Source organism: Anser brachyrhynchus, assembly GCF_964034855.1.
Source record: "Anser brachyrhynchus genome assembly, contig: SCAFFOLD_106, whole genome shotgun sequence".
NCBI lineage: Eukaryota > Metazoa > Chordata > Aves > Anseriformes > Anatidae > Anser > Anser brachyrhynchus.
The window spans coordinates 157,241-218,188 of record NW_027664005.1 but is presented as its reverse complement, the minus strand read 5'-3'; the positions used below and the strand labels follow the sequence as shown (position 1 = coordinate 218,188).

The window sequence follows — 60,948 nt, the reverse complement described above, 5'->3', positions numbered from 1 at the left end:
AAATGTTAAGAAGTCTCCATCTGCAAATATCTGTTTACTAAGTTAGTCATTTTTCCCACGGCACACTCAGCAGAGTTTGCTCCCCACTACAGGAAGCTGATCTGCAGCCATCACTTCCCTCTGCTCTCCCTGCACTCTTGTCACCTTGTATGTTTGTTCGGGTGGCATTCTTGAGGACCAAAAGGCAGAGGACACTAGTCATCATTTATCACCTCACGAGGAAGTAGAAGAACTTCACCTCATCCTCATTTAGGTATTCAGACAGAGCAAGAAGTCACTGGAAAGCTGTACCGACTTGCAGCATTTAAAGAAAGTAAGTCTAATTAAGCATTCCTGCTAGCTGCTAGAAAGTCATTTCACGTGACTTATTTATCTTATAAGATAAATAAGTGACTTATCCTCTGATGGATTTGGGCTTTAATTATCTCAGAACCCTCCTTTTTTCCCCACCTGTGACAGAACTTATGTTTCACTGGGGATATACACCGATTGAGAAAAAGAACAAGTTGTGGTCATCACCTGTTTTGGGGATTTTCTTCAAGTCTGGTGGCTGGGACGTGCTCCAGCGTGGCTGGAACAGCCTAGAAAGCAGCAAAACAGTGTTTAGGACTCATGGGTAAAAGATTCCTTACTAGCTTTTTCCTCCATGCTGCTTCTCCTCTGGCATTGCGGAGCCTTAGCCAAAATACAAAACCAAGGTGCTCCTGAAGAAAGTTAATATTCACTTGGAGGTTACTAATGATCTTGTGTCTTTTAAGAACACAGCATTAATGGACAAAATCCTCCACACCAGAGAAATCACAGAATCACAGAGGACTAAGTAAATAGTGCCATTAATCTAATAAATATGGAAGGGTACTACAAGAATTCTGTAGGCAGCTACTGGATTTAAAAGGAAACAGAAGGCCTGTAGAACATTTGAGTTTTCCATCTTTTCTCCTAGAGGAGGGTATAAATTTTACAAGGGATCCATTTCTGCATTAGCCCCTGTCCTTACCATAGCTGCTTTTTTGGCTGGAGGTCCCATTGTGTCAGCGTCGGAGGCAGTCCGTGGTTTCACAGCTGCTACAGCAGAGGGAAAACTGCCAGGTGCCTTACGTTTCAGTGCCTTCTTCTTGGGGGAAGCGACTTTCCCATCCCAAGGCTTCGCAAACATGTTAAAGTTGGCTAGAGTAAAAGGAAGAGAGAACTGATACAGTCTTGCTCTGCCTCATGAAAAATCCACGTTCTCTTCCTCATTTCCACGGCCCTTCTACACAGTTAACTGTATTTGGCCAGCAGAATTACACTGCCATTGCCTGGATTCTCAGCAATATCTTCCACATAGTAAACTCCGTCTACCAACAATCCATACAAAGGAACAAAGAAAGTGAATGGCTACAGTAAATCATAATCCAGGACGAGGGAAACTCAGACACAGAGCGATCCCAAGTGCAAGCAATACTCTAAGACGTTGTATGAAGTCTAGTAAGATTCACAAATGTTGACAGCTTTTGTATTTAAAGTCTTGCTCCCTCTAGGAAAGGAAAAGCAGCAGGTATAGTAAGACAAGAGAGTGTATGCAACTGTTGTACCAGCTTCCTCTCCCCTGCAGTGATGTCCCACAAAATTTATTAAGTTGTTCTACAAAATCCAAATTTGTAGAGTCATATTCTAGTCTCCCATTCCTGACCTAACGTCTGGCTGACAGGAGAAGAAACGAAAGAAAGCTGGGTACTTGTTTTCTTTGTGTGTTTATTTCCTCGTGTCCCGTGAGACAGAGAGAAAGGCTACAATGTGCAGTGCATGCAGCCTTTAAGCCCTCCTTATCTCCCTCACACAATCTCATTTTACAAAGTTGATATAATGTTAACAACGAGGCCTTTGATCCTCTGTCATTTTTGACAGAAACTGGCCCCCCACATTAAGATGCTGATGCATGCTTTACAAACACATACACGTGTCAAGCTAAGCAACACATGCCAAAGAGGAAGGTGAACTTGAACTCAACACAGGGAGGACTTCATACCATAAACAGATGGCAGAAAAAAACAGAATACCAAAATTAGACTAAAAAGCCCCTCAATGTGTTAATTTTCTAGTGGGAAATACAGAATACCATCACGTAATTAACGAAAACAGACATGGTTGCACGTTCTGGCCCTTCTTTGCCTTTGAACTTTGTAGCCTTAAACTCTTTTATCCTCCGCATTGAAGGAAAAAGCAAAGCAGATCCTGAGCAAATGGAACTTGCTCAATATGGGAAGCACCTCACCGGGGCAGGTATTAAAGCATCTTATTACCTGATAGCTTTGTGTTCCATAACGATTTCTGCCCGGCTGGGGCAGGTCCAGGTTGTGCTGGGGGAGCTGGCACATTTCCTCCACTCTGCTGCATCCGCAGAGCTTTCTCGCGCTTTATTTCTTCCAGGGTTTTAACACGCACTTCTCCTTCTGGCTTGGCTTTACCTGCCGGCTCCTTCGACTGCACTTTGCTGGGCCCGGAAAGAGTGAGCACACTCTGCTTCTTGGGCTCACCCTCAATTTTTGCCCCTGCGCTGGGATCTTTGGTTTTACCATGCCATTCAGCCTGGGCTTTGGCTTGACTTTCTCGAAGAGCTCTCTCACGATGGATTTCCTCCAGTGTTTTCACATGGATCTCTCCCTTTGGCTTAGCAGCCTTCCCTGTCATCATCAAGAAATGAGAAGCACCAGCATTTAAAGAGAGTCCAACAATAGTTTAAGTCTCCAAAATTTGTCACAGTACTAAGGAAAACTAAGCCTGAGCGTTCCCAATAACCCATCTTAGGACAATAGCCTAACATTCTCCTCCTCCTCTGAGCCACTTGTTGTATTTTGAAGACCAGCCCTATCCAGAGAGAGTTGCTACACAGAAATGCTAGTTTACTTGATTACTTTTTCAGACTGCATTTCAAATTCCTGCTCCCGGCAGTGGCTCTATTCTAATTGTATATGATGGTTCACAGAAGCAGCTTAAAACCTTGACAAGGCACAAGCGGAAAATAAACACACACCTAGAGGCAGATTTCTGATAGTGGCTGTCAGAAGAGCTTCAGCACTCGAGCAAGAGGAACCAGTTCTTTGTTTTCATTTGAATTCCTTTTTAGGGCTGTATGAAAACGGTCTAAGTTCACGGAAAGGAAGAAGGAGAAAGTATATTTAATAGCCAGTTGTTACCTTTTGCAGTACTAGTCCGTTGAGAAGGTAATCCTAGTCTCTCCTTCACAGACTTGGGAACTTGAACTGCAAAACAGAAAAAGACCAAATTAGGGAGGCTGCATAAACGTCAACTTTGTGTTCACATTCGAAAACAAGGCAGGAAAGGTAACTTTGAATCCCGGTGATTAAGACCTCAGCCAACATGCAAAAAGAAACATCGCAGGAAAAGGACAAACAGAGAGCCTAAATACAAAACCCGTGAATCACATCCAGATGCCTGTTTAGTAGCTGTACCTCTCTTTGGTGCTTTGTCAGCATTTCCCGGAACCTCCACCTTCTTCCCCAGCCTTTCAGCAAGGCTGCGCTTCACGGGAAGGGCGCTTACATCAGCTTCAGACAGAGAAAACAAGGAATATTTTAAGAACATTTCTTTGCAGGAAGATTTGAGAACAGTCAACCACAAGCTTCTATTTTTCAAGCATATTTTCATAAAATTGCCTTTCAGCTGCTAAATGGTTTTTTTGCCATTTCTGCAGTCAACACAGATCTCCACTGCAACGCATTTTCCTCTCACACGTCAAAAATACTCTTCGATGCAGTCATATAGAGAAGGCGGCACCTAAATAACAGCTCATAAAAAGTTCTTACCCACGGAGGCTTTCCGTTTTCCTTGTTTCTCAGCAAGATCTAGTCGAACCACAGGTTCCTCCCCTAAAACAAAAGTAAAATTTTTCTATTTCATAGAGACCAGTAGCCAATAGAAATAGTATACTGTTAGCCCATGTCCAAAAAAACCCAGCAAGACACTGTTTTGACAGCTAAACCACACAAACTCATATTACAACTATAATTAACTTAGAAAAAGTATCCATAGTCTCAGTGTTTGCCTCAAATTCCAGCTGAATGTAGTCGAGAATGAATCTGAGTCTGCTTGACAGCTATACTTTGTGCAGAACAGAGCTGCATAAGCAAGCAGAATATTATTAGGTACAAATGCTGAGAAATATTCCTTTCTAAGGTGAATGTCTATGAGTAAAAGTACTTCTTCACTTCTTTCCCTTTCAAAGGAATTTGCACAACTCTAAACAATATAATTTATACACAGACTCCTATCGCACTACTGTCCACACGTGCCACTGTCAGCCTCTTTAAAGCTTCAGAAATTGCTTCTTACATAGCACTGTCCTCTAGAGCTCTTTCTTCTCATTACTCTCCTGTTTTTCAGTTATCCCCCTATTTGCATACTGACACATTTTTTTCTTTCTCCTGCTACTGCACTTAACCTGAGCACCAAAGCTTTCCAGTACAACCAGGGACTTTCAGCATAAAAGCATGTTTTGAACAGAAGGCGGCAGCACCAGGAGGCTAACAGGGGTGAATTGCCTTCCGTCTTGCTTAACCTTCCAGTTTAGGAGTAATGAAATCAAAACAAAAGCATTAATTATTACCTTCCTCTGTAGACAGTGTCACAGTTCTCACCACTGTCCGGACATTTTCCTTTTCCGGAGCAGGAAAAATCATAGAATCGACGGGAGGAAGAGAAGATCTTGAAGGACCTTCTGCTCAGAGCAAGCAAAACATAAGGAAGTTTACCAAACAGAAAAAACTATCACGAAGAACAAAAAACTGTAATTATTCATTACTGTCAAACATACAGTGACCAGAGCATGCAAATAAGAGAGGTGACTAATTTGCCTCTGGTTGCCCTTGGAATTCCCATCTAGAATACCAGCTGGCTGAGAATCAGGTTGCTCGATGCCCCCAGCTAAACATGGAAGTCTATCCCTCAAGCAGCTCCCAGCCACCATCACCTGCCATTCTGAAGCCAATCAAATTTCACTTCTTTGGCAAATAGTTGGATTCACCAAAGCATAGCCAGCTACCCGGTATTACTGGAAGAATTTTTTTTTGAAAGAAAAATCATCACACAGGATGAAGGTGAAGAGGGTAAGAAAGTAGGGAATATTAACTCACCACCGTGTCTCTTAGTTTTTTCCTTCATTTTCTGCAATTTGATTTCTTCAAGTGTTTTTATTCCAAAATTCAGACCGTCCTCTGAAAACAGAAAACAGTTAATGAGACTAAGGCTTAGAGGCACTCACTGAGGACCACAGATCCTCAGGCTTCTTAGTGCTCAGGAACTTTCAGAAGTATTTAGAATAAACCCTGTCAACACTCCTCACAAGTGAAACAACCATAGAATCAATGGCATTTTGCCCCTCCTTTCACCCTTCAGGGTAAAAACTGTAGTTTTAATTTTAATCCATTTACGTGATATTAGATCCCTCTATCGTTAGATATGGCTTTCAACAGTGGTTGCCAGGCTGCACGTGCAGCCATTTAAACTCCATGCTGTGACCCTGTTTTGTTCTCCAAAAGGAAAGAAAAGGAGTTCAACTTTCTGACCCAATGGGCACATGATGGTATCAGGGAGAAATGAGATCATGGAAATAACCGAGTCCATTCAGCACCCCTACATTCTGTTGTGTTTTTACGCCACATTGCTTTTGAGTTAATTGTCAAGTTCTCCTTCCGATTTATCCTACTACAGGTGCTGGAATACCTTGTTTAGCAGTAGTAGCACTGGCTTTCCGAGTGGAAATCATCCGTAATCCATTTTGGCCTTCCTCAGCTGGTTGCTGGACGGGAGTTTTAGTTTCTTCTCCTTCCGCAGAAAGCTGGTCTGAAGGGGAAAAATCTATTCAGTTATGCATAGGCCAGATTGTTCGTGATTATGTAGCTCATGCAATGACACTTCAGTCCATGGTTCCTATAAAAAAGCTTTTTTTTTTTTTTTTTTTTTTTTTAATACAGCTACACTGACCTGATGAACTCGTAAGTAGACTACCCTAGGACAAAACATCTAGGACTCTAGATTCTCTCTGCAGCTTTAACTACTACACAACATATTACTCTTCAGACAAAAAAAAAGGAATTTCCTTCCTAGTTTCACATAGAGCTTTACACAACAGACCAACTAAAGCCAAGAGGGGTTCTAAGCTTTCCTCCAACATTTCAGGTTCTGTCCACTGACTGCCAGACAAAGCCACCAGTGACCTGACCAGACTGCCTGCCCTATCGCTAGTCAGACCTCAGGTCATCTGTGATTTATACATTGATTTACAGCACAAATTCCTTCCAAGAACCAAAGACTTACACAATCATTTACAGCACAAATTCCTTCCAAGAACCAAACCATGCTCACCATCATCATCTTCATCATCATCTGCAGCATTGATTACAACTGGAGGGTGTGTAGGGCTTGGGACATTTTCCGAGTTTTCCACTTTCATCACCCGCCTTAGCTATGGAGAGGGATTGGACTGGACAGAAAGTTTGTTTTGCTGCAGTGACATCTGAGCCACTTTCAAATCATCGTCCGCGGACTCAGGCGGACTTGGCAGTGTAGCTAGAGGAAGAGGAGGATCATCAGTAATATGGCAGTTTAAAACTTTGACCACAATGCACGAAGATGGTAGCTAAGGCAGATAACCTGCACAGACAATGAATTCAGCATCTCCTTTTGCCCATCCCGCCACTGTTTACACCGTGAACAATGACTTGCCTTCAAACAACAACACATCTCCCTACCACCCAGCAGAGGACGAAACAACAGAAAGCAAACTGCAAGGCAAATATCACACAAAGCAGAGAGAAGCTGAGCATGAAAGCAGAAAACAAATACCAGCAGTACAGCAGCAGTACACTCGGTTTAGCTGACCACCTAGGACTGCAGACCTTTTCCTGCACTCACAAATGGACGGTTACCTGATGTCTCCTACACTATTGGCACCCACTAAGTAATATGCAAAATTAATTCTTCAATACTTAAAGAAAAAGGACCTAAACTCACTCTTGCTTGGTGGTAAGAAGACTCCATCGATGTAACGTCCCTTTGCGTGATGAAAAGCACAGTTGGCTTTCTGACAGCCTACTGGCTGCTTCTCCCAGTAGCAGGGAATCTCACCGCGCTTTTTCTGAAGACAGAAAGAAAGACAAGCTCGTGATAACATGCACCTAAGGTTTGCAAAGAGATGCACAGTTCCAGGTCACGACAGCGATAGGGCTGTCACAATACAGTGCTGAAACATCATTCCAAAGGTCAGTTTATCACGGAAGTATAGTATTTCCGGGCATATTCACAAAGTTTGCAGAAGCTGTAACCACTATGCACGTTTAGCCCTGTCATCATTCAGTTTGAGAAGACAGGCACTCTCAGACATCAGTTTAGGGTGGGTTAAACTAATACACCTAGGATTATACTAGGATTATTCAGAGGGAAAAAGAACATCTTAAATTGCCTACGTTAACTCTATCCAGAACTACTTCTTGGAGACTTCGTTCTTCTGCACCTTTAACTTTCCCCACTGCTTCCTAGCCCAGGCAGCTAGAACAGCATTATCTGAAGGACTCCGGGACACAAGAGACCTGATAGATCATTATCAAGCCTGCTCTCAGGAGGCTAGTACAGCCTGTTTATTACCCCCCTGCTCCAGCAGGTTTTAGCAGTCTAGTTAGCGGTTATTCTGCATCTGTTGAGACAATACTGTCGGCGTCTAATAAAAGAAAATCTTGCTAAGACATACCTAAGGCATTGATTTTATTTCCCTCTCCTTCCTCCCACCCCCTCCCCTGCTAACAGAAACCAGTGTAATTCCAAAGCAAATGACTCTATCCTGCAAAAGCACAATCAGCACACCTACAGCACTGAAAAATGCTTTTGTTGATTTATTTTGAGAACACATCTTTAGGCACTCACGTCAATTTCCATGTGTCTGAATCGGCAGACATTCCTGAAACAACGACCCTCCTGCCACAGCGTGCAGACTGTCTCGTTCCCCAGAGCAGCTTCGCAGTGGCGGAAGGAACAGTTGTCTCCCTGTAACCAAAAGGAAACCAACAAGGAAAATATAGTACAGCCTCAAAAACGTCCATGCTACTGCCTCAGGTTGCTACGATTGAATTCAGAATCTATCTGGTTATCACGTTAACCAAAGACCAGTGTGCCTCCTCCTCCTACTCTACCCCTTCCTGAAAAAAATGAAAAAAAAAAAAAAACAACAAAAAAACAAAGCAAAGCAAAGCAAAAGAAACCCAGCCATACCTTGGTACAGGTAGAATAGAAATAGAAGTAGCAATCGTCTCCTTGTTTAGACATGCCGACAAGTTCTGATAACAAGCTCGGGTTCTCTCCACAGCGACTTCCTCTGCTCTTGGAGAGAGCTGTCTTCACCCTTGCTTGGGCTGAAAGTCTTCCACTGGCTTGTGATCAGTGAAATCTTCTTTTTAAAAGTAACCCTAAACAAAGTACCAACAAGTGAAAAATAATGAGTAACAAGCATTTTTCCAGCTTTCTTCTGTTCATCAAATTAGTCTCTTGAGGAGAGCAATGCCTTGAAATCAGCTGTTACGGGAACTAACACAATATTAAACTAAAGTTCTGTAAAGCTGCCAGGAGCTTTGTCAGCAAGTGTTCTCTTCCACGTCCTCAATAATATGCCTTGGAGCACACCTGGAAGCCTGAAAATGGAGTCACTTCTTCAAAAACCACCTGATCATACATGCAAGGCAATGATCAACTATGGCTACGAGTAACTTCTACAGAACGCAGTATGACGCGTTAAATAGCATGTTCCAGTCACTGTGGGTCTTCGAGTTCACCTACCTGGACAACCTCAGCAAAGTTATTGATCTTCAAAGACTTCCAGTTAACTTCTCCTGGAGGCCGAACCAACACTGAATCCGTGAATTAATGATAAAGGGGTAGGAAGAATTTGCCTCCTCACTTTGCCAAGGGAGCCTCTCATCCACAATTCAAACATAGGATGTGCTTTTAAACAGCTTATAACTAATGGAGGAAGCAAGTCCATCTGAACACTCTCTCAGACTGGAGACAGCCAGGGTTAGTTAGCTCTTCAAAAAATAAAAACCAAAAAAAAACCCCCACAAAACAAAACAAAAACAAAAAAACCCAGTGCCTTTAGAGATGAACTCGTGATTCAAAGTGGCTGCAAAAATGAGGATCCATCTTCCACAGCCAGACAATTTGACTTTTTTTTTTTTTTTTAATTCAAAATTCAGTATGTTCCAATCTCTGGTCTTCAAGATTTCTTCACCTATTAAGAAAACACTAAAACCTTTCCCCGTCTTTATTACCTGTACAGCAAAAAACACACCAGTGCATAGAAATACACAAATGTGCATACGCATACACACATATGTGTTTAGACACACACACGAGGAGCGAGTGATAGAAAGTTAGCGAGAGCGACAGTGGAAATCAGAAGTTTTGCCTTTTTGACACAGAGAGCACGTAAAAACTCTCTCATTTTGAGGGAACTAGAAAAAAATGGAGGATCTACCAAATATTTTGATGAGTATGCCTTCGAGGCCAATGCTTTATACCATGAGTGATCTGGGGGCCAGCACACAAATATGCATACATATGTACATGCATACAGGATAAACATATCTATACACACAAGCGTGCACAGTATATGTTGTATGGTATCCATATGGAGAACAACTCGTAGCCCTGATCAGACACGTAGAGTTGCAATCAATTAACAGCAGGAAGACAGCAGATCAAGGATACAGCAAGCTTTGAGAGGCAGGGCAGTGCTCACTTTGCCAGTGGCATGGCTGCATGATACCAAGAATTTTGAATTAGTTTGATTTTTTGGAAGCAATTTGTTTTCTTTCTGCGCTGTAGCAAATACCACAGGTTTGCCATCACGTGCTGTTCCCTAATCCATATATCCATCATCATCCATTGCTGCAAGATCATGAAAGGTTAGAAAAGATGACTTAGGTCCAATTTAACAGCCAATGATTTTTCAATGACCAGAGCTGCAACAGATTTTATTTAGCCACAAGCAGGTTTTTTTTTCTGATGTGAAGTCAGATATTTTGATTTTTTTTTTTAAGACACTAAATGTCATAAAACCTGCAACCAGACCAGATAAAGTTCAAATTAGAGTGATTCTGAATCCTTTCATTAAAATGCTGCACATTTCTGTGCAAATTATTTCTGACTCTTCTGGACAAAAGCGGATGAAATAGTTCTTACAAATTAATAATAAAAGGTTGGAACCTTTTACTCACACAAACACTAGTGAATTTTCCAGGAAGTATTATTTTGGCAGGGAATTTTCCCAAATCTAAAGTAAAGAGGGGAAAAGTTGGGTTCTCGTATTAGTTGTTGGTTTTGACTGCTTGACAAAGGGAATAAAAACAGTAGTTAAGTGCAAGGTTTCCTTCTCTTCTTTAGTATTGAGAGGAATCGTCACTTCCGACCTTTAGCACCTTCAGAAACACGCTTAGTGCCATGCAGATTCCTCTGCATCTACTTCTAAAAATTACTGGTGCTCCTTAGCATGGAAGTTGGACTTGAAATCTTTTCCAGATTGAGCTCTTTTGAATGCCCAAGGCGCTCATCATTTTGCTTGTTGCCTTCCATTTTCCTGAACAGACCCAGAACGCTGTTCAGGGTATGAATGGATCTGGTCTAAGGAATGGGAAGAAAGCAAAAACCAAGGATACCTCACAGCCCTAAATGCCATAAAAAGCAGTCTCATTTTAAAAAAGATCTCCAAAGCTTTTTTTTTTTTTTTTAACTGACATCTGCCAATATGGCGATCCAAGTGCTGAACAGAAACCAACTGAACTAGCCCCTGAAAGCCTGAATAAAAATGAGTAACTCTGGTGCACTCAGCAGGTCTGTAATAGAAGTTGGCAAGAGTTTTAGATTTCTTTTTTCTCCAGGGTGCTAGTAAAGTTTTTGCGTTACGAGATTTTGAACTCTTTTTGTACAAAAGAATTACAGATGCACTACAGTCACGGTAGCTGGGGGTCTGGAAATACATGCCAACAAGTGTCATAAACTTTGCCTTTGCTGAAGGAAGATAACTAGTCCAAAGAAAACCTGTCTAGTTTGTTTTACAGGCTTGTCTTTCTCAGTATGGAACAAACTGACCTCCCTGGTCTAACTTTCCAGTTGGCTATTCTGCCTTTGTCCTGGAGAGAAGAGCAAGAAGGGAACAAAATATTTTTGCACTCCAAAAAATGCATTAGGGAAGGATTATCACACCTACCTAAGGGTAATTTCTTGTTTGTTTATAAAGCACAAAGTCTTTCTCTTGGACAGTCTCTGTTGCTGGCCTGTTTTGTGCCTTCCATTTATAATAAAGGTATTAAAGATGCTTACCCCGTTTTGGTGGTTTTTTTTTTTTTAGAACAGTGTAAGCGGACAGTCGGATGACAAGCAAGAAAGAACAGCATAAACTCCTTGTTGTGACCCTGCTTTTCAATCACCCAGCATCAGCCTGGCTGCAAAACAGTCTCCGCTGATTTACCTGCTTGTTAAAGCACCCCACAGGCTGCAAATGTTGTGTGCTAGGTGTCAAACTATATTTAACGGTGCATAGGTAAACCATTCATCTTCCCATGGTCAAAGCACAGAACAGCCCCCTGCTAGCACAGCTCATCCTTGCTGTAACTGCTTTTAAACCTATTTGTTGGTAAGAAAAGAGCTCAGTACACCACCTTCACAGGGCAAAAATTCACATGGAAGAGCAGAAAAACCCAGAAGTGCTTCCTGAACTTCACGTTACCAACAGCACCATCGGATTTAGATCCTGGCCTGGCATCCAGGATGCACGGCCTGCAAGCACTGCTGCGATGTGGAAGTGCCAAGGCAGGTTTTTGGCCTGCCCTAAAACACTTTTTTTTTTTTTTTTTACAAACAATACAAAGAGTGTGCCAGGTATGCTGTAATGCCCGTGTGCCAGGTCAATAGAGGATATCCAAACAACAGAGGCGCTTCTCCTAATTTCCCGCGTGAAAACACTTTCACAGCGTTCTTTTCACGAAGAAACCCCTCTCTATCTTCTCCAATGCTCCAGGACCTGCTGCAGCTGCAGCGGCTGCGCTGGTACAACCCGCATCTTTGACAAATCTTTTCAACAGTTCTGCTTTACCTCGGCACAGTTGAGGTCACTCCTCTTCCTCTTCCAGCTGAGGAAGCAGCTTGCGGGCTCTGCCACACGGTCGGTGCAGAAGCGAAAGCTGGGAACACAGCAGTCAAACTCTCACTGCTAACGAAGCCACCAGCGCAGAGGGCTGACACAGACCCGCCAGAGGCGAACCGTACCCGCTCTCCCTCCCAGCTGCGAGGCTCGCCGCAGCAGCCCCGACCCGAAGCGCTCACAGTGCTTTGCTTGGTGATGTCACCGATGAGTCAGAGTCCCCAGATGAGCATCTGCCTTGCCACTCTTTAATGTTGGTGTTGTTTTTTGGTTGGTTGTTTGCTTGCTTTTGAAACTTATGCAGGTTATGGTAAACCTTCAGGTAAACCACAGATCAATGGGGAAGAAGTCCCACACGAGGGAAGGCCGTGCTTTTCTTCCAGGCAATGGCGCATGCTTTAACATGCTGCATTCAACAAAGAAGCTCTCTCCATTTTGCGCAGTGGCAACAGGCACGACTGCAACACACACACGTGTAGGCAGCACCTGCAGGTCCCAAACCCTTAACCAATTTTTAGATAGCACCAATTTTTTATGTAGTTGCTTTCCCTTCATCCATAACCCCTTTTTTCCTTTCTTTGTATCGGGTGGCTCTCCTCCATTGTTCTCTCTGTCATTTTCCTCCCCAGTGTCTGAGCAGGCACTGGGAATCGTTTCCAGAGGAAGGGTACTGCTGAAGCTACAACATTTACTCTCAGGGAAAAGAGAGTATGTGAAAGAATACATACTTCCTTTCTTTTTCCTTTTTTTTTTTTTTTTAAATCTCTGAAATCAACGCTGCGGCCTGGCAGCAAATAACTATGGGAGTAATGATGATTCCTCATCCTCACTGTAACGTTGTAGTTAATGTCATAAAGAAGCAATTTCCCCAGACAGTGGCCATTTGAGATGGGAAGGGGCAGTAAGAGGAAGTTTTCCTTAGACTAGCTCTTCCCCCAGAACACCTCGCCATCCAGCAACAAATTCAATTCACCTGCTCCGCCTGATCAGTCAAACGCGCGTCCGACTCCAGCACACGCCACAGCGGTGGTTCTGACGTGGTTTGAGAATCACCTATCCGCAGAATATCTCGGGTTTGTACACTCAAATAACGCAGTCTTTTCCAAATAAGGCCCAGAGCTCACACTCCGAGTGCAGCCTAACAACACCAGAGGGCCGGTAGGCTAAACATTCCCATCCTGGCAACAGGACTGACCCGGGCAACAGTAAGCATCCCTTCTGCACTTTCATTGTGAACATCAGCATAAGGAAACAGAGACCTCCTCGATCCAAGTTTGAAGAAACAAACACAAAGGTCACCCAAGAGGGTTGTTTTCAGCAAACTAACGGAGAAATTAAGGTGACAACCGCGTGCATCCAGAGTTAGTCAGATCCCGAAGGCAGTTCCTTTGGGAAACGCAGGAGCAGCGCGCCAGATGACGGCTACCTTACAGCGCACCCCTCAGAGGCACTGCTACGAAAGGAAGGCAGAAGGTTGGAACTCAAAATAACTCGCAAGGCGGGTTAAGGGGGAAGCTTTAATTTCCTGAGCAGAACCTCCCCCCTGAAGGCAGCCCAGGGACTCTTTGCTTCCCTCGGAAGACGGCAGGGACGGAGGGACACAGGGCCAGATGGACGGCCAGACGGCCCAAAAGGCCTGAGCAAGGGCTGCGGAGCGGGAGGGAAGGGCAGGGCAAGGGGAAGGGCGGCCCTGGGCCTGACAGGGCACCTTGGGCCTAACCCCGGGCAGCAGCTCCCCGTCTCACAGGGCCCGCGGGGGGCTGCCTGTAACAGGAGATGCGGGCAGGTAAATTTTACAAGCACTGCATCACAAATACCCTGCAACACCTGAACTATTCACTGGGACAGCCTCCTTCCTCACCTCCTGAAAGCTCCAGCTGGCAAACCAAGGACAAAATGAAAGGCAGATGTGGAGGACCTCGTAAGATACTGTTTTGTTCCCTACGTGCCCACTGCTGGTGACACGTAATGCCTCCTGTTCCCAAACGACATTGGCACGTTACATCTTTACTACATGCTGAAAGGAACTCAGCAACTTGAACACAACTTAGAATTACCCATCCCGGCAGCAGGCTGTCCAGCTGAAGCTGCTTTCGCCAATCAAGTGTGTCGTGCTGCCCCTCAAAGGTTTCTTCCTGGGAACGTCTGCTGTGACACTCCTGACGTATTACTTCTCGGAATGGCAGAACTGCGCTGGGTAGGCCCCACAGCAAGACTCGTATTTCTGTCCTTCCCTTTCAGGAAAGGATCTCCCACCTTGAATTTATTAATTTTCATGATGATGATACACAAATTGAAGTTTTGAAAAACTGAATGCTGATTAACAGATTTCTAGCACAGCCTGTGCATCAAAATTCATTTCTCTCCATTTAGGTAATCTTAGTTTCTGAGTTACAGTTACAGTCAAAATTTTTCTTCTTCGATTTTTTTCTTTTTCTTTTTTTTTTTTTTTTTGTGATCAGAAAAACGAGGGGACTGGCTGTCCCAAGTCAGCCGGGGAACTTCTCTTTGGTCGATGCATCAAGCAACTCAGCTCTCTTGGGGAAACTTAAATAGAAAAGACAGATCTCCAAACGGATAAAAAAAATAAATCAAATGATAAAAACCCAACCGACACATCTGATACCCCAGCTTAATGAACAGCACAAGGGTTTAATCTACAGGCTCTGTCCAAAGCAGCAAGAAGTGACAGATTTAATCTGAACCAGTTGCCCGCTCTCACTCTCTGATCTGGAGACGTTATTGGACAAGCATGCGTAGCAGTAACACTTGTAAACACTGGGTTACTGCACCACAGCCCCGAATCCCTCACGGGCCCACTAAGATACTTTTACTGACTGATCCACAATAAGCACTCCCAAAAAGATTCTCAACAAGTTAAACCCTGTTTAGAAAGAATCTGAGGAACCTGTCACTGCAGCAACAAAGGGCTGCAATTGCATGCAAAATCTCCAACACCCTCCTTAGCACCCTGCTAGCTCAAGGACTGTGTGGGGCTTCCGTGCCCTGAACGAGTCCACCCTGGCCACGTAATGCAGATGTAATGGTCAAGAAAGCACATAGCGTTATCGAAACTTATCAGATCCACAGCAAAAAGAAAAGCCCACGCTTCTATATTTCTCCTCCTTCTCCATTCACAGAAGGAAGAGACTGAAAACAAGCAGATTTGTGGTTTACATTTACAGTTAATGTGAAAAATGGCTATTTGTGAAATACATCACGTATTGTTTCAAGCTACAAACAACTCGCTCCCACAAAGGAAGGACTTTTGACCTCAGCATGCAACCCCAGTTACAAATAACTTCCTATCTACCAGCGGGCCGCGTTCCCCTGGCACTCAGTCACTCCGCAGCACGGCAGCCACCTTTGTTCTAAGGATGGCAAATTCTACTTAGAAACGCTCTGTAGAAGAGTGATGCTGTCCCCTTTTAACACGATCCGGCCTGCAGCACAGAGAAGGGAAAGAGGGGATTAGAGAGAGCCCAGAACCTGAGAATAATCTCGTGTTTTCAGAAAGTGTTTCGTGTGGTTGAGCAGGGTTTTGCCCATCATGCAGAGTGCAGGCCGCCTGGTATTACACGTTCCAAAGACCAGAACTGGTCTCAGGCAGGGACAGATTCTCCTTCATTCAGCAAAATCAGCAGCTCAAAAATCATCAGGGACAGAGATGTAGCCAGGAATTGCTCACTGAACTTCAACAGCAAGGCTCGTCACACGGTTGGTACCTCTCAGTGCTGCTACCTAGAAGGCTCACCCGGGCAGGTTTCAGACCGCGCGTCACTCGGGTTGCACAGACACACGACACACCCAGCTGTTTCCTTGATTTTGTCTTGGAGTGAATCTCCTCTGCGTCGTCCAGCGCCAAATTCACGTACTCGTCAAAGCCCTAGAAATCGGCAACAGTGGCAATTAGTTCAGCAACAACACGAACCATCGTCAGCTTTGCTGAGCCAGGCTGGACAATGAAGACTAATTGTTAGAGAAGCACGATTTCTTTTTTCCCTTGGGCTAGTTTTTCTTGACAAGAAAAAATAGGATTGTGAATGAGGGAAAACAAACTAACGACGTAACGTGGGGTCGTGCTGACACTCACGATGATGCAGCCTTCTATCCGCACGTTCACTTGCTCAGCCACACCTGGATCCTCGAGCTCTGCAGAACGAAGGAGGAGAGTAAATTGGAACACAAACACCGCGAGCAGTTTTGTTCTCTCTCGTGTGTTCAGAAATACCCGCTAACCATAGCCGCTAGAGCTCCCAAACACTCCAAGGAGCAACTCTCAGGGGCAGTTTCAATTAACAGTCTGACATTTTAGAGTCTTATATGACTGGGTGAATACTACACGTTTGCTGAAGGACACGTTTCCAGTCACAAGGGAACACTCCTGCACGCCCGGCTGCACGATCCCACTCCCGTTAACACGAGGGCGAAACGCCGGGCTGCGCAGCAGCTCCTTGTACCCACCAGCACGCCGCACAGCTCTCCATTCCCCACAAACCTGCCCCGAGCAACGGGTGGGAGCCGAAAACTCAGCGAGGGAGATCCCCGGACCCTCCCCGCTCCCCCCACCCCCCCCAAATCCCCATCCCCATCCCCTCCCCGTCCTCTCCCCGCGCTACTCACGCTCTGCAGGTAGCGGAAGATGAGGTTCTGGGGCGCTGCGTGAAGGGCTCAGCACGGGGACAAGAGCTCCAGGCCCGGGACAAGGCCTCAGGACAAGGCCTCAAACCCTGCAACGAGGCCCCAGGGCCCCGGGACAAGGCCTCAAGGCCCGGGCCGAGACCCCTGAGGCCGGGGCCGCCCCCCACCCGCTCCCCCGTCGCTCCCCGGCCGCAGGAAGGCTACGATGGGCTGCACCATCACCTTCTGCACCTTCTGGTCCTGCCCGCGGTACGCCATGGCTGCCGCCGCCTCGCTGCTCCCGCCGCCCCTGCTGGGCCGCCTCCGGAAGCCCCTGAGGCCGGGCGGGAGCACGCAAGGGACGCTGGGATGCTGGAGGAGCGTGGGGGGCCGCTCTAGCAGGCCGGGAGGACCGCGTCTCTATGGTTGCAGGCAGGGGTCCCTGCGCTAGCTTTATTGGCGAGCAGCGAGGCTGGGGGGGGGAGGGGGGCAAGACAGCCTTAAATAAAATACGAATATAAAAAGTTTTATAAATGGCTGAGTCCCAAATAGGATTACAATCAAAGTTTACAATTTATTAAACGAATAGAGGCAAGCAAGCAGCGCTGGGTGCGCCGGGAGTCTCTGCTCCCCCAGGACGCACGCCTGTTACGTAAGGCGGCTGGTTTTGATGCTCCCAGGCTAATACATATTCATTACTACTTCGAGAAGAGGCAGGGTTATTAGAATTGGTTTCCGGAATCCGAAACCCCTCCCAGGGGCGCCTGCGTACCAGTCTCTGGTGGTCTCTCGGGGCTTGCTCGGGCTGAATGCTGGTTGTCTTCCTCTCAGGCTTTTGTCCTTCAATTGTCCTTCAGCTCCCCCTTCCTCCTCGTTTGGGAGCCTCTGCGCCGGATTTCAGAAACTCTAGCAACATCCCCTGCAGTAGTCAGCACTTTTCCCTAAAAACCCCTTTGTTCTCTTATCACCTAGACCCGGGCCTCGATGGTAACCCTTCAAATCCCTTAGTGACACGAATTGCTGGACCATTCCTTACAAAAGGAAGGATAAAATATGTAGAGGAGCAATGGCACCCGCGAAAGCCCGGCACCGCGGGCAGAGGCAGCGAAGGTTGACGGCAGAACAGTGCTCGGTTTGAACACGGAGAGGGAAAGCGAGGGGAAGGTGGCCGAAGCTGGCCACAGTCTCTGAGCTCTCCTCCTCCTGATTGTTTTCTCTCAAAGCCATTTCTGTCTGTGTGCGGGCACCCGGAGCCGGCAGAAGTCCCCGTGAAGTCCTTCGGCAGGACGGAGGGCTGCGTGGGCTCCAGTGAGAGAGGGAGTTAGGAGAATCTTATCAAGTAGAGATAGAGCGCTGACAGCGTTAAACTAGGATGCTACTTAGTGTCTTTGCTAACTATGGTGCATTGTGCCAATTAACTAAAGCAAGAAGCCTTGGGCCCCTTACCAAGGTCAGTCTCCTAATAAGAGAGTGAGCCTGTCTTAAGAAACTGGGAGAAACTGGTCCTGCAGATGGACAAGAGCCAAGGAGCAACTGAGTCTGTGCAAAGACAAGAGGTCAACTAGCGGTGACGAGGAAGAGTCATCAATCTTCATGCCCACGACCTCCCGTGCTGCCCAGCGCTGAATAAACATACCTACTTTACAATCTCACTGATTGTGGAGTCCCTTTTCCGCAAGTCACTAGCAGCGGTTTCTTCCGCAGAGGTTTTCCCAGAGCCGCTTCAAAGGTTCCCTCGCGGAGCTGGGGCGTCGCAGGGGGTCGTCAAAGCACGCACACACACACACACACACACACACACACACACACACAGGCGTTGTTGTCCAAACAGAAAGTATTTACAACAAATTCGACAAGCGGTTTTCCTCTGCCAGCAGCAAATGCCTGAGGGCCCCTACAGCTTCACAAATCATAGCACAAAGAGCCTAAAGTTCCTCTAAAATTTAGGGAAATGATTCAAAATAGATCTGCTAGGGGAAAACGATCACTGGCGGCAGGGTACACAATACACGCGAGTCTCAGCTCTCCTCCGCAGGGTCAGTGCCCACGCCCAAGTGCGACGCTGATGGCACCCGAACATTTGCTGTAGCAGGCAGCAGAGCCAGCAGCTCAGGGGAGCAATTTTAAAAACCAGGAGGCACTTAAACCAACCCTTAATTGACCCAGTTACTGCAGGAGAGTCCCGACTACTCGCCCTGGAGTCCTACTGTCACCAGCAAAAAGCACCAACCAAAGCTTGGGGGAACTTTGGTACAGCACAAGAGAAGGGAGTGGGGGTAGCGTAGCCGTATCGCAGAGCTGCTGCTTTTCACACCATTTTATCATCCCTGATAATTGAAAGTAAGGCCGGGTGGGCTGACCCCACCACCACCACTCCTGGCAGCATGTTTGGTCCACAGTGCTAGAATAATTATTTTGCTCCCTCCCGCCCCTACAGCTTCATCATCTGAAAAGATTACAGTCAAAACAATGGCATACACAAATAAAAGAGTTGACATAGTAACTCCGGGATTTGGGTATCAACTGTCCGAGAAATCAGAACACTCAGGCTTCACAATGTGCCCAACATCGAGCTGTGCCAAGGGGGGGCGGAAGGAAGAAGCTTTCCGTTTAAGCCTTCAGAGCATCGCTCCATCACTACGTCAATTCACAGCCACCACAGCGTGCCGATGGACATCTTTCTGTGCCAAAAGAAACAAGTGCTTTGTCCTCTTGATATCAAAGGTAGCCACCTATAGTTACGGAACCATGCACAAGACCTTAACTCTGACCAGCAGGAAAACTTAGGACAACTGAGTGCAGATCCTGCCAATTTCTACCAGTTCCAACTGTGCTTTAAGTCTCATTGCAAAGCCTCAGTTAGAAAAAGGATCACCTCAGGGTATCCAACAAGAAGAAGAGTTGTTTTCTTTTTTTTTTTTTTTTTTTTTTTTAATATACCATAGGACTATGCAGTTCAATCATCAATCATCTTGGAAAGCTCAAGGAGGAGGTCATCCTCATCCTTCCCTGGGTCCAAGTCGAGCTCGGCTTCCAGTATGCCGTCTGAGAGTTCCCAAAGTAGCATCTCTAAATCCTCGTCTACAGATACGGGCGCGTTGCCTGTGGAACTCAGCCGGCGTGTCCTTGCTTCTTCTAGCTGGGAAGAAGCTGAAGTCGAGCTTGAGAACTCCATTGGCTCCACGGATTCTGCCTGGCTTCCAAGATGTGCTTCAGGTCTTGGCAGAGCAAGGAAGAGAACAATCAGTATATGCCATTTCTTAACGGGAAATCCCTTTTCTGCAAACCGGCTCTTAAAACCGTAGCCAACCCCTCCTGCACTTCAATCTTACCCAGGGATTGTTATTCAATTAACCCAGGGCTACATTTAGAGCCCAATATATTAGCAGGTACATTTTTCAGTTTGGGGGTTTCTCTGTGAAGCCAGAGCACCCGGAGTCTAGCAGAGATGGTTCAATTTTTGTAGCAAGAGGCACTTTGCCACCTTGCTTAATTTTCCTGTAAAAATGTTAAGAAGTCTCCATCTGCAAATATCTGTTTACTAAGTTAGTCATTTTTCCCACGGCACACTCAGCAGAGTTTGCTCCCCACTACAGGAAGCTGATCTGCAGCCATCACTTCCCTCTGCTCTCCCTGCACTCTTGTCACCTTGTATGTTTGTTCGGGTGGCATTCTTGAGGACCAAAAGGCAGAGGACACTACTCATCATTTATCACCTCATGAGGAAGTAGAAGAACTTCACCTCATCCTCATTTAGGTATTCAGACAGAGCAAGAAGTCACTGGAAAGCTGTACCGACTTGCAGCATTTAAAGAAAGTAAGTCTAATTAAGCATTCCTGCTAGCTGCTAGAAAGTCATTTCACGTGACTTATTTATCTTATAAGATAAATAAGTGACTTATCCTCTGATGGATTTGGGCTTTAATTATCTCAGAACCCTCCTTTTTTCCCCACCTGTGACAGAACTTATGTTTCACTGGGGATATACACCGATTGAGAAAAAGAACAAGTTGTGGTCATCACCTGTTTTGGGGATTTTCTTCAAGTCTGGTGGCTGGGACGTGCTCCAGCGTGGCTGGAACAGCCTAGAAAGCAGCAAAACAGTGTTTAGGACTCATGGGTAAAAGATTCCTTACTAGCTTTTTCCTCCATGCTGCTTCTCCTCTGGCATTGCGGAGCCTTAGCCAAAATACAAAACCAAGGTGCTCCTGAAGAAAGTTAATATTCACTTGGAGGTTACTAATGATCTTGTGTCTTTTAAGAACACAGCATTAATGGACAAAATCCTCCACACCAGAGAAATCACAGAATCACAGAGGACTAAGTAAATAGTGCCATTAATCTAATAAATATGGAAGGGTACTACAAGAATTCTGTAGGCAGCTACTGGATTTAAAAGGAAACAGAAGGCCTGTAGAACATTTGAGTTTTCCATCTTTTCTCCTAGAGGAGGGTATAAATTTTACAAGGGATCCATTTCTGCATTAGCCCCTGTCCTTACCATAGCTGCTTTTTTGGCTGGAGGTCCCATTGTGTCAGCGTCGGAGGCAGTCCGTGGTTTCACAGCTGCTACAGCAGAGGGAAAACTGCCAGGTGCCTTACGTTTCAGTGCCTTCTTCTTGGGGGAAGCGACTTTCCCATCCCAAGGCTTCGCAAACATGTTAAAGTTGGCTAGAGTAAAAGGAAGAGAGAACTGATACAGTCTTGCTCTGCCTCATGAAAAATCCACGTTCTCTTCCTCATTTCCACGGCCCTTCTACACAGTTAACTGTATTTGGCCAGCAGAATTACACTGCCATTGCCTGGATTCTCAGCAATATCTTCCACATAGTAAACTCCGTCTACCAACAATCCATACAAAGGAACAAAGAAAGTGAATGGCTACAGTAAATCATAATCCAGGACGAGGGAAACTCAGACACAGAGCGATCCCAAGTGCAAGCAATACTCTAAGACGTTGTATGAAGTCTAGTAAGATTCACAAATGTTGACAGCTTTTGTATTTAAAGTCTTGCTCCCTCTAGGAAAGGAAAAGCAGCAGGTATAGTAAGACAAGAGAGTGTATGCAACTGTTGTACCAGCTTCCTCTCCCCTGCAGTGATGTCCCACAAAATTTATTAAGTTGTTCTACAAAATCCAAATTTGTAGAGTCATATTCTAGTCTCCCATTCCTGACCTAACGTCTGGCTGGCAGGAGAAGAAACGAAAGAAAGCTGGGTACTTGTTTTCTTTGTGTGTTTATTTCCTCGTGTCCCGTGAGACAGAGAGAAAGGCTACAATGTGCAGTGCATGCAGCCTTTAAGCCCTCCTTATCTCCCTCACACAATCTCATTTTACAAAGTTGATATAATCTTAACAACGAGGCCTTTGATCCTCTGTCATTTTTGACAGAAACTGGCCCCCCACATTAAGATGCTGATGCATGCTTTACAAACACATACACGTGTCAAGCTAAGCAACACATGCCAAAGAGGAAGGTGAACTTGAACTCAACACAGGGAGGACTTCATACCATAAACAGATGGCAGAAAAAAACAGAATACCAAAATTAGACTAAAAAGCCCCTCAATGTGTTAATTTTCTAGTGGGAAATACAGAATACCATCACGTAATTAACGAAAACAGACATGGTTGCACGTTCTGGCCCTTCTTTGCCTTTGAACTTTGTAGCCTTAAACTCTTTTATCCTCCGCATTGAAGGAAAAAGCAAAGCAGATCCTGAGCAAATGGAACTTGCTCAATATGGGAAGCACCTCACCGGGGCAGGTATTAAAGCATCTTATTACCTGATAGCTTTGTGTTCCATAACGATTTCTGCCCGGCTGGGGCAGGTCCAGGTTGTGCTGGGGGAGCTGGCACATTTCCTCCACTCTGCTGCATCCGCAGAGCTTTCTCGCGCTTTATTTCTTCCAGGGTTTTAACACGCACTTCTCCTTCTGGCTTGGCTTTACCTGCCGGCTCCTTCGACTGCACTTTGCTGGGCCCGGAAAGAGTGAGCACACTCTGCTTCTTGGGCTCACCCTCAATTTTTGCCCCTGCGCTGGGATCTTTGGTTTTACCATGCCATTCAGCCTGGGCTTTGGCTTGACTTTCTCGAAGAGCTCTCTCACGATGGATTTCCTCCAGTGTTTTCACATGGATCTCTCCCTTTGGCTTAGCAGCCTTCCCTGTCATCATCAAGAAATGAGAAGCACCAGCATTTAAAGAGAGTCCAACAATAGTTTAAGTCTCCAAAATTTGTCACAGTACTAAGGAAAACTAAGCCTGAGCGTTCCCAATAACCCATCTTAGGACAATAGCCTAACATTCTCCTCCTCCTCTGAGCCACTTGTTGTATTTTGAAGACCAGCCCTATCCAGAGAGAGTTGCTACACAGAAATGCTAGTTTACTTGATTACTTTTTCAGACTGCATTTCAAATTCCTGCTCCCGGCAGTGGCTCTATTCTAATTGTATATGATGGTTCACAGAAGCAGCTTAAAACCTTGACAAGGCACAAGCGGAAAATAAACACACACCTAGAGGCAGATTTCTGATAGTGGCTGTCAGAAGAGCTTCAGCACTCGAGCAAGAGGAACCAGTTCTTTGTTTTCACTTGAATTCCTTTTTAGGGCTGTATGAAAACGGTCTAAGTTCACGGAAAGGAAGAAGGAGAAAGTATATTTAATAGCCAGTTGTTACCTTTCGCAGTACTAGTCCGTTGAGAAGGTAATCCTAGTCTCTCCTTCACAGACTTGGGAACTTGAACTGCAAAACAGAAAAAGACCAAATTAGGGAGGCTGCATAAACGTCAACTTTGTGTTCACATTCGAAAACAAGGCAGGAAAGGTAACTTTGAATCCCGGTGATTAAGACCTCAGCCAACATGCAAAAAGAAACATCGCAGGAAAAGGACAAACAGAGAGCCTAAATACAAAACCCGTGAATCACATCCAGATGCCTGTTTAGTAGCTGTACCTCTCTTTGGTGCTTTGTCAGCATTTCCCGGAACCTCCACCTTCTTCCCCAGCCTTTCAGCAAGGCTGCGCTTCACGGGAAGGGCGCTTACATCAGCTTCAGACAGAGAAAACAAGGAATATTTTAAGAACATTTCTTTGCAGGAAGATTTGAGAACAGTCAACCACAAGCTTCTATTTTTCAAGCATATTTTCATAAAATTGCCTTTCAGCTGCTAAATGGTTTTTTTGCCATTTCTGCAGTCAACACAGATCTCCACTGCAACGCATTTTCCTCTCACACGTCAAAAATACTCTTCGATGCAGTCATATAGAGAAGGCGGCACCTAAATAACAGCTCATAAAAAGTTCTTACCCACGGAGGCTTTCCGTTTTCCTTGTTTCTCAGCAAGATCTAGTCGAACCACAGGTTCCTCCCCTAAAACAAAAGTAAAATTTTTCTATTTCATAGAGACCAGTAGCCAATAGAAATAGTATACTGTTAGCCCATGTCCAAAAAAACCCAGCAAGACACTGTTTTGACAGCTAAACCACACAAACTCATATTACAACTATAATTAACTTAGAAAAAGTATCCATAGTCTCAGTGTTTGCCTCAAATTCCAGCTGAATGTAGTCGAGAATGAATCTGAGTCTGCTTGACAGCTATACTTTGTGCAGAACAGAGCTGCATAAGCAAGCAGAATATTATTAGGTACAAATGCTGAGAAATATTCCTTTCTAAGGTGAATGTCTATGAGTAAAAGTACTTCTTCACTTCTTTCCCTTTCAAAGGAATTTGCACAACTCTAAACAATATAATTTATACACAGACTCCTATCGCACTACTGTCCACACGTGCCACTGTCAGCCTCTTTAAAGCTTCAGAAATTGCTTCTTACATAGCACTGTCCTCTAGAGCTCTTTCTTCTCATTACTCTCCTGTTTTTCAGTTATCCCCCTATTTGCATACTGACACATTTTTTTCTTTCTCCTGCTACTGCACTTAACCTGAGCACCAAAGCTTTCCAGTACAACCAGGGACTTTCAGCATAAAAGCATGTTTTGAACAGAAGGCGGCAGCACCAGGAGGCTAACAGGGGTGAATTGCCTTCCGTCTTGCTTAACCTTCCAGTTTAGGAGTAATGAAATCAAAACAAAAGCATTAATTATTACCTTCCTCTGTAGACAGTGTCACAGTTCTCACCACTGTCCGGACATTTTCCTTTTCCGGAGCAGGAAAAATCATAGAATCGACGGGAGGAAGAGAAGATCTTGAAGGACCTTCTGCTCAGAGCAAGCAAAACATAAGGAAGTTTACCAAACAGAAAAAACTATCACGAAGAACAAAAAACTGTAATTATTCATTACTGTCAAACATACAGTGACCAGAGCATGCAAATAAGAGAGGTGACTAATTTGCCTCTGGTTGCCCTTGGAATTCCCATCTAGAATACCAGCTGGCTGAGAATCAGGTTGCTCGATGCCCCCAGCTAAACATGGAAGTCTATCCCTCAAGCAGCTCCCAGCCACCATCACCTGCCATTCTGAAGCCAATCAAATTTCACTTCTTTGGCAAATAGTTGGATTCACCAAAGCATAGCCAGCTACCCGGTATTACTGGAAGAATTTTTTTTTGAAAGAAAAATCATCACACAGGATGAAGGTGAAGAGGGTAAGAAAGTAGGGAATATTAACTCACCACCGTGTCTCTTAGTTTTTTCCTTCATTTTCTGCAATTTGATTTCTTCAAGTGTTTTTATTCCAAAATTCAGACCGTCCTCTGAAAACAGAAAACAGTTAATGAGACTAAGGCTTAGAGGCACTCACTGAGGACCACAGATCCTCAGGCTTCTTAGTGCTCAGGAACTTTCAGAAGTATTTAGAATAAACCCTGTCAACACTCCTCACAAGTGAAACAACCATAGAATCAATGGCATTTTGCCCCTCCTTTCACCCTTCAGGGTAAAAACTGTAGTTTTAATTTTAATCCATTTACGTGATATTAGATCCCTCTATCGTTAGATATGGCTTTCAACAGTGGTTGCCAGGCTGCACGTGCAGCCATTTAAACTCCATGCTGTGACCCTGTTTTGTTCTCCAAAAGGAAAGAAAAGGAGTTCAACTTTCTGACCCAATGGGCACATGATGGTATCAGGGAGAAATGAGATCATGGAAATAACCGAGTCCATTCAGCACCCCTACATTCTGTTGTGTTTTTACGCCACATTGCTTTTGAGTTAATTGTCAAGTTCTCCTTCCGATTTATCCTACTACAGGTGCTGGAATACCTTGTTTAGCAGTAGTAGCACTGGCTTTCCGAGTGGAAATCATCCGTAATCCATTTTGGCCTTCCTCAGCTGGTTGCTGGACGGGAGTTTTAGTTTCTTCTCCTTCCGCAGAAAGCTGGTCTGAAGGGGAAAAATCTATTCAGTTATGCATAGGCCAGATTGTTCGTGATTATGTAGCTCATGCAATGACACTTCAGTCCATGGTTCCTATAAAAAAGCTTTTTTTTTTTTTTTTTTTTTTTTTTAATACAGCTACACTGACCTGATGAACTCGTAAGTAGACTACCCTAGGACAAAACATCTAGGACTCTAGATTCTCTCTGCAGCTTTAACTACTACACAACATATTACTCTTCAGACAAAAAAAAAGGAATTTCCTTCCTAGTTTCACATAGAGCTTTACACAACAGACCAACTAAAGCCAAGAGGGGTTCTAAGCTTTCCTCCAACATTTCAGGTTCTGTCCACTGACTGCCAGACAAAGCCACCAGTGACCTGACCAGACTGCCTGCCCTATCGCTAGTCAGACCTCAGGTCATCTGTGATTTATACATTGATTTACAGCACAAATTCCTTCCAAGAACCAAAGACTTACACAATCATTTACAGCACAAATTCCTTCCAAGAACCAAACCATGCTCACCATCATCATCTTCATCATCATCTGCAGCATTGATTACAACTGGAGGGTGTGTAGGGCTTGGGACATTTTCCGAGTTTTCCACTTTCATCACCCGCCTTAGCTATGGAGAGGGATTGGACTGGACAGAAAGTTTGTTTTGCTGCAGTGACATCTGAGCCACTTTCAAATCATCGTCCGCGGACTCAGGCGGACTTGGCAGTGTAGCTAGAGGAAGAGGAGGATCATCAGTAATATGGCAGTTTAAAACTTTGACCACAATGCACGAAGATGGTAGCTAAGGCAGATAACCTGCACAGACAATGAATTCAGCATCTCCTTTTGCCCATCCCGCCACTGTTTACACCGTGAACAATGACTTGCCTTCAAACAACAACACATCTCCCTACCACCCAGCAGAGGACGAAACAACAGAAAGCAAACTGCAAGGCAAATATCACACAAAGCAGAGAGAAGCTGAGCATGAAAGCAGAAAACAAATACCAGCAGTACAGCAGCAGTACACTCGGTTTAGCTGACCACCTAGGGCTGCAGACCTTTTCCTGCACTCACAAATGGACGGTTACCTGATGTCTCCTACACTATTGGCACCCACTAAGTAATATGCAAAATTAATTCTTCAATACTTAAAGAAAAAGGACCTAAACTCACTCTTGCTTGGTGGTAAGAAGACTCCATCGATGTAACGTCCCTTTGCGTGATGAAAAGCACAGTTGGCTTTCTGACAGCCTACTGGCTGCTTCTCCCAGTAGCAGGGAATCTCATCGCGCTTTTTCTGAAGACAGAAAGAAAGACAAGCTCGTGATAACATGCACCTAAGGTTTGCAAAGAGATGCACAGTTCCAGGTCACGACAGCGATAGGGCTGTCACAATACAGTGCTGAAACATCATTCCAAAGGTCAGTTTATCACGGAAGTATAGTATTTCCGGGCATATTCACAAAGTTTGCAGAAGCTGTAACCACTATGCACGTTTAGCCCTGTCATCATTCAGTTTGAGAAGACAGGCACTCTCAGACATCAGTTTAGGGTGGGTTAAACTAATACACCTAGGATTATACTAGGATTATTCAGAGGGAAAAAGAACATCTTAAATTGCCTACGTTAACTCTATCCAGAACTACTTCTTGGAGACTTCGTTCTTCTGCACCTTTAACTTTCCCCACTGCTTCCTAGCCCAGGCAGCTAGAACAGCATTATCTGAAGGACTCCGGGACACAAGAGACCTGATAGATCATTATCAAGCCTGCTCTCAGGAGGCTAGTACAGCCTGTTTATTACCCCCCTGCTCCAGCAGGTTTTAGCAGTCTAGTTAGCGGTTATTCTGCATCTGTTGAGACAATACTGTCGGCGTCTAATAAAAGAAAATCTTGCTAAGACATACCTAAGGCATTGATTTTATTTCCCTCTCCTTCCTCCCACCCCCTCCCCTGCTAACAGAAACCAGTGTAATTCCAAAGCAAATGACTCTATCCTGCAAAAGCACAATCAGCACACCTACAGCACTGAAAAATGCTTTTGTTGATTTATTTTGAGAACACATCTTTAGGCACTCACGTCAATTTCCATGTGTCTGAATCGGCAGACATTCCTGAAACAACGACCCTCCTGCCACAGCGTGCAGACTGTCTCGTTCCCCAGAGCAGCTTCGCAGTGGCGGAAGGAACAGTTGTCTCCCTGTAACCAAAAGGAAACCAACAAGGAAAATATAGTACAGCCTCAAAAACGTCCATGCTACTGCCTCAGGTTGCTACGATTGAATTCAGAATCTATCTGGTTATCACGTTAACCAAAGACCAGTGTGCCTCCTCCTCCTACTCTACCCCTTCCTGAAAAAAATGAAAAAAAAAAAAAAACCAACAAAAAAACAAAGCAAAGCAAAGCAAAAGAAACCCAGCCATACCTTGGTACAGGTAGAATAGAAATAGAAGTAGCAATCGTCTCCTTGTTTAGACATGCCGACAAGTTCTGATAACAAGCTCGGGTTCTCTCCACAGCGACTTCCTCTGCTCTTGGAGAGAGCTGTCTTCACCCTTGCTTGGGCTGAAAGTCTTCCACTGGCTTGTGATCAGTGAAATCTTCTTTTTAAAAGTAACCCTAAACAAAGTACCAACAAGTGAAAAATAATGAGTAACAAGCATTTTTCCAGCTTTCTTCTGTTCATCAAATTAGTCTCTTGAGGAGAGCAATGCCTTGAAATCAGCTGTTACGGGAACTAACACAATATTAAACTAAAGTTCTGTAAAGCTGCCAGGAGCTTTGTCAGCAAGTGTTCTCTTCCACGTCCTCAATAATATGCCTTGGAGCACACCTGGAAGCCTGAAAATGGAGTCACTTCTTCAAAAACCACCTGATCATACATGCAAGGCAATGATCAACTATGGCTACGAGTAACTTCTACAGAACGCAGTATGACGCGTTAAATAGCATGTTCCAGTCACTGTGGGTCTTCGAGTTCACCTACCTGGACAACCTCAGCAAAGTTATTGATCTTCAAAGACTTCCAGTTAACTTCTCCTGGAGGCCGAACCAACACTGAATCCGTGAATTAATGATAAAGGGGTAGGAAGAATTTGCCTCTCCACTTTGCCAAGGGAACCTCTCATCCACAATTCAAACGTAGGATGTGCTTTTAAACAGCTTATAACTAATGGAGGAAGCAAGTCCATCTGAACACTCTCTCAGACTGGAGACAGCCAGGGTTAGTTAGCTCTTCAAAAAATAAAAACCAAAAAAAAACCCCCACAAAACAAAACAAAAACAAAAAAAAACAGTGCATTTAGAGATGAACTCGTGATTCAAAGTGGCTGCAAAAATGAGGATCCATCTTCCACAGCCAGACAATTTGACTCTTTTTTTTTTTTTTTTTATTCAAAATTCAGTATGTTCCAATCTCTGGTCTTCAAGATTTCTTCACCTATTAAGAAAACACTAAAACCTTTCCCCGTCTTTATTACCTGTACAGCAAAAAACACACCAGTGCATAGAAATACACAAATGTGCATACGCATACACACATATGTGTTTAGACACACACACGAGGAGTGAGTGATAGAAAGTTAGCGAGAGCGACAGTGGAAATCAGAAGTTTTGCCTTTTTGACACAGAGAGCGCGTAAAAACTCTCTCATTTTGAGGGAACTAGAAAAAAATGGAGGATCTACCAAATATTTTGATGAGTATGCCTTCGAGGCCAATGCTTTATACCATGAGTGATCTGGGGGCCAGCACACAAATATGCATACATATGTACATGCATACAGGATAAACATACCTATACACACAAGCGTGCACAGTATATGTTGTATGGTATCCATATGGAGAACAACTCGTAGCCCTGATCAGACACGTAGAGTTGCAATCAATTAACAGCAGGAAGACAGCAGATCAAGGATACAGCAAGCTTTGAGAGGCAGGGCAGTGCTCACTTTGCCAGTGGCATGGCTGCATGATACCAAGAATTTTGAATTAGTTTGATTTTTTGGAAGCAATTTGTTTTCTTTCTGCGCTGTAGCAAATACCACAGGTTTGCCATCACGTGCTGTTCCCTAATCCATATATCCATCATCATCCATTGCTGCAAGATCATGAAAGGTTAGAAAAGATGACTTAGGTCCAATTTAACAGCCAATGATTTTTCAATGACCAGAGCTGCAACAGATTTTATTTAGCCACAAGCAGGTTTTTTTTTCTGATGTGAAGTCAGATATTTTGATTTTTTTTTAAGATACTAAATGTCATAAAACCTGCAACCAGACCAGATAAAGTTCAAATTAGAGTGATTCTGAATCCTTTCATTAAAATGCTGCACATTTCTGTGCAAATTATTTCTGACTCTTCTGGACAAAAGCGGATGAAATAGTTCTTACAAATTAATAATAAAAGGTTGGAACCTTTTACTCACACAAACACTAGTGAATTTTCCAGGAAGTATTATTTTGGCAGGGAATTTTCCCAAATCTAAAGTAAAGAGGGGAAAAGTTGGGTTCTCGTATTAGTTGTTGGTTTTGACTGCTTGACAAAGGGAATAAAAACAGTAGTTAAGTGCAAGGTTTCCTTCTCTTCTTTAGTATTGAGAGGAATCGTCACTTCCGACCTTTAGCACCTTCAGAAACACACTTAGTGCCATGCAGATTCCTCTGCATCTACTTCTAAAAATTACTGGTGCTCCTTAGCATGGAAGTTGGACTTGAAATCTTTTCCAGATTGAGCTCTTTTGAATGCCCAAGGCGCTCATCATTTTGCTTGTTGCCTTCCATTTTCCTGAACAGACCCAGAACGCTGTTCAGGGTATGAATGGATCTGGTCTAAGGAATGGGAAGAAAGCAAAAACCAAGGATACCTCACAGCCCTAAATGCCATAAAAAGCAGTCTCATTTTAAAAAAGATCTCCAAAGCTTTTTTTTTTTTTTTAACTGACATCTGCCAATATGGCGATCCAAGTGCTGAACAGAAACCAACTGAACTAGCCCCTGAAAGCCTGAATAAAAATGAGTAACTCTGGTGCACTCAGCAGGTCTGTAATAGAAGTTGGCAAGAGTTTTAGATTTCTTTTTTCTCCAGGGTGCTAGTAAAGTTTTTGCGTTACGAGATTTTGAACTCTTTTTGTACAAAAGAATTACAGATGCACTACAGTCACGGTAGCTGGGGGTCTGGAAATACATGCCAACAAGTGTCATAAACTTTGCCTTTGCTGAAGGAAGATGTAAGAAATGGTCCAGCAATTCGTGCCACTAAGGGGTTTTGAAGGGTTAACATTGAGGCCTGGGTTTAGGCGAGAAAAGAACAAAGGGATTTCTTCGGAGAAAAAACTGCTGACTTTGCACGAATGTGCAGTAACTTCTGACAGCCGGCCAAGAGACCACTAGATAAGGAGGAAAAATATGAGCCTCCCTGTCTCCCTGTCCGAGCGGCCCCCGAGAAAGTAACAAAGACTGATAAGCGGGTGCACTTGGAAGGACGTCGGATTCGGGAAACCAATTATAATAACCTTGCCTCTTTTAGAAGTAGTAATAAATATGTATTAGCCTAGGAGTATAAAAAAATTAGATGCCTCACGTAACGGGTGTGCGTCCTGGTGGAGCAGAGACTCCCGGCGCACCCAGCGCTGTTTGCTTGCCTCTATTCATTTAATAAATTGTAAACTTTGATTGCAATCCTATTTGGGACTCAGTCATTTATAACAATTGGGGGCTCGTCCGGGATGGTCTTGGTTCCTGAATTCTGACTTGATCTAGGAGGGGCGCCCCCACCATTTGGTGGCTCCTGTTCGAGTCAGGTCGGGACTAATGCCATCTCGAACCTGAATAAGGGCAAGCAAAGATTTAGATTTTTATGAGCTCCCTTTTGCCGGCTGCAGCACTATATTTTGCCCGTAATTCTGCGCGCGAAGATCCGAACGAAGACGACGGAGTCGTAAGTATTTAATGTGTATACCGTTCGGTTGGGTGGGATTCGGTTGCCTGTGTGTGTGAGAGTGTGATTGAGACGGAACGTAGTTCCGAAGCGATTGTGGAGGTCTTCTAACCGCGGTTCCAATCTCCCGCGAGGGACTTGGCCGGTGAAGGACCGAAGCGATTCCTATAGGATTCGTGGGTGGGTGATAGGTCCTAAACCCCCTGCAAGACACTCTCACTAAGGCAACCAAGGGCTGTAGGAATTGCCACAGTAAAATTCCTAGATGGGTCAGATTAAATCGAAGACCCGGGACCAGAGAAAAGGGAGCAAATTACCAGACATACCACCAGAAAGTCCATTAGGGATAATGATTAGAAATTGGAACTATAGGGGCCCCAGAAAAGGAAAAAGCAAAGTAAAAATGATTCAGTATTGTATGATAGAATGGCCAAAGGAGCCTTTAAGACCACATGTCTTTTGGCCTATTTTCGGATCTTTTGAAGACTGGGTTTGCCAGGCTTTAAATCTACATGTTAACTCAAAGGAACCTTTTAGTCAGGAGGAAAGTGATTATGCAAGGTTATGGATCAGGACTTCACGTCCTTTTCCAGCCTCAGTATTTACACTAAAAACAGAGGAGGAGTTTGAAAAAGGAGAAGAAAAACGGGAAAAAGAAAAAGAGGATAAATGGGAGCCATTAGATAATTTACCACCTCTATATTCTAACAATCCACCTCTGGCAGTGGCCCCACCTCCGGCAGCTGTGATATCTCCACCGCCGACAGCACCGGAATCAGACCGACCCCCGGCTGCATGTACGAGAAGTAGAACTGCCACATCTGAGGGAGCTTCTCTATATCCCTTAAGAGAGGTACCCCTGGGGGGCAATCAGGGAGGCATTGGGTTTGTGGCAGTCCCCTTAAATACCACAGATGTAAGGAATTTCAAGAAAGAAATGGGGGCCTTATTAGATGACCCCCTCGGAGTAGCTGAAAGACTGGACCAATTCCTAGGTCCCAATACTTATACCTGGGAAGAAATACAGTCCATTTTAGGGATCTTATTTACTGTCGAGGAAAAAGGAATGATTAGGCAAGCTGGAATGAGAATGTGGGAGAGACAGAATCAGGCAGGACCCCCAGGAGACCAAAAATGGCCAAACGTGGATCCCCACTGGGATCATCAACAACCCCAAGGAAGGCAGAATATGAGGGATTTGAGAACATTAATCATACAGGGAATAAGGGAAGCTGTTCCCCGAGGGCAAAACATTAATAAAGCATTTAATGAGCAACAAGGGAAAGACGAATCTCCAACAGAATGGTTGGAGAGATTAAGGAGAAGTTTACAAATGTACTCTGGAATTGACCCGAATACAGTGGCTGGAACTGCACTCCTTAGAACGCAATTTGTAGCTAAATCCTGGGGGGACATAAGGAGGAAATTAGAGAAGCTGGAAGATTGGCAAGAGAGGGGATTAGAAGAGTTACTTAGGGAAGCACAGAAAGTATATGTTAGGAGAGATGAGGAAAAACAAAAAGCAAAAGCTAAGATTTTTGTAGCAGCAGTAAGAGAAAGTCAGAGAAATAAGACTCTGTCCGGAGAAAGGAGGGAGAAGGGAATAGAGAAAGCCCCTAGGGGGCAGTCTTGTCGAGAGAAGTACACCATTCCCGCTTGTTACTATTGTAACAAGAAGGGACACATTCAGAGGAACTGTCGTAAGCGGGAACAAGATGAGAAAACATTCAAAGAAGAATAGGGGTGTCAGGGGCTGTATCTTCTGGGGACGTCAACATCAACGGAGCCCTTGATAAAACTACTAATTGGTCCCCATAAAGAGGAAGTTTTGTTTTTAGTGGACACAGGAGCTGAAAAATCTACTATTCAAAAACTTCCAAAAGGAGTAGAGGAAGGGAACAATTATATGTCAGTAATAGGGGCAAAAGGAGAGCCTTTTAGAGTGCCTGTCTTGAAGAATGTAAAAGTAGAAACTGGGAAGAAAACTTATGTTAATGATTTTCTTTTGCTCCCTGAAGCGGAGTACAATTTACTGGGGAGAGATTTGATTTTAAGATTGAATTTGAGCATTCAGAGTCAAGGGGACGAATTGCAGATTAAATTATACACTTTGACACAAAAAGATGAAGAAGTCATTAACCCTTTAGTATGGTATAAGGAGGGGGAGACCGGAAGCATAGAAATGGACCCCATAAATATTCAAATAATGGATCCCCATCGTCCAATCCGAGTCAAACAATACCCTATACCAATGGAGGGTCGAAAGGGGTTAAAACCTGTGGTTGACAGACTTCTGGGAAAAGGAACTTTAGAACCATGCATGTCGCCTCATAATACACCCATCCTCCCCGTAAAAAAATCGGATGGGTCATACAGGATGGTGCAAGACCTGAGAGCTGTAAATCAGCGAACACTCGCTAAATTCCCTGTGGTGGCAAATCCTTATACTTTATTGAGTCGCATATCTCCCAAACATACCTGGTATAGTGTAATAGATCTGAAAGATGCATTTTGGGCCTGCCCTCTGGATGAGAGATCCAGAGATTATTTTGCCTTCGAGTGGGAGGACCCCGAAACGGGACGAAAACAACAATTAAGATGGACTGTGCTACCACAGGGGTTTACAGAGTCACCAAATCTATTTGGACAAACCTTAGAAAAAATTTTACAAGATTTCACGTTACCTAGGGGGGTCAAATTATTGCAATATGTGGATGATCTATTAATAGCAGGAGAAACTGAAGAGGGAACCCGAGAAGCTACTATTAAATTGCTAAACTTTTTAGGGGAAAGGAGATTAAAGGTGTCTCGATCGAAATTACAGTTTGTGGAACAGGAAGTAAAATACTTGGGGCACTGGCTGAGTAAGGGAAAAAAGAAATTAGATCCTGACAGGGTATTAGGGATTCTATCTTTAAGACCCCCACAAACTAAAAAGGAAATTCGGCAAGTATTGGGATTATTAGGATATTGTAGACCGTGGCTTGAAGGCTACAGTGAAAAGGTCAAATTCTTATATGAGAAATTAACTAATAACCAGCTTAAGTGGTTCACAGAGGATGATCAGAAATTTGAGGAAATAAAAAGGGCTTTAATACAGGCACCTGTACTGAGCCTTCCGGATCTGGAAAAACCTTTCTATCTCTTTGTAAATACATCGAACCAAACAGCATATGGAGTTCTCACTCAAGATTGGGCAGGGATTAAGAAACCTGTAGGGTATTGCTCTAGGTTGCTTGATCCAGTAAGTAGAGGGTGGCCTGCTTGTCTTCAAGCTCTGGTCGCTACAGCATTACTAATAGAAGAAGTTAGGAAGATTACCTTTAGTGCTCCTTTAAAGGTGTATACTCCACACAATGTTAGAAGTGTCTTACAGCAAAAAGCAGAAAAATGGTTAACGGATAGTCGGATCCTAAAGTATGAAGCAATACTAATTGACTCACCTGACTTAGAACTGAGGGTAACCTCTGCTCAGAGCCCAGCACAATTTTTGTTCGGAGAACCACAGGAGGGAGTACAACATAACTGTTTAGAGGTAATTGAGACTCAGACAACAGTGAGGCCGGATTTAAAGGATGCTGAGTTGGAGAAAGGAGAGGCACTGTTTGTAGATGGCTCCTCCCGAGTAGTGGAAGGAAAAAGAAAATCAGGATATGCAATAATTAATAAGAACTTAGAACCTGTGGAATCCGGACCTTTGAGCCCATCATGGTCAGCTCAGGCTTGTGAGCTGTATGCCCTATGTAGGGCCCTGGAACTATTAAAAGGGAAAAGTGGGACGATATATACAGACTCTAAATATGCATATGGGGTGGTCCATACTTTTGGAAAAATTTGGGAAGAAAGAGGTCTAATTAATACTCAAGGGAGGAATCTTATACATCAAGAGTTAATAATAAAAATTTTAAGGGCATTAAGAGAACCAAAGGAGATAGCAGTGGTACATGTAAGAGGACACCAAAAGGGATTGGATTATCGAATCAGAGGAAATAATCTAGCAGATAAGGAGGCCCAGGAAGCAGCCCTGAGGACTCAGGTTGTTAAAATCAATGTGATACGAGAGGAAGAAAGGCGAGAAAGAGAAGAAAAGAAATTTACCCCTGAAGAACAAGCAAAATTGGAGAAAATAGGGGCTAAGTTAGAACAAGGAGAATGGACACTGCCTGACGGGCGAGAGATATTGCCAAAAGCCTATGCGAGGCAAATACTGGAACGTTTACATGCACAAACACATTGGGGTATGAAGGCATTAAGCGATCATTTCCTTAAACAATTTGGTTGCATTGGAATTTTTGAAATAGCGAAACAAGTTACACAAGGTTGTTTAACTTGTCAGAAAATAAATAAGAAAGTGTTTCGACAAGCAGCTATGGGAGGGAGAAAAACAGCTTATAGGCCTTTCGAGAAAGTACAAGTTGATTTCACTGAATTGCCCAAGGTAGGGAGAATGAAATATCTATTGGTAATCGTAGATCATTTAACACAATGGGTAGAAGCTTATCCTGTAGCACGAGCTACTGCACAGACAGTGGTAAAAATTTTATTGGAACATTTAATACCAAGGTATGGGATAATCCAGTACATTGATTCTGATCAGGGCACACACTTTACTTCTAAAATAATAAAATTGTTGTGTCAATCATTAGGTATTCAGTGGGAATACCACACTCCCTGGCACCCACAGAGCTCAGGGAAAGTAGAAAGGATGAATCAAACAATAAAACAACAATTGACTAAGTTAATGATCGAGACACAGCTGCCCTGGACGAAATGCTTACCATTGGCACTTTTAAACATAAGAACTAAACCACACAGTGAGACTGGATTATCATCATATGAAATGTTATATGGTATGCCTTATTCTCAAGGGATGCCCCTAGGGAACAATGTAATTGAGGATCATAGTATCCAGAAATACATAATTACCATTGGAAGGAGATTACAAGAGCTAAGAGAAATTGGGATGATGACTCAGACACCACCTTTAGGATTTGCTATTCATAAGATACAACCAGGAGACAAGGTCTTAATAAAAACCTGGAGAGAAGAATCATTGAACCCCCGATGGGAGGGACCGTACCTTGTTTTACTTACTACTGAAACAGCTGTGAGAACGGCAGAAAGGGGTTGGACCCACGCATCCAGAATAAAAGGACCAATAACTACCGAAGCCTGGAGGGTTGAGTCCACTCCTGGGGAACTGAAACTGAGATTAAAGAGGAACTGATATCCCAGCAATAAGGTTCTGCATGAATTAAGGGCACTGGATAAAGAGGACAAGTCTGAAGGGAGGAAAGGGAGAAGGCAAGACCGGGGTAGGACCCTCCACTGCGGTGTGTATGGTCTACCGAGGGAGGCAACCCCTATGGGTATTGACTGCCGAGTGAGAGGGCCTCGACCGGACTTCTCCCGCGCTAAGATCAGGTTGTCCTGAGAAAAGTATCATGAGAATCTCTTAAACCCATAATGAAATTGTGATTAGTTTTTCCAGGAGCTGGATCACCCCGAAGGGCTGAATGGTAACACAAGCTCTGAAACGGGCCCGACCTCATGATTGAAGGCGTTTCCCACACTCTCAAGATTGGACGACGAAAAAGGATAAGAAATGCTATACTTTCTGGTATTGTTTTTACAGGGGCAATTGGGCCATGGGCAACAATGGAGGAATAACTTTTTCACTTTGGGGGAGGAAGTGGCTAGGGCCTTTAACCTTAGTAACTGCTGGATTTGTGGAGGACCGGGGGGAACTGAAAGTTGGCCCTGGGTAGCAGGCCCAGTTGAACCCAAGTGGTGGGTCAGTAATCTGAGCGAAGTTCATAATGGGACGCAATTTTGGAAAGAGGAAGGAGGCCCATGGCGGTTACACTCGTCAGCTCGGGGTGTATACTGCTTGAACAGAACAGGAACAGTGGCGGTGGGAAAAAGCATTTGCAATTGGACTCTGTCACCTGGATATGATTGTACCGATCCTGGATGTAGTCCTATAAACTGTACAGCACGTAGTGGGAAATGGAACACCACACATGTTCAGCTGAGAAATGGGACTTGGCTGAAATGCTCATACAGAGAATTTTTTGGATCCGGATGTAAAACTGTGGCAAGAGCCCAAGCGGGGGGACAATTCGATAGTCGAATCTTAGACTGTCAACATGATAACACAACTAAGGAACAGCATGTGGTGCGGGTCTATCGCTGGAGATGGCAGAATGAGAATGGGAGGCGAGTGTTCTTTAAGCATTTCTGGTCAGCTTATAATATAACTGGCCACCAAGGAGAACTGAATTGTGACTGTAAGTGGAAACCCGATGCGGGAGCTTGGAAGTGCGCATATACGAGTACGAACGGGGCAGACATTGTAACAGGACCACTCGGTAACAAGGACACTCTGTATTATCACGCCCCAAGGGCTAAAAAGGGATGGAATGGTCCTTTTCCAAATGGGACATGGGCCCTAAAGGGACATTATTGGGTGTGTGGCAAACATGCTTACAAGAGGCTACCTGAAAATTGGTCGGGAATATGCTATGTGGGGTACATAAGACCCTTGTTCTTTTTATTGTCACAAACACAAGGAGATCATTTAGGAATAAGATTATATGATGACCTGAACAGAGTGAAACGATCTATAGATACTTCCTTAACCGGGGGTAGTGCCCAAAAATGGGGAAAGGATGAATGGCCTCCTGAAAGAATCATACAGCATTATGGGCCAGCCACCTGGAACCCGAATGAGTTGATATCAGGAGCCCGAGAACCTATTTATAATTTGAACCGAATAATTAGGTTGCAAGCTATCCTCGAGGTTGTAACAAATCAAACAGCGACAGCCTTGGATCTTTTGGCTGACCAATCCACTCAAATGAGAAATGCTATATTCCAACATAGAATGGTCTTAGACTATTTACTAGCAGAAGAAGGGGGAGTATGTGGAAAACTGAACGATTCTAATTGTTGTCTACAGATTGATGATAATGGAAAAGTGGTCAAGCAGATAACAAAGGAAATTAGAAAGTTAGCCCACGTCCCAGTACAAACTTGGAAGGGTATGGATTGGGATTTCTTTTCATGGTTGCCTGGTGAACCATGGGTTAAAAGGATGCTGTTTTTATTTTTATGTGGTATAGTGACATTATTGTTTATACCTTGTATGATACCTTGCTTTACGTTGTTGATACGGCGAGTAATAAATAGCACCCAATTTGTGATGACTTCAGTGGAGAGAAAAGGTGACGTGTCGATAATGATGCTTAAAAAGTGGACACCCCGAGAACTGACTGATGAAATCCAATTGTTACTGACAAAGGTTGAAGGAGAGACACGAATTGAAGATTAAAAAAAAAAAAAAAAAAAAAAAAAAGGGAGGAATTGTAAGAAATGGTCCAGCAATTCGTGCCACTAAGGGGTTTTGAAGGGTTAACATTGAGGCCTGGGTTTAGGCGAGAAAAGAACAAAGGGATTTCTTCGGAGAAAAAACTGCTGACTTTGCACGAATGTGCAGTAACTTCTGACAGCCGGCCAAGAGACCACTAGATAAGGAGGAAAAATATGAGCCTCCCTGTCTCCCTGTCCGAGCGGCCCCCGAGAAAGTAACAAAGACTGATAAGCGGGTGCACTTGGAAGGACGTCGGATTCGGGAAACCAATTATAATAACCTTGCCTCTTTTAGAAGTAGTAATAAATATGTATTAGCCTAGGAGTATAAAAAAATTAGATGCCTCACGTAACGGGTGTGCGTCCTGGTGGAGCAGAGACTCCCGGCGCACCCAGCGCTGTTTGCTTCCCTCTATTCATTTAATAAATTGTAAACTTTGATTGCAATCCTATTTGGGACTCAGTCATTTATAACAAAGATAACTAGTCCAAAGAAAACCTGTCTAGTTTGTTTTACAGGCTTGTCTTTCTCAGTATGGAACAAACTGACCTCCCTGGTCTAACTTTCCAGTTGGCTATTCTGCCTTTGTCCTGGAGAGAAGAGCAAGAAGGGAACAAAATATTTTTGCACTCCAAAAAATGCATTAGGGAAGGATTATCACACCTACCTAAGGGTAATTTCTTGTTTGTTTATAAAGCACAAAGTCTTTCTCTTGGACAGTCTCTGTTGCTGGCCTGTTTTGTGCCTTCCATTTATAATAAAGGTATTAAAGATGCTTACCCCGTTTTGGTGGTTTTTTTTTTTTTAGAACAGTGTAAGCGGACAGTCGGATGACAAGCAAGAAAGAACAGCATAAACTCCTTGTTGTGACCCTGCTTTTCAATCACCCAGCATCAGCCTGGCTGCAAAACAGTCTCCGCTGATTTACCTGCTTGTTAAAGCACCCCACAGGCTGCAAGTGTTGTGTGCTAGGTGTCAAACTATATTTAACGGTGCATAGGTAAACCATTCATCTTCCCATGGTCGAAGCACAGAACAGCCCCCTGCTAGCACAGCTCATCCTTGCTGTAACTGCTTTTAAACCTATTTGTTGGTAAGAAAAGAGCTCAGTACACCACCTTCACAGGGCAAAAATTCACATGGAAGAGCAGAAAAACCCAGAAGTGCTTCCTGAACTTCACGTTACCAACAGCACCATCGGATTTAGATCCTGGCCTGGCATCCAGGATGCACGGCCTGCAAGCACTGCTGCGATGTGGAAGTGCCAAGGCAGGTTTTTGGCCTGCCCTAAAACACTTTTTTTTTTTTTTTTTTACAAACAATACAAAGAGTGTGCCAGGTATGCTGTAATGCCCGTGTGCCAGGTCAATAGAGGATATCCAAACAACAGAGGCGCTTCTCCTAATTTCCCGCGTGAAAACACTTTCACAGCGTTCTTTTCACGAAGAAACCCCTCTCTATCTTCTCCAATGCTCCAGGACCTGCTGCAGCTGCAGCGGCTGCGCTGGTACAACCCGCATCTTTGACAAATCTTTTCAACAGTTCTGCTTTACCTCGGCACAGTTGAGGTCACTCCTCTTCCTCTTCCAGCTGAGGAAGCAGCTTGCGGGCTCTGCCACACGGTCGGTGCAGAAGCGAAAGCTGGGAACACAGCAGTCAAACTCTCACTGCTAACGAAGCCACCAGGGCAGAGGGCTGACACAGACCCGCCAGAGGCGAACCGTACCCGCTCTCCCTCCCGGCTGCGAGGCTCGCCGCAGCAGCCCCGACCCGAAGCACTCACAGTGCTTTGCTTGGTGATGTCACCGATGAGTCAGAGTCCCCAGATGAGCATCTGCCTTGCCACTCTTTAATGTTGGTGTTGTTTTTTGGTTGGTTGTTTGCTTGCTTTTGAAACTTATGCAGGTTATGGTAAACCTTCAGGTAAACCACAGATCAATGGGGAAGAAGTCCCACACGAGGGAAGGCCGTGCTTTTCTTCCAGGCAATGGCGCATGCTTTAACATGCTGCATTCAACAAAGAAGCTCTCTCCATTTTGCGCAGTGGCAACAGGCACGACTGCAACACACGCACGTGTAGGCAGCACCTGCAGGTCCCAAACCCTTAACCAATTTTTAGATAGCACCAATTTTTTATGTAGTTGCTTTCCCTTCATCCATAACCCCTTTTTTCCTTTCTTTGTATCGGGTGGCTCTCCTCCATTGTTCTCTCTGTCATTTTCCTCCCCAGTGTCTGAGCAGGCACTGGGAATCGTTTCCAGAGGAAGGGTACTGCTGAAGCTACAACATTTACTCTCAGGGAAAAGAGAGTATGTGAAAGAATACATACTTCCTTTCTTTTTCCTTTTTTTTTTTTTAAATCTCTGAAATCAACGCTGCGGCCTGGCAGCAAATAACTATGGGAGTAATGATGATTCCTCATCCTCACTGTAACGTTGTAGTTAATGTCATAAAGAAGCAATTTCCCCAGACAGTGGCCATTTGAGATGGGAAGGGGCAGTAAGAGGAAGTTTTCCTTAGACTAGCTCTTCCCCCAGAACACCTCGCCATCCAGCAACAAATTCAATTCACCTGCTCCGCCTGATCAGTCAAACGCGCGTCCGACTCCAGCACACGCCACAGCGGTGGTTCTGACGTGGTTTGAGAATCACCTATCCGCAGAATATCTCGGGTTTGTACACTCAAATAACGCAGTCTTTTCCAAATAAGGCCCAGAGCTCACACTCCGAGTGCAGCCTAACAGCACCAGAGGGCCGGTAGGCTAAACATTCCCATCCTGGCAACAGGACTGACCCGGGCAACAGTAAGCATCCCTTCTGCACTTTCATTGTGAACATCAGCATAAGGAAACAGAGACCTCCTCGATCCAAGTTTGAACAAACCCAAGCGGGTTTGAACAACCCAAGCGGGTTGTTTTCAGCAAACTAACGGAGAAATTAAGGTGACAACCGCGTGCATCCAGAGTTAGTCAGATCCCGAAGGCAGTTCCTTTGGGAAACGCAGGAGCAGCGCGCCAGATGACGGCTACCTTACAGCGCACCCCTCAGAGGCACTGCTACGAAAGGAAGGCAGAAGGTTGGAACTCAAAATAACTCGCAAGGCGGGTTAAGGGGGAAGCTTTAATTTCCTGAGCAGAACCTCCCCCCTGAAGACAGCCCAGGGACTCTTTGCTTCCCCAGGGAGACGGCAGGGACAGGGCAGGGAGGTGGGATGGAGGGACATAGGGCCAGATGGATGGCCAGACGGCCGGATGGATGGACAGACGGCCAGACGGACGGCCAGACGGCCCAAAAGGCCTGAGCAAGGGCTGCGGAGCGGGAGGGAAGGGCAGGGCAAGGGGAAGGGCGGCCCTGGGCCTGACAGGGCACCTTGGGCCTAACCCCGGGCAGCAGCTCCCCGTCTCACAGGGCCCGCGGGGGGCTGCCTGTAACAGGAGATGCGGGCAGGTAAATTTTACAAGCACTGCATCACAAATACCCTGCAACACCTGAACTATTCACTGGGACAGCCTCCTTCCTCACCTCCTGAAAGCTCCAGCTGGCAAACCAAGGACAAAATGAAAGGCAGATGTGGAGGACCTCGTAAGATACTGTTTTGTTCCCTACGTGCCCACTGCTGGTGACACGTAATGCCTCCTGTTCCCGAACGACATTGGCACGTTACATCTTTACTACATGCTGAAAGGAACTCAGCAACTTGAACACAACTTAGAATTACCCATCCCGGCAGCAGGCTGTCCAGCTGAAGCTGCTTTAGCCAATCAAGTGTGTCGTGCTGCCCCTCAAAGGTTTCTTCCTGGGAACGTCTGCTGTGACACTCCTGACGTATTACTTCTCGGAATGGCAGAACTGCGCTGGGTAGGCCCCACAGCAAGACTCGTATTTCTGTCCTTCCCTTTCAGGAAAGGATCTCCCACCTTGAATTTATTAATTTTCATGATGATGATACACAAATTGAAGTTTTGAAAAACTGAATGCTGATTAACAGATTTCTAGCACAGCCTGTGCATCAAAATTCATTTCTCTCCATTTAGGTAATCTTAGTTTCTGAGTTACAGTTACAGTCAAAATTTTTCTTCTTCGATTTTTTTCTTTTTTCTTTTTTTTTGTGATCAGAAAAACGAGGGGACTGGCTGTCCCAAGCCAGCCGGGGAACTTCTCTTTGGTCGATGCATCAAGCAACTCAGCTCTCTTGGGGAAACTTAAATAGAAAAGACAGATCTCCAAACGGATAAAAAAAATAAATCAAATGGTAAAAACCCAACCGACACATCTGATACCCCAGCTTATTGAACAGCACAAGGGTTTAATCTACAGGCTCTGTCCAAAGCAGCAAGAAGTGACAGATTTAATCCAAACCAGTTGCCCGCTCTCACTCTCTGATCTGGAGACGTTATTGGACAAGCATGCGTAGCAGTAACACTTGTAAACACTGGGTTACTGCACCACAGCCCCAAATCCCTCACGGGCCCACTAAGATACTTTTACTGACTGATCCACAATAAGCACTCCCAAAAAGATTCTCAACAAGTTAAACCCTGTTTAGAAAGAATCTGAGGAACCTGTCACTGCAGCAACAAAGGGCTGCAATTGCATGCAAAATCTCCAACACCCTCCTTAGCACCCTGCTAGCTCAAGGACTGTGTGGGGCTTCCGTGCCCTGAACGAGTCCACCCTGGCCACGTAATGCAGATGTAATGGTCAAGAAAGCACATAGCGTTATCGAAACTTATCAGATCCACAGCAAAAAGAAAAGCCCACGCTTCTATATTTCTCCTCCTTCTCCATTCACAGAAGGAAGAGACTGAAAACAAGCAGATTTGTGGTTTACATTTACAGTTAATGTGAAAAATGGCTATTTGTGAAATACATCACGTATTGTTTCAAGCTACAAACAACTCGCTCCCACAAAGGAAGGACTTTTGACCTCAGCATGCAACCCCAGTTACAAATAACTTCCTATCTACCAGCGGGCCGCGTTCCCCTGGCACTCAGTCACTCCGCAGCACGGCAGCCACCTTTGTTCTAAGGATGGCAAATTCTACTTAGAAACGCTCTGTAGAAGAGTGATGCTGTCCCCTTTTAACACGATACGGCCTGCAGCACAGAGAAGGGAAAGAGGGGATTAGAGAGAGCCCAGAACCTGAGAATAATCTCGTGTTTTCAGAAAGTGTTTCGTGTGGTTGAGCAGGGTTTTGCCCATCACGCAGAGTGCAGGCCGCCTGGTATTACACGTTTCAAAGACCAGAACTGGTCTCAGGCAGGGACAGATTCTCCTTCATTCAGCAAAATCAGCAGCTCAAAAATCATCAGGGACAGAGATGTAGCCAGGAATTGCTCACTGAACTTCAACAGCAAGGCTCGTCACACGGTTGGTACCTCTCAGTGCTGCTACCTAGAAGGCTCACCCGGGCAGGTTTCAGACCGCGCGTCACTCGGGTTGCACAGACACACGACACACCCAGCTGTTTCCTTGATTTTGTCTTGGAGTGAATCTCCTCTGCGTCGTCCAGCGCCAAATTCACGTACTCGTCAAAGCCCTAGAAATCGGCAACAGTGGCAATTAGTTCAGCAACAACACGAACCATCGTCAGCTTTGCTGAGCCAGGCTGGACAATGAAGACTAATTGTTAGAGAAGCACGATTTCTTTTTTCCCTTGGGCTAGTTTTTCTTGACAAGAAAAAACAGGATTGTGAATGAGGGAAAACAAACTAACGACGTAACGTGGGGTCGTGCTGACACTCACGATGATGCAGCCTTCTATCCGCACGTTCACTTGCTCAGCCACACCTGGATCCTCGAGCTCTGCAGAACGAAGGAGGAGAGTAAACTGGAACACAAACACCGCGAGCAGTTTTGTTCTCTCTCGTGTGTTCAGAAATACCCGCTAACCATAGCCGCTAGAGCTCCCAAACACTCCAAGGAGCAACTCTCAGGGGCAGTTTCAATTAACAGTCTGACATTTTAGAGTCTTATATGACTGGGTGAATACTACACGTTTGCTGAAGGACACGTTTCCAGTCACAAGGGAACACTCCTGCACGCCCGGCTGCACGATCCCACTCCCGTTAACACGAGGGCGAAACGCCGGGCTGCGCAGCAGCTCCTTGTACCCACCAGCACGCCGCACAGCTCTCCATTCCCCACAAACCTGCCCCGAGCAACGGGTGGGAGCCGAAAACTCAGCGAGGGAGATCCCCGGACCCTCCCCGCTCCCCCCACCCCCCCCAAATCCCCATCCCCATCCCCTCCCCGTCCTCTCCCCGCGCTACTCACGCTCTGCAGGTAGCGGAAGATGAGGTTCTGGGGCGCTGCGTGAAGGGCTCAGCACGGGGACAAGAGCTCCAGGCCCGGGACAAGGCCTCAGGACAAGGCCTCAAACCCTGCAACGAGGCCCCAGGGCCCCGGGACAAGGCCTCAAGGCCCGGGCCGAGACCCCTGAGGCCGGGGCCGCCCCCCACCCGCTCCCCCGTCGCTCCCCGGCCGCAGGAAGGCTACGATGGGCTGCACCATCACCTTCTGCACCTTCTGGTCCTGCCCGCGGTACGCCATGGCTGCCGCCGCCTCGCTGCTCCCGCCGCCCCTGCTGGGCCGCCTCCGGAAGCCCCTGAGGCCGGGCGGGAGCGCGCAAGGGACGCTGGGATGCTGGAGGAGCGTGGGGGGCCGCTCTAGCAGGCCGGGAGGACCGCGTCTCTATGGTTGCAGGCAGGGGTCCCTGCGCTAGCTTTATTGGCGAGCAGCGAGGCTGGGGGGGGGAGGGGGGCAAGACAGCCTTAAATAAAATACGAATATAAAAAGTTTTATAAATGGCTGAGTCCCAAATAGGATTACAATCAAAGTTTACAATTTATTAAACGAATAGAGGCAAGCAAGCAGCGCTGGGTGCGCCGGGAGTCTCTGCTCCCCCAGGACGCACGCCTGTTACGTAAGGCGGCTGGTTTTGATGCTCCCAGGCTAATACATATTCATTACTACTTCGAGAAGAGGCAGGGTTATTAGAATTGGTTTCCGGAATCCGAAACCCCTCCCAGGGGCGCCTGCGTACCAGTCTCTGGTGGTCTCTCGGGGCTTGCTCGGGCTGAATGCTGGTTGTCTTCCTCTCAGGCTTTTGTCCTTCAATTGTCCTTCAGCTCCCCCTTCCTCCTCGTTTGGGAGCCTCTGCGCCGGATTTCAGAAACTCTAGCAACATCCCCTGCAGTAGTCAGCACTTTTCCCTAAAAACCCCTTTGTTCTCTTATCACCTAGACCCGGGCCTCGATGGTAACCCTTCAAATCCCTTAGTGACACAAATTGCTGGACCATTCCTTACAAAAGGAAGGATAAAATATGTAGAGGAGCAATGGCACCCGCGAAAGCCCGGCACCGCGGGCAGAGGCAGCGAAGGTTGACGGCAGAACAGTGCTCGGTTTGAACACGGAGAGGGAAAGCGAGGGGAAGGTGGCCGAAGCTGGCCACAGTCTCTGAGCTCTCCTCCTCCTGATTGTTTTCTCTCAAAGCCATTTCTGTCTGTGTGCGGGCACCCGGAGCCGGCAGAAGTCCCCGTGAAGTCCTTCGGCAGGACGGAGGGCTGCGTGGGCTCCAGTGAGAGAGGGAGTTAGGAGAATCTTATCAAGTAGAGATAGAGCGCTGACAGCGTTAAACTAGGATGCTACTTAGTGTCTTTGCTAACTATGGTGCATTGTGCCAATTAACTAAAGCAAGAAGCCTTGGGCCCCTTACCAAGGTCAGTCTCCTAATAAGAGAGTGAGCCTGTCTTAAGAAACTGGGAGAAACTGGTCCTGCAGATGGACAAGAGCCAAGGAGCAACTGAGTCTGTGCAAAGACAAGAGGTCAACTAGCGGTGACGAGGAAGAGTCATCAATCTTCATGCCCACGACCTCCCGTGCTGCCCAGCGCTGAATAAACATACCTACTTTACAATCTCACTGATTGTGGAGTCCCTTTTCCGCAAGTCACTAGCAGCGGTTTCTTCCGCAGAGGTTTTCCCAGAGCCGCTTCAAAGCTTCCCTCGCGGAGCTGGGGCGTCGCAGGGGGTCGTCAAAGCACGCACACACACACACACACACACACACACACACACACAGGCGTTGTTGTCCAAACAGAAAGTATTTACAACAAATTCGACAAGCGGTTTTCCTCTGCCAGCAGCAAATGCCTGAGGGCCCCTACAGCTTCACAAATCATAGCACAAAGAGCCTAAAGTTCCTCTAAAATTTAGGGAAATGATTCAAAATAGATCTGCTAGGGGAAAACGATCACTGGCGGCAGGGTACACAATACACGCGATTCTCAGCTCTCCTCCGCAGGGTCAGTGCCCACGCCCAAGTGCGACGCAGATGGCACCCGAACATTTGCTGTAGCAGGCAGCAGAGCCAGCAGCTCAGGGGAGCAATTTTAAAAACCAGGAGGCACTTAAACCAACCCTTAATTGACCCAGTTACTGCAGGAGAGTCCCGACTACTCGCCCTGGAGTCCTACTGTCACCAGCAAAAAGCACCAACCAAAGCTTGGGGGAACTTTGGTACAGCACAAGAGAAGGGAGTGGGGGTAGCGTAGCCGTATCGCAGAGCTGCTGCTTTTCACACCATTTTATCATCCCTGATAATTGAAAGTAAGGCCGGGTGGGCTGACCCCACCACCACCACTCCTGGCAGCATGTTTGGTCCACAGTGCTAGAATAATTATTTTGCTCCCTCCCGCCCCTACAGCTTCATCATCTGAAAAGATTACAGTCAAAACAATGGCATACACAAATAAAAGTCAAGAGTTGACATAGTAACTCCGGGATTTGGGTATCAACTGTCCGAGAAATCAGAACACTCAGGCTTCACAATGTGCCCAACATCGAGCTGTGCCAAGGGGGGGCGGAAGGAAGAAGCTTTCCGTTTAAGCCTTCAGAGCATCGCTCCATCACTACGTCAATTCACAGCCACCACAGCGTGCCGATGGACATCTTTCTGTGCCAAAAGAAACAAGTGCTTTGTCCTCTTGATATCAAAGGTAGCCACCTATAGTTACGGAACCATGCACAAGACCTTAACTCTGACCAGCAGGAAAACTTAGGACAACTGAGTGCAGATCCTGCCAATTTCTACCAGTTCCAACTGTGCTTTAAGTCTCATTGCAAAGCCTCAGTTAGAAAAAGGATCACCTCAGGGTATCCAACAAGAAGAAGAGTTGTTTTCTTTTTTTTCTTTTTTTTTTTTTTTTTTTTAATATACCATAAGACTATGCAGTTCAATCATCAATCATCTTGGAAAGCTCAAGGAGGAGGTCATCCTCATCCTTCCCTGGGTCCAAGTCGAGCTCGGCTTCCAGTATGCCGTCTGAGAGTTCCCAAAGTAGCATCTCTAAATCCTCGTCTACAGATACGGGCGCGTTGCCTGTGGAACTCAGCCGGCGTGTCCTTGCTTCTTCTAGCTGGGAAGAAGCTGAAGTCGAGCTTGAGAACTCCATTGGCTCCACGGATTCTGCCTGGCTTCCAAGATGTGCTTGAGGTCTTGGCAGAGCAAGGAAGAGAACAATCAGTATATGCCATTTCTTAACGGGAAATCCCTTTTCTGCAAACCGGCTCTTAAAACCGTAGCCAACCCCTCCTGCACTTCAATCTTACCCAGGGATTGTTATTCAATTAACCCAGGGCTACATTTAGAGCCCAATATATTAGCAGGTACATTTTTCAGTTTGGGGGTTTCTCTGTGAAGCCAGAGCACCCGGAGTCTAGCAAAGATGGGAAACCAACATGGCCTCCCGGAAGCCCAGTGTCCGAGAACTACATCTCCCGGCATGCTCTGGGAAAACAATATGGACTCCCGGAAACCCGGTGGCCAAGAACTACATTTCCCAGCACTCCCCAGAAAATTGAGCCTCGCACCTTGCCGTAGGACGCCATTTTTTGCTCTGTTACATTACCGGTTTCGTGTTTATGGAGGGTTTTCCCGCCGTTTTGGGGGGTTTCCCCTCAATTTCGGGTTTTCAGCTCTCCATTTCAGAGTTCTTACCCGCAATTTTGGGGTTCCTTCCCCTAATTTGGTGCTTCGCCCCCCCCCCACTTTTGGGGTTCCCCCTCCATTTTGGGGATTCCCCCCAATTCCAAGCCCCCCACAATTTTGGAGGCCCCCACCATCCTTTCTTGGCCTGCCACCCTAATATTAAGGTTCTTTCCCCCAATGTTGGGGTTCTCACCACATGTTTGAGGTTCCTTCCCTTAATTTGGGGCTTAGCTCCCCGGGATCTGGGGCTTTAACCCCAATTTTGGGGGTCCCCCCCAAGTTTGGGGATTCCTCCCCAGGTCTGGGGGGGGTCCACATTCAATTCTGGAATTTCACACTTCCATTTAAGTCTTCTTCCCCCCAATTTGGGGGTTCACCCACCCAATTTTGGGGGTTCCTCCCCTAATTTGGGGGGACCCGACCAATTTTGGGGGTCCCCCCCAATTGTGGAGTCCCCCACCCTCCTTTTTTGGGTTCCCCCCTAATATTAAAGAGTTCTTCCGCCCAATTTTGGGGGACCCCACAATTTGGCCGTTCCTTCCCCTAACTTTGGGCTTCAACCCTTCGATTTTGGGGGGGGCTCCACCCCTCTTATTTTGGCCTTCCGCCCTAATATTAGGCCTAACCCCTAAGAACCTTGACCCCTAAGCCTATGGCAACCACGGATCTAACCCTAACCCCTACCCCAACAAACCCTAGAAACCCTAACCCTAAAAACCCTTGCAGCCCTAACCCGATAAAATTTACCACACTAAACCCCTGAAGACTGTTCTGGGGGGTCCACATTCAATTCTGGAATTTCACACTTCCATTTAAGTGTTCTGCCCCCCCAATATGGGGGTTCGCCCACCCAATTTTGGGGGTTCCTCCCCTAATTGGGGGGGACACAACCAATTTTGGGGGGGACACAACCAATTTTAGAGTCCCCCACCCTCCTTTTTTGGGTTTCCCCCAATATTAAGAGCTCTTCCGCTCAATTTTGGGGGACCCCACAATTTTGACGTTCCTTCCCCTAACTTTGGGCTTCAACCCTTCAATTTTGGGTGGGCTCCTCCCCTCTTATTTTGGCCTTCCGCCCTAATATTAGGCCTAACCCCTAAGAACCTTGACCCCTAAGCCTATGGCAACCACGGATCTAACCCTAACCCCTACCCCAACAAACCCTAGAAACCCTAACCCTAAAAACCCTTGCAGCCCTAACCCGATAAAATTTACCACACTAAACCCCTGAAGACTGTTCTGGGGGGTCCACATTCAATTCTGGAATTTCACACTTCCATTTAAGTGTTCTTCCCCCCCAATATGGGGGTTCGCCCACCCAATTTTGGGGGTTCCTCCCCTAATTGGGGGGGACACAACCAATTTTGGGGGGGACACAACCAATTTTGGGGGGGACACAACCAATTTTAGAGTCCCCCACCCTCCTTTTTTGGGTTTCCCCCAATATTAAGAGCTCTTCCGCTCAATTTTGGGGGACCCCACAATTTTGACGTTCCTTCCCCTAACTTTGGGCTTCAACCCTTCAATTTTGGGTGGGCTCCTCCCCTCTTATTTTGGCCTTCCGCCCTAATATTAGGCCTAACCCCTAAGAACCTTGACCCCTAACCCTATGGCAACCACGGATCTAACCCTAACCCCTACCCCAACAAACCCTAGAAACCCTAACCCTAAAAACCCTTACAGCCCTAACCCGATAAAATTTACCACACTAAACCCCTGAAGACTGTTCTGGGGGGTCCACATCCAATTCTGGAATTTCACACTTCCATTTAAGTCTTCTTCCCCCCAATTTGGGGGTTCGCCCACCCAATTTTGGGGGTTCCTCCCCTAATTTGGGGGGGACACAACCGATTTTAGAGTCCCCCACCCTCCTTTTTTGGGTTCCCCCCTAATATTAAAAGTTCTTCCGCCCAATTTTGGGGGACCCCACAATTTTGACGTTCCTTCCCCTAACTTGGGGCTTCAACCCTTCAATTTTGGGGGGGGCTCCCACCCTCTTATTTTGGCCTTCCGCCCTAATATTAGGCCTAACCCCTAAGAACCTTGACCCCTAACGCTATGGCAACCACAGATCTAACCCTAACCCCTACCCCAACAAACCCTAGAAACCCTAACCCTAAAAACCCTTACAGCCCTAACCCGATAAAATTTACCACACTAAACCCCTGAAGACTGTTCTGGGGGGTCCACATTCAATTCTGGAATTTCACACTTCCATTTAAGTGTTCTGCCCCCCCAATATGGGGGTTCGCCCACCCAATTTTGGGGGTTCCTCCTCTAATTGGGGGGGACACAACCAATTTTGGGGGGGACACAACCAATTTGGGGGGGTCCCCCCAATTTTAGAGTCCCCCACCCTCCTTTTTTGGGTTTCCCCCAATATTAAGAGCTCTTCCGCCCAATTTTGGGGGACCCCACAATTTTGACGTTTCTTCCCCTAAATTGGGGCTTCGACCCTTCAATTTTGGGGGGGGCTCCCCCCTTAGTTTGGCCTTCCACCCTAATATTGGGCCTTACCCCTAAGAACCCTGACCCCTAACACTACGGCTCCCACGGATCTAACCCTAACCCCTACCCCAAAAAACCCTAGAAACCCTAACCCTAAAAACCCTTACAGTCCTAACCCGATAAAATTTACCACACTAGACCTACGCCTAAAAGCCCTAACCCTAAAAATTAAGACCCTCTAAACCCTAACCCAAAACGTAAAGATTCTCAAAGCCCTAACGCTGGAGACCCTAACCTTAAAAAAAAAAAAAATAAGACCTTAAAACCCTAACCCTAAATACCTGACCATAACTAAAACCCTAAGACCCTAACCCTAAAAACCCTATCAACACTAAAACCACAAAATACTTTAAAACCTTAACACACTAACCCCCAAACCCTAACCCTTATAACTCCAACCCTAACAACCTTAAAATCCTAACCCTAAACCCTGGAAACCCTAACCCTGAAACCCAACCCTAGTGCCTTAGCCCTGAAACCTTAAAACCCTAACACCTTATTAGAAACACTCTGTAACCAATACCATAGGCTCAGGCAAGTATCTCAGTGAGGTAGCATTTTTATTCACGATTGCAATGGCAGGCGTCCCACAAGCCACCTACTAGTTCCATAACACAGTTTATATAATTTTTTTTTTCCTCTCGGTGACCAGGACCCTCCCCATTGACTGGGTAATCCATGTTCACAATCTATCCAGTGCTTCACAGAAAATACACAGCTGCTGGCCTGTTACTAGTCAATTTTATTTTTTTCTTGACTGTTTTCCTCTTTGAGGTGGTAATGTTTCTTACACCGTGATTTCCACCCAATTGCTCTAAGGATTCTGGTTGTCTGCATTTTACAAGGTTGTCTGTTAAGCTTTCTTATCACTGCAAGCATATATCAATACCACCTTCCTTCCCTCTAAACGATGTAACTCTGTGCAAAAACATTTTTATTCCCACAACCTTGATCCCCTTACCCTAAAATCCTTATTCTCTTTGACCCTAACAACTCTAACCACAACCCTAACCCTTCATATCAACCCCCCGACGCTAATGACACTGACTAATGATCCAAACCCCAAACCCCAGGCAACCAACAAAGAAACAGACACAAAGCTGAAAACTACAAAAAAGGCAAAACCCTGGATACAGACCCCAAATCACAAACACGCTACCAAAATGCTACAGAAAAGCCCCAGACGCAGGCCCCAAGCACTACAGCTAGGCCCCAGAAGCTCTAGACACATCCCAAAGCCAAAATGCAATCCCCAAACACTACAGAAAAGCCCCCAAACACCAGACACAGGCTGCAGAAGTCTACAAGCAGGCCCCAGCCACACCCGGATGCAGACCCCAACTGTCCACAAGCAGCTCCCAACCCACCCCCCCCATGAACTGGACCCCCCACCACCACCACCCAGATGCATGCCCCAGGCCCCAGGCCTCAGCCCCAGCCCCCACACCCCAGACTCAGGCCCCAAAGGTGTACAACCAGCTCCCAACTGCCCCCCTCAAAGGGAGGCCCCAAAGCCTGCCAGAGGACCCTAGAGCGTACAAGCAGCTCCCAACCCCCCCGGCACAGGCCCCAACCCCCCCCCAGACACAGGCCCCAAAGGTGTACAAGCAACTCCCCATCCTCCCCAGAGGCACGCCCCAAAGGTGTACAAACAGCCCCAACCCCCCAAGACCCAGACCCCTACAGCGTAGAAGCAGCTCCCAACCCCATGCCCCCAAGGCACATGCCCCAACCCCTCCCCCAAGGCAGGCCCTAACAGTGTACAAGCAGCTCCCACCCCCCCCTAGACGCAGGCCCCAAAGGTGTACAAGCAGGCCCCTACAGTATACAAGCAGCTCACAACCACCCCCCCAAAGGCAGGCCCCAAGCCCCTCCAGATGCAAGCCCGAAAGGTTAAAACCAGCTCCAACCCCCTAACCCCCCCCGCCCCGCGCAGACGCAGGCCCCAAAGGTGTACAAGCAGTTCCCAACCCCTCCAAGGCAGGCCCCAGAAGTGTACAGGCAGGCCCCTACAGTGTAGAAACGCTCCAACCCCCCCCGCTTCCACCTCGAGGGAGGCCCTCCCCCCCCAGTATACACGAAGCTCCCAACCCCCTCTCAGAGGAATGCCTAAAAAAGTATACAAGCAGCTCCTAACACCCCCCCCCCCCCCCCCAAAAGAGGCAGTCCCCAAAGGTGTACAAGCAGGCCCTCAAATCCCTTAGATGTACAAGCAGGCCCTTCAAATCCCTTAGCCCCTGCGCCAGCTTTATTGGCGAGCAGCGAGGCTGGGGGGGGAGGGGGGCAAGACAGCCTTAAATAAAATACAAATATAAAAAGTGTTATAAATGGCTGTTATAAATCCAAATAGGATTACAATCAAAGTTTACAATTTATTAAACGAATAGAGGCAAGCAAGCAGCGCTGGGTGCGCCGGGAGTCTCTGCTCCCCCAGGACGCACGCCTGTTACGTAAGGCGGCTGGTTTTGATGCTCCCAGGCTAATACATATTCATTACTACTTCGAGAAGAGGCAGGGTTATTAGAATTGGTTTCCGGAATCCGAAACCCCTCCCAGGGGCGCCTGCGTACCAGTCTCTGGTGGTCTCTCGGGGCTTGCTCGGGCTGAATGCTGGTTGTCTTCCTCTCAGGCTTTTGTCCTTCAATTGTCCTTCAGCTCCCCCTTCCTCCTCGTTTGGGAGCCTCTGCGCCGGATTTCAGAAACTCTAGCAACATCCCCTGCAGTAGTCAGCACTTTTCCCTAAAAACCCCTTTGTTCTCTTATCACCTAGACCCGGGCCTCGATGGTAACCCTTCAAATCCCTTAGTGACACGAATTGCTGGACCATTCCTTACAAAAGGAAGGATAAAATATGTAGAGGAGCAATGGCACCCGCGAAAGCCCGGCGCCGCGGGCAGAGGCAGCGAAGGTTGACGGCAGAACAGTGCTCGGTTTGAACACGGAGAGGGAAAGCGAGGGGAAGGTGGCCGAAGCCGGCCGCAGTCTCTGAGCTCTCCTCCTCCTGATTGTTTTCTCTCAAAGCCATTTCTGTCTGTGTGCGGGCACCCGGAGCCGGCAGAAGTCCCCGTGAAGTCCTTCGGCAGGACGGAGGGCTGCGTGGGCTCCAGTGAGAGAGGGAGTTAGGAGAATCTTATCAAGTAGAGATAGAGCGCTGACAGCGTTAAACTAGGATGCTACTTAGTGTCTTTGCTAACTATGGTGCATTGTGCCAATTAACTAAAGCAAGAAGCCTTGGGCCCCTTACCAAGGTCAGTCTCCTAATAAGAGAGTGAGCCTGTCTTAAGAAACTGGGAGAAACTGGTCCTGCAGATGGACAAGAGCCAAGGAGCAACTGAGTCTGTGCAAAGACAAGAGGTCAACTAGCGGTGACGAGGAAGAGTCATCAATCTTCATGCCCACGACCTCCCGTGCTGCCCAGCGCTGAATAAACATACCTACTTTACAATCTCACTGATTGTGGAGTCCCTTTTCCGCAAGTCACTAGCAGCGGTTTCTTCCGCAGAGGTTTTCCCAGAGCCGCTTCAAAGCTTCCCTCGCGGAGCTGGGGCGTCGCAGGGGGTCGTCAAAGCACGCACACACACACACACACACACACACACACACACACACACAGGCGTTGTTGTCCAAACAGAAAGTATTTACAACAAATTCGACAAGCGGTTTTCCTCTGCCAGCAGCAAATGCCTGAGGGCCCCTACAGCTTCACAAATCATAGCACAAAGAGCCTAAAGTTCCTCTAAAATTTAGGGAAATGATTCAAAATAGATCTGCTAGGGGAAAACGATCACTGGCGGCAGGGTACACAATACACGCGATTCTCAGCTCTCCTCCGCAGGGTCAGTGCCCACGCCCAAGTGCGACGCAGATGGCACCCGAACATTTGCTGTAGCAGGCAGCAGAGCCAGCAGCTCAGGGGAGCAATTTTAAAAACCAGGAGGCACTTAAACCAACCCTTAATTGACCCAGTTACTGCAGGAGAGTCCCGACTACTCGCCCTGGAGTCCTACTGTCACCAGCAAAAAGCACCAACCAAAGCTTGGGGGAACTTTGGTACAGCACAAGAGAAGGGAGTGGGGGTAGCGTAGCCGTATCGCAGAGCTGCTGCTTTTCACACCATTTTATCATCCCTGATAATTGAAAGTAAGGCCGGGTGGGCTGACCCCACCACCACCACTCCTGGCAGCATGTTTGGTCCACAACGCTAGAATAATTATTTTGCTCCCTCCCGCCCCTACAGCTTCATCATCTGAAAAGATTACAGTCAAAACAATGGCATACACAAATAAAAGTCAAGAGTTGACATAGTAACTCCGGGATTTGGGTATCAACTGTCCGAGAAATCAGAACACTCAGGCTTCACAATGTGCCCAACATCGAGCTGTGCCAAGGGGGGGCGGAAGGAAGAAGCTTTCCGTTTAAGCCTTCAGAGCATCGCTCCATCACTACGTCAATTCACAGCCACCACAGCGTGCCGATGGACATCTTTCTGTGCCAAAAGAAACAAGTGCTTTGTCCTCTTGATATCAAAGGTAGCCACCTATAGTTACGGAACCATGCACAAGACCTTAACTCTGACCAGCAGGAAAACTTAGGACAACTGAGTGCAGATCCTGCCAATTTCTACCAGTTCCAACTGTGCTTTAAGTCTCATTGCAAAGCCTCAGTTAGAAAAAGGATCACCTCAGGGTATCCAACAAGAAGAAGAGTTGTTTTCTTTTTTTTTTTTTTTTTTTTTTTAATATACCATAGGACTATGCAGTTCAATCATCAATCATCTTGGAAAGCTCAAGGAGGAGGTCATCCTCATCCTTCCCTGGGTCCAAGTCGAGCTCGGCTTCCAGTATGCCGTCTGAGAGTTCCCAAAGTAGCATCTCTAAATCCTCGTCTACAGATACGGGCGCGTTGCCTGTGGAACTCAGCCGGCGTGTCCTTGCTTCTTCTAGCTGGGAAGAAGCTGAAGTCGAGCTTGAGAACTCCATTGGCTCCACGGATTCTGCCTGGCTTCCAAGATGTGCTTCAGGTCTTGGCAGAGCAAGGAAGAGAACAATCAGTATATGCCATTTCTTAACGGGAAATCCCTTTTCTGCAAACCGGCTCTTAAAACCGTAGCCAACCCCTCCTGCACTTCAATCTTACCCAGGGATTGTTATTCAATTAACCCAGGGCTACATTTAGAGCCCAATATATTAGCAGGTACATTTTTCAGTTTGGGGGTTTCTCTGTGAAGCCAGAGCACCCGGAGTCTAGCAAAGATGGGAAACCAACATGGCCTCCCGGAAGCCCAGTGTCCGAGAACTACATCTCCCGGCATGCTCTGGGAAAACAATATGGACTCCCGGAAACCCGGTGGCCAAGAACTACATTTCCCAGCACTCCCCAGAAAATTGAGCCTCGCACCTTGCCGTAGGACGCCATTTTTTGCTCTGTTACATTACCGGTTTCGTGTTTATGGAGGGTTTTCCCGCCGTTTTGGGGGGTTTCCCCTCAATTTCGGGTTTTCAGCTCTCCATTTCAGAGTTCTTCCCCGCAATTTTGGGGTTCCTTCCCCTAATTTGGTGCTTCGCCCCCCCCCCACTTTTGGGGTTCCCCCTCCATTTTGGGGATTCCCCCCAATTCCAAGCCCCCCACAATTTTGGAGGCCCCCACCATCCTTTCTTGGCCTGCCACCCTAATATTAAGGTTCTTTCCCCCAATGTTGGGGTTCTCACCACATGTTTGAGGTTCCTTCCCTTAATTTGGGGCTTAGCTCCCCGGGATCTGGGGCTTTAACCCCAATTTTGGGGGTCCCCCCCAAGTTTGGGGATTCCTCCCCAGGTCTGGGGGGGGTCCACATTCAATTCTGGAATTTCACACTTCCATTTAAGTCTTCTTCCCCCCAATTTGGGGGTTCACCCACCCAATTTTGGGGGTTCCTCCCCTAATTTGGGGGGACCCGACCAATTTTGGGGGTCCCCCCCAATTGTAGAGTCCCCCACCCTCCTTTTTTGGGTTCCCCCCTAATATTAAAGAGTTCTTCCGCCCAATTTTGGGGGACCCCACAATTTGGCCGTTCCTTCCCCTAACTTTGGGCTTCAACCCTTCGATTTTGGGGGGGGCTCCCCCCCTCTTATTTTGGCCTTCCGCCCTAATATTAGGCCTAACCCCTAAGAACCTTGACCCCTAAGCCTATGGCAACCACGGATCTAACCCTAACCCCTACCCCAACAAACCCTAGAAACCCTAACCCTAAAAACCCTTGCAGCCCTAACCCGATAAAATTTACCACACTAAACCCCTGAAGACTGTTCTGGGGGGTCCACATTCAATTCTGGAATTTCACACTTCCATTTAAGTGTTCTTCCCCCCCAATATGGGGGTTCGCCCACCCAATTTTGGGGGTTCCTCCCCTAATTGGGGGGGACACAACCAATTTTGGGGGGGACACAACCGATTTTAGAGTCCCCCACCCTCCTTTTTTGGGTTCCCCCCTAATATTAAAAGTTCTTCCGCCCAATTTTGGGGGACCCCACAATTTTGACGTTCCTTCCCCTAACTTGGGGCTTCAACCCTTCAATTTTGGGGGGGGCTCCCACCCTCTTATTTTGGCCTTCCGCCCTAATATTAGGCCTAACCCCTAAGAACCTTGACCCCTAACGCTATGGCAACCACAGATCTAACCCTAACCCCTACCCCAACAAACCCTAGAAACCCTAACCCTAAAAACCCTTACAGCCCTAACCCGATAAAATTTACCACACTAAACCCCTGAAGACTGTTCTGGGGGGTCCACATTCAATTCTGGAATTTCACACTTCCATTTAAGTGTTCTGCCCCCCCAATATGGGGGTTCGCCCACCCAATTTTGGGGGTTCCTCCCCTAATTGGGGGGGACACAACCAATTTTGGGGGGGACACAACCAATTTGGGGGGGTCCCCCCAATTTTAGAGTCCCCCACCCTCCTTTTTTGGGTTTCCCCCAATATTAAGAGCTCTTCCGCCCAATTTTGGGGGACCCCACAATTTTGACGTTTCTTCCCCTAAATTGGGGCTTCGACCCTTCAATTTTGGGGGGGGCTCCCCCCTTAGTTTGGCCTTCCACCCTAATATTGGGCCTTACCCCTAAGAACCCTGACCCCTAACACTACGGCTCCCACGGATCTAACCCTAACCCCTACCCCAAAAAACCCTAGAAACCCTAACCCTAAAAACCCTTACAGTCCTAACCCGATAAAATTTACCACACTAGACCTACGCCTAAAAGCCCTAACCCTAAAAATTAAGACCCTCTAAACCCTAACCCAAAACGTAAAGATTCTCAAAGCCCTAACGCTGGAGACCCTAACCTTAAAAAAAAAAAAAATAAGACCTTAAAACCCTAACCCTAAATACCTGACCATAACTAAAACCCTAAGACCCTAACCCTAAAAACCCTATCAACACTAAAACCACAAAATACTTTAAAACCTTAACACACTAACCCCCAAACCCTAACCCTTATAACTCCAACCCTAACAACCTTAAAATCCTAACCCTAAACCCTGGAAACCCTAACCCTGAAACCCAACCCTAGTGCCTTAGCCCTGAAACCTTAAAACCCTAACACCTTATTAGAAACACTCTGTAACCAATACCATAGGCTCAGGCAAGTATCTCAGTGAGGTAGCATTTTTATTCACGATTGCAATGGCAGGCGTCCCACAAGCCACCTACTAGTTCCATAACACAGTTTATATAATTTTTTTTTTCCTCTCGGTGACCAGGACCCTCCCCAGTTTCCCCATTGACTGGGTAATCCATGTTCACGATCTATCCAGTGCTTCACAGAAAATACACAGCTGCTGGCCTGTTACTAGTCAATTTTATTTTTTTCTTGACTGTTTTCCTCTTTGAGGTGGTAATGTTTCTTACACCGTGATTTCCACCCAATTGCTCTAAGGATTCTGGTTGTCTGCATTTTACAAGGTTGTCTGTTAAGCTTTCTTATCACTGCAAGCATATATCAATACCACCTTCCTTCCCTCTAAACGATGTAACTCTGTGCAAAAACATTTTTATTCCCACAACCTTGATCCCCTTACCCTAAAATCCTTATTCTCTTTAACCCTAACAACTCTAACCACAACCCTAACCCTTCATATCAACCCCCCGACGCTAATGACACTGACTAATGATCCAAACCCCAAACCCCAGGCAACCAACAAAGAAACAGACACAAAGCTGAAAACTACAAAAAAGGCAAAACCCTGGATACAGACCCCAAATCACAAACACGCTACCAAAATGCTACAGAAAAGCCCCAGACGCAGGCCCCAAGCACTACAGCTAGGCCCCAGAAGCTCTAGACACATCCCAAAGCCAAAATGCAATCCCCAAACACTACAGAAAAGCCCCCAAACACCAGACACAGGCTGCAGAAGTCTACAAGCAGGCCCCAGCCACACCCGGATGCAGACCCCAACTGTCCACAAGCAGCTCCCAACCCACCCCCCCCATGAACTGGACCCCCCACCACCACCACCCAGATGCATGCCCCAGGCCCCAGGCCTCAGCCCCAGCCCCCACACCCCAGACTCAGGCCCCAAAGGTGTACAACCAGCTCCCAACTGCCCCCCTCAAAGGGAGGCCCCAAAGCCTGCCAGAGGACCCTAGAGCGTACAAGCAGCTCCCAACCCCCCCGGCACAGGCCCCAACCCCCCCCCAGACACAGGCCCCAAAGGTGTACAAGCAACTCCCCATCCTCCCCAGAGGCACGCCCCAAAGGTGTACAAACAGCCCCAACCCCCCAAGACCCAGACCCCTACAGCGTAGAAGCAGCTCCCAACCCCATGCCCCCAAGGCACATGCCCCAACCCCTCCCCCAAGGCAGGCCCTAACAGTGTACAAGCAGCTCCCACCCCCCCCTAGACGCAGGCCCCAAAGGTGTACAAGCAGGCCCCTACAGTATACAAGCAGCTCACAACCACCCCCCCAAAGGCAGGCCCCAAGCCCCTCCAGATGCAAGCCCGAAAGGTTAA

The 60,948-nt window shown here is 46.4% G+C and overlaps 3 protein-coding genes and 2 long non-coding RNA genes across 6 annotated transcripts; 1 reads left to right on the top strand and 4 right to left on the bottom strand.

Annotated features, from left to right (window-relative positions):
• Window positions 1-301: 301 nt before the first annotated feature.
• On the bottom strand, window positions 302-3,170 carry LOC308186496 (zinc finger CCCH domain-containing protein 11A-like). The gene is made up of 3 exons (XM_080608613.1): window positions 2,283-3,170; window positions 998-1,167; window positions 302-581 (listed from the first exon to the last, which is right to left on the bottom strand). Exons 1-3 carry the CDS (start codon window positions 2,671-2,673, stop codon window positions 516-518), a joined length of 627 nt encoding a protein of 208 aa, XP_080464739.1. The 5' UTR covers window positions 2,674-3,170; the 3' UTR covers window positions 302-515.
• Window positions 3,171-5,922: 2,752 nt separating this feature from the next.
• LOC308186499 lies at window positions 5,923-12,647 on the bottom strand. 2 transcript variants are annotated; one of them, XR_013944083.1, is made up of 4 exons: window positions 8,824-12,647; window positions 7,918-8,456; window positions 7,012-7,135; window positions 5,923-6,567 (listed from the first exon to the last, which is right to left on the bottom strand). It is a non-coding gene; the product is annotated as an uncharacterized lncRNA (long non-coding RNA). The 2 variants fall into 2 exon arrangements; XR_013944084.1 differs by having other exon boundaries at window positions 7,918-11,525.
• A 1,758-nt stretch (window positions 12,648-14,405) lies between these two features.
• LOC308186498 (small nuclear ribonucleoprotein E-like) lies at window positions 14,406-18,195 on the bottom strand. Its single transcript, XM_080608616.1, is given in 5 exon segments — window positions 14,406-16,070; window positions 16,278-16,315; window positions 16,318-16,336; window positions 16,808-16,834; window positions 17,030-18,195. Coding segments are annotated over 5 exon segments (330 nt in total). The 5' UTR covers window positions 17,084-18,195; the 3' UTR covers window positions 14,406-15,878.
• Window positions 18,196-20,609: 2,414 nt separating this feature from the next.
• On the bottom strand, window positions 20,610-26,265 carry LOC308186495 (zinc finger CCCH domain-containing protein 11A-like). The gene is made up of 7 exons (XM_080608612.1): window positions 24,915-26,265; window positions 24,115-24,177; window positions 23,761-23,856; window positions 23,485-23,550; window positions 22,591-22,971; window positions 21,306-21,475; window positions 20,610-20,889 (listed from the first exon to the last, which is right to left on the bottom strand). The coding sequence occupies exons 1-7, from the start codon at window positions 24,985-24,987 to the stop codon at window positions 20,824-20,826; spliced, it is 915 nt and encodes a 304-aa protein (XP_080464738.1). The 5' UTR covers window positions 24,988-26,265; the 3' UTR covers window positions 20,610-20,823.
• A 5,105-nt stretch (window positions 26,266-31,370) lies between these two features.
• On the top strand, window positions 31,371-39,541 carry LOC308186502. The gene is made up of 2 exons (XR_013944088.1): window positions 31,371-32,083; window positions 37,566-39,541. It is a non-coding gene; the product is annotated as an uncharacterized lncRNA (long non-coding RNA).
• Window positions 39,542-60,948: the final 21,407 nt, after the last annotated feature.

Excerpts from the sequence above, each read along its gene's own strand:
- LOC308186496 (XM_080608613.1), bottom strand. The coding sequence starts at position 2,673 with ATGATGACAGGGAAGGCTGCTAAGCCAAAGGGAGAGATCCATGTGAAA. Across the intron at positions 1,168-2,282 it reads ATGGAACACAAAGCTATCAG|CCAACTTTAACATGTTTGCG; the intron begins GTAATAAGATGC and ends CTTTTACTCTAG. Across the intron at positions 582-997 it reads CAGCCAAAAAAGCAGCTATG|GCTGTTCCAGCCACGCTGGA; the intron begins GTAAGGACAGGG and ends GCTGCTTTCTAG.
- LOC308186495 (XM_080608612.1), bottom strand. The coding sequence starts at position 24,987 with ATGATTTTTCCTGCTCCGGAAAAGGAAAATGTCCGGACAGTGGTGAGA. Across the intron at positions 23,857-24,114 it reads AAAACGGAAAGCCTCCGTGG|CTGATGTAAGCGCCCTTCCC; the intron begins GTAAGAACTTTT and ends CTCTGTCTGAAG. Across the intron at positions 22,972-23,484 it reads ACGGACTAGTACTGCGAAAG|GGAAGGCTGCTAAGCCAAAG; the intron begins GTAACAACTGGC and ends TGATGATGACAG.